We start from the raw sequence: 72089 nt of genomic DNA, 5'->3' as shown, positions 1-72089 counted from the left end.
AACAGACAACAACATCACACTTACTCCCTAAGTTTCTATGGTGCAAACAAGTTCCATTGATCATTCTCAAGAGGTAAGTCTCTTGCAAATGATAATAATTGAGTGATAACAAGCAAGTCAGAGCTACTCACGATTTCCTCCACCATAAAAGGCATCTGCGAAGTCCAAGTCAGCCCCTACAAAAAGGGAACGGGCTGTTAACACCAAAGTTCTCAGAAATGAGGAAGGAATGAGCTCATAAACAGAGAAATCACCAGAGCCCCATGTGACTAAATACTTTTCTGAATATGACTCTCACCAGGATCTCATTAGAAAAAGCAAATTCCTGACCATTTTCACATCACTCTTCTCTCACATGAACAGATTAGAGATCAGAAGGTCGGGGTGTGGGGCTGGGGGGGAAGAGAGAAAGAGAAAGAGAAAAAAGAGATAGACACAAAGAGAGAAAGAAATTCATAAATCAATTCTGCTCCCGGACTGAGTAGGAACTTTGCCTGCACACTGTTTGCTCCTGTTTATTCCCATCCCATCATCATCTCGTTCGACACCCCCAACGCCTTCTGTGAGGGAGACCCGAAGAGGTGAGGAAGAATGACTGTGATCAGATTTGGGCTAGAGAGCGTCTAAAAAGTGGGTCTACCCACCAGGTATGTTCTTGATCATTTCAGAGGCTGCCTTCCAGTTCTAAGCTTTTCAAATTCTAATTAAGGTAGAGGAACTGTTTTTGTTTTGTTTTGAGACAGGGTCTTCCTCCGTCACCCAGGTTGGAGTGCAGTGGTCTGACCACAGCTCACTGCAGGATCCGCCTCCTGGCTTCAAGCAATCCTCCTGCCTCAGCCTCCCAAGCAGGTGGGACAGGAGGTATGTGCCACCACGCCTGCTAATTTTTTATTTCATTTTAGAGAGGGGGTCTTGCTATGTTGCCCAGGCCGGTCTTGAACTCCTGGGCTTGAAAGATCCTCCCATCTTAGCCTCTCAGAGTGCTGGGATTATATGTGTGAACCTCTATTCCTGGCCATCAGGAGCTTTTTACATGGGGAAGGGGAAAAAAGGAGGCTTAAATAAAGGAAACATGAGGGGCTACTTTGAATCCAACACTTTTCAACACCATGTAACAACAGTACATTAGTAATCACTAAAAAACTGATGATTTTTCCAATATATTGTGTATAAAGAAAGAAGAAGTCTCACGGGATGAGAACCTATATATTATATGTTTAGAAAATAAAGTATACTAGAATAGAGAGATCTTCTTGAAATGAATATCTGGTTTTGCAAAGACAATTTATTTTATTTAAAGGTGAACCTCTTTAGGTTTTTGCCTTGAAATCAGGAATAAAAAAATGTCTCCTCTCTTCACTCATACTTAAAGCCATCATGTGTTCTCCAGCAAAGCCAATTCAATAAAAATACGAATGCACGCTGAAGACAACGAAAAAACACAGAAAAGCAGACAATTTTTAAAAATCACTTACAAATCATATGTCGGTCTTCTTAGAAATACAAGAAATGGAGAGAGAACAATTGGAGTTCATAAGGTTCATCATTCAGTGGAGAGTAAGAGAGAATGCACAAAAATGCTGCTATAGTTCAGAAATAGAGAGAAAAACAGCACACATAAAAATGTACTCAGCAAAACAAATCAATACTGACGGGAAAACACCTTAGAAATCCATTTAAAGAAATCACCAGGAGAAAAAGGCACACAGAAGAATTTGAGTCCCAATGAAAATGCTCGCTTTTACAAATATTTTAGCATTCTATAAATCAATTCATAGTTGTAAGTAATTCAAAAGAAAAGAAAAAGATGGTTTTCTTTTTCCCAAGAGGGAAGAGAGACAGTGATAAAATGGTTCTGAAGTTAAAAGGAAAAACATGGTACACAAAGGTGGAAACTCACACCAATCTAAGACAACATAAAAAAGAAAAATTCAAGTCTTGCTTGTAAATGGTTCTGTTCAAAATGTTTTCAGAGGCAACAATAAAGTGGAAACACATTTTCATAATATACTGGGCAATGTTAATTGGCTATAAGTAATTCAAAAATGACTAGAAATCAGGGAGGACATACTAGAACAGAAGAATAAAAGCCACACTATGCCATACACAGAAGAAGTGTCCACGGCCCACTGGCACATTGTTTTTGTTTCCAGTTTCAGAATTAAAGACATGAAACTGAGACAAGGTTAGCATGACATTTCGCACTATTGGACAAAGATGTTTTGGTGAACACCACTATCGCAGATGGTGTGAGGAAAGGGTCATCTGCGCACCCCGCTGCCATCAAAATAAATTGGTGCAATTCTGAGGCAATTTCAAAACCATGTCAGAAGCTACCAATGTACTCACAAACATTGATCTAAACAACTTGCACTCTAGAAACATATCTTCAAACATAAAGGAAAGTGCATGAAGGGCAGTTACATTTGCTTTGTAATTTATAATTCCAAAACATCAGAAGAAACATAACTTCAGAATTAGGGATTAAAGAAACCAAAGTATGTAATTAAGTATGTAGTATAATTGTAGTATAATAATGTAAAGTCATATGATACAAATGATTAAATGACACAAGAAAATGTTCAAGGAATATTCTTATGCCAATAATAACATTACCAGCAAAAAACCATAAAAATGTCAACAGGATTTAGACCATCTTGATAATGTTCTGTGTTAAAAATTAAACAAACATGTAAAGAAAAACACTCAGTAAAAATCTAATTATTTAAAACAAGTTGGCTTCCCCATAGGAAACACAGAGATGGTTTTCCCCATAGCAAGTCTACATCTAAAAGCTCTTATTCAGTTATCTGGAAGTTCCGTTTATCTTTGAAGTGACATCAAGAAAAGAAAAATAAAATCCAAACCGAAAACTATTTTTGAAATCTAGGTTTTCCACTACTTGAGCACTGCAATCACCTTGTAATTCAACAGCAGGAACAGGCTCACCTGAAATCTCCTCTTCTCAGATGACATGAACATCACTGCCGGGTAAACGACATAGAGACCACCCGGAGGGTTAGAGGCTCTTATCAGTGAAACCAGGTCGGTTGGGGCTTGGATCTGGCTTTGGTTTGGGGGATCAGGCGGTGCTGGGTCACCTGTTTGTAAAACATGAGAGTTGCGATCATCAGTGCCTTGCAGTCAAAAAAAAAATGAAAAATCAATTTCCATAGCGACCAGAAAAATGAAAAATCAATTTCGATAGCGACCAGAAAAGAAAATGAAAAATCAATTTCGATAGTGACCAGAAAAGAAAATGAAAAATCAATTTCAATAGCAACCACAAAAGAAAATGAAAAATCAATTTCCATAGTGGCCAGAAAAGCAAATGAAAAATCAATTTGCATAGAGACTGTTCACTAAACAGGTAAAAAGTGGCCCTTGTTTTTGTCATGGTGGGGATGTCCATACACACAGCCTCTTGCCAATTCCCTTCCATCATCTTCCAGCTACAGGATTTAAGTATTTTCAAGTATTTTCAAAGAAAACTAAGCCAGGTGTCCAGACCACCTCCAGAATTTGAGAGGTCCTGTGCAAAATGAAAACGCAAGACTCACTGTTCCCACTTTATGAAGAATTTCGAGATGGCAGCTACAGAGTAATACACCAATATAGTGCCCTTGTATGCACAGGTCCCTGTATGCACAGGTCCCTGTATGCACAGGTCCCTGTGTGCACAGGTCACATGCCCATGAAGTCTGACCCGGCCAGGGAAGTGACATTTGCCTTATATCATTCCAGAAACTGTAACAATTTTAAAATAAAAGCCAGCATACTGGTGGAAAAAAGAATCCAACAGCAACAAGAATAAATCACAACAAGGCAAATATTTCCAATATTTCCACTGTATAAACCCAATCCATGGTCATGCAAAAGAGATAAGTCTTTTGGAAATGACAGTAATTTGGTGACAGTAAGCAAGTCGGTAACCAGACTTAAAAAGAGTTACTCACGGTTTCCTCCACCACCAAAGGCATCTGCTAAGTCAAAGTCAGCCCCTAAAGGAGGGAAACGGTCTGTTACTTCTCAAGTTCTGAGGAAGGAATGACTTCAGAAACAGATGGAGAAATCACCAGAGACCCACATGACTAAAGACTTTCTGAATATCACACTGACCAGGATGTCATTTGAAAAAGTAAATTCCTGACCATTTTCACATCATTCTTCCTTCAGATGACAAGAGTAAGAGATGAGAGCAAGAGAGAGAGGGAGAGAGAAATAATGTCCTTTGTAAATCAACTGTGCTGCCTGGACCCAACTGGGACTCAGAATCTACCTGCACACAACTCTCTCTGATTGATTCCCCATTATCTCCTCCCAGGTCCGCAACACCTGACCTGGTAAGCAGACCGTAAGAGGTAGGGCAGGTGACTGTGATCTCATCTGATCCGTGACTGACAGATTCTGATCTGTGTCTGAAAAGTGGCTCTACCCACCCAGTTGGGCTCCATAAACTAATGTGACATTCATGCTAGTTTCAAAGCCAGCCTTCTAGATTTCTTTGTTTTGTTTTTGTATTTTTTTTTTTTTTTTTTGAGATGGAGTTTTGCTCTTTTGCCCAGGCTAGAGTGCAGTGGTGCAATCTCAGCTCACTGCAACCTCCGCCTCCCGGGTTCAAGCCATTCTCCTGCCTCAGCCTCCCAAGTAGCTGGGATGACAGGCGCACGCCACCAAACCTGGATAATTTTTGTATTTTTAGCAGAGGCGGGGTTTCTCCATGTTGGTCAGGCTGATCTTGAACTCCTGACCTCAAGTGATCCAGCCGCCTCAGCCTCCTAAGGTGCTGGGATTACAGGCGTGAGCCACCTTACCCGGCCCAGCCTTCTAGTTCTAAGCTTTTCAAATCCCAATTAAGGTCGAGGCACATTTTATATTGGGAGTGATCAAGGAGGCTCAAATGAAAGAAACATGAGGGGCTACATCAAAATGAATCTTTTTTTTCAAAACCATATGAAAATACACAAGTAATGAATAAAAAGCACATGATTTTTCACATATATTGTATAGAAAGGAATAAGAAATCTCATAGCATAAGAACGTATGTGTTCAGGAAAAAAAGCATACTAGAAGAGAAAGACACTTCTTGAAATGATTTATTTTATTTAAAGGTGAATCTCTTTGGGGTTTTGCCCTAATGTCTGGAAAAAAGCTGTCTACCGTATTTACAACTCCATGTATTAAAAGTTGTCCTGAGTTTTCTAGCAAAGGCAATAGAACTGAATTACAAATAAACTGTAAAGAGAACATATAAATCCAGGAACGGGGAAAATTTTTAAAACCCATTACCAAATAATATGACAGACTTCTTAGAAAAGGTCAGAAATGACGAGAAAAAAATTGGATTTTAACAAAGGGTCATCATTTCATAGATAGTAAAAAAATACATACACAATCGTTTCTACGTGACAGAAATAAACAGAAAAATAGTGGACACGAAAATGGATTCAGAGTAACAAAAACAAGGAAAAAACACTTTAGAAACCCATTGACGGAAACAAGAGAAAGAGACAAATCTAATCTCAAAGAAAAAGCTCAGGCCAGGCACAGTGGCTCACACCTGTAATCCCAGCACTTTGAGAGGCTGAGGTGGGCAGATCACCTGAGGTCAGGGGTTCAAGACCAGCCTGGCTAACATGGCGAAATCTCGTCTCTACTCAAAATACAAGAATTTGCCTAGCATTGTGGTGCATGTCTGTAATCCTAGCTACTTGGGAGGCTGAGGCACAAGAATCGCTTGAACCCAGGAAGTGGAGGCTGCAGTGAGCCAAGATCACGCCACTTGAGGGTCTGTCTCAAAAAACAAAACAAAACAAAAAAAAGAAAAAGCTCAACATTGAAAACGCATTACCATTCCTTGAATCAACCTATGATTATAAACAATTCAAACGAAATTAAAAAGAAGGTTTTACTTCTCCCAAGAGAAGAGACAACAGCAAAATGATTCCCAATTTAAATGGAAAAGAAAAAGTTACATGAAGCAGGATACCCACACAAACGTAAGACACCATTAAAAAAAATAAACATACTGCTTGTAAAACATTCCTGTTAAAAATATTCAAAGGCAAAAATAAAGTGCAAAACCATTTTCATAATAAGTGGCTGGTAATCTTTTATATCGATAAATCACTGAAGAAGGCTTATACATCAGTAGGTAGCGAGGCCGAGACAGGCGGAACAAATGAGGTCAGGAGTTGGAGACCAGCCTGGCCAACATGGTGAAACCCCGTTTCTACTAACAATACAAAACTGAGCCGGGCCTGGTGGCGGGCACCATGAATTGAAGGATAAAGGCCAAAGCATCCAATACACAGAAGAAGCAGTCTCCATGGCCCATTGGGATGCATTATGCTTTGTACATTTCAGAACGAGAGATGTGAAACTAAGACTAGTGTGATATAATAATGACACTATTCGACAAAGGTTTTGTAGGTGATCATTGCTACTGGAAAAGGTTTGAAGACACAGACATTTGCAGATACCCTGGTATCAAATCAAACTGGTGCGATTCTGGGGCAAGCAAACAACCAGGTTAAAAGCTATAAAAGTAGTCATATGCATTGATCTAGACAATCTGAATACCAGAAATCTCTTCAAAGGAATGAAAAAGAATAGATAAAGTTGACTCAAATTGGCTTTGTAATTCATAATTCTAAAATGTCAGAGGACACGATGTTTTCAACGTTAGGGATTAAAGAAATTAATGTATTTTATTATATACTTAGATAGAATAGTATTTGTCAGTAAATGTCATATGATAGAAATGAGAAAACGACATGAGAAAACATGAATAAATATTCTTATTAATAAGTATAAAATAATGTTACAATAAACAACATAGAGACCACCCGTAGGGTTAGAGGCTCTTACCAGTGAAACCAGGTCAGTTGGGGTTTGGATCTTTGGTTTGGGGGGATCAAGGGGTGCTGGGTCACCTGTTTATAAGACATGAGAGTTGCGATCATCAGTGCCTGTAGTCAAGAAAATGAAAAATCAATTGCCACAGCGACCAGAAAATGAAAAATCAATTTCAATAGCGACCAGAAAAGAAAATGAAAAATCAATTTTGATAGCAACCAGAAAATGAAAAACCAATTTCGATAGCGACCAGAAAAGCAAATGAAATATCAATTTGCATAGAGACTGTTCACTAAACAGGTAAAAATTGACCCCTGTTTTTGTCATGGTGGGGATGCCCATACTCGTAGCCTCCTGCCAATTCCCTTCTGTCATCTTCCAGCTACAGGATTTAACTTCAAGTATTTTCAAAGAAAACTAAATCAGGCGTCCAGACCACCTCCAGAATTTGGGAGGTCCTGTGCAAAATGAAAATGTGCGACCCATTGTTCCAGCTTTATGAAGAACTTGAAGATGGCAGCAATACAGCAATAAACCGTGGCACCCTTGTGAGCACAGGTCCCTGTGTGACTGCACAGGTCATATGCCCATGAGGCCTGACCTGGTCAGGGGAGTCACATTTGCCTTACATTGTTCCAAAGACTGTAACCATTTTAAAATAAAAGCCAGCATACTGGCTGGGCGTGATGGCTCGCATCTATAATCCCAGCACTTTGGGAGGCCAAGGTGAGTGCACAGCTTGAGTTTAGGAGTTTGAGACCAGCCTGGTCCACCTGGCAAAACCCAGCCCTTACCAAAAGACAAAAATTAGCCGGGCATGGTAGTGGGCGCCTGTAATCCCAGCTGCTGGGGAGGCTGAGGCCTGAGAATCGCTTAAGCCCAGGAGGCGGAGGTTGCAGTGAGCTGAGATCGCACCACTGCACTCCAGCCTGGGCCACAGAGTTAGACTCTGAAACTACACTTAAAAAAAAAAAAAAGCCAGCATACCGGTAAAAAAATAATAATAATAATCAAAAATGCAACAACAAAAATAAACAACACATGTACTTCCTCTGTTTCCACTGTCCAAACTCAATTCATTTATCATGCAAAAGAGATGTCTCGAAAATGATAATAATTCGATGATAATCAGCAAAGCCAGCAACAGAGGAGACTTTAAAAACTTCCTCACTGTTTCCTCCATCACGAAAGGCATCTGCTAACTCAAATCAGCCCCTAAAGGAGGGAAATAAGCTGTTAATACCAACGTTCTAAGGAATGAGGAAGGAATGACCCCAAAACAGGCGGAGAACACACCACGGCCCCACATTTCTAACCACTTCAGAAAAAGTGAATTCCTATTTTCACATCACTCTTCCCTCAGGTGAAAACAGTAAAAGATGAGCATGAGACAGAAAAAGAGGGAGTAAGAGAGAGAGAGACAGACATAGAGAGACGGAGAGAGAGAGGGGGGATGAGAGAGAGGCGGGAGAGAGAGAAGAGAGAGGAGAGAGAGAGAAGAGAGAGGAGAGAGAGAGAAGAGAGAGGAGAGAGAGAGAAGAGAGAGGAGAGAGAGAGAAGAGAGAGGAGAGAGAGAGAAGAGAGAGGAGAGAGAGAAGAGAGGGGAGAAAGACACAGGAGAGAGAGAGAGCGGAGAGAGGAGACGAGAGAGAGGAGAGGGAGGAAAGAGGAGAGAGGAGAGAAGAAAGAGAGGAGAGAGATGAGAGAGAAAGGAGAGAGAGAAGAGGGGAGAGAGAGAGAGAGGGAGAGAGGGAGAGAGGAGAGAGATAGGTGAGAGAAAGGAGGAGAGAGATGAGAAGGAAAGAGGAGAGAGAAAAGAGAGAGAAAGGAGAGAGAGGAGAAAGGAAAGAGGAGAGGAGAGAGAGGAGAGTGAGGAGAGAGAGAAGAGAGAGAGAGGAGAAAGAGGAGAGAAGAGAGAGGAGAGTGAGGAGAGAGAGATGAGAGAGAAAGAAGAGAGAGAAGGAAGTAGAGAGAGGGGAGAGAGAGAGAGGAGGGGGGAGACAGAGAGGAGAGAGAGGAGAGAGAGGGAAGGGGGAAAGAGAGGAGAGAGAGAAGAGAGGGGGAGAGAGAGAGGAGAGAGGGAGAGAGAGAGGAGAGGGGGAGAGAGAGAGGAGAGGGGGAGAGAGAGAGGAGAGGGGGAGAGAGAGAGGAGGGGGGAGAGAGGGGGGGGAGAGAGAGTGGGAGACAGAGGAGAGGGGGAGACAGAGAGAGGAGAGGGGGAGAGAGAGTAGAGAGGGAGGAGAGGAGAGAGAGGGGGAGACAGAGAGAGGAGAGAGGGAAGAGAGAGGAGAAAGAGAAGAGAGACGGGGAGAGGAGAGAGAGAGAGGAAAGAGAAGAGAGGAGAGAGAAGAGAGAGCGAGAAAGGAGAGAGAGCACGAGAGAGGAGAGAGAGAAAAAATGTATTAAATCAATTGTGCCACCAGTACCAGGTTGGAATTCCAACTCTCCCTGCACACAAGTCCCTCCTGCTGATTCCTCATCCCACCATCCTCTCCTCCCACGTCCCCAACAGCTTTTTTGAGGGAGACCCTAAGAGGTGGAGACAGATGACTGTCATCACATTTAGGCTAGAGGGTGTCCAAGAAGTGGCTTTCCCAACCCAGCTATGCCCCACAAACCGATGTGACCATTTACCATGATGTCAGAGGGGCCATCTAGTTTCAAGCTTTTCAAATCCCAACTACAGTTGAGGCACTTTTCAATTGGGAAGGGCGAATAAGGAGGCTTCCATGAAGGAAACTCGAGGGGCTACACGGAAACCAACACTCCTGCAAATCATCGTTATTGATGCAAGTATGGTGGTCCCTGTCGCCCTATCGCCTGTCTGCCTGTTACATGCCTTTCTTCTCCAGGAAACAGAATTCTTAGGCCACCAGAACTCCCTTGGATATATTTTCCTGACCCCAAGCACACCGTAGGTGCAAAGGAAGGAAGGAACGCATGAAGGATGAAGAAATGAATTTGCAGAGAGACAAGAAAAAACCCTTTCTGCAGGTGGCTTGGGAACAAATGCAGCCGATAAAACCCGACAGAGCCATCCTGTCTACGGTGGTAGCCTGCCAGGAAGAAGGAAGGACAGTTAAGAAGAAAAGAGAAAATACCCAGTAGCGGGATTGCTGGGTCAAATGGTAGTTGTACTCTCAGTTCTTTAAGGAACTTCCATACTGTTTTCCATAGTGGAAAAGAAGTCATCCTATGAAAAAAATACCTGCACACGCATTTTAAAAGCAGCACAATTTGCAATTGCAAAAATGTGGAACCCACCGAAATGCTCATCAATCAACAAGTGGGTAAAGAAACTGTGGTATGTATATACAAAGGAATACTACTCAGCCATGAAAAGGAATGTCATTCGCAGCGACCTGGATGGGATTGGAGTCTATTATGCTAAGTGAAGTCAGTCAGGAATGAAAAACCAAACATCGTGTGTTCTCACTCACATGTGGGAGCTAAGCTGTGAGGATGCAAAGGCATAAGAATGACACAATGGACTTTGGGGAATCACGGGGAAAGGGTGGGAAGGAGGCGAGGAATAAAAGACTACCAATAGTGTGCCGTGTATACCGCTCGGGTGATGCGTGCACCAAAATCTCACAAATCATCACCAAAGACCTTCCTCATGTAACCACACACCATGTGTTCCCCAATAACCTATGGAAATAAAAAAATTAATTTAAAAAAATCTGGGAGGCCAAGGCAGGTGGATCAGTTGAGGTCAGCAGTTCAAGACCAGCCTGGCCAACATGGTGAAACCCTGTCTCTACTAAAAATACAAAAATTAGCCGGGCGTGGTGGTGGGCACCTTTAATCCCAGCTACTTGGGAGGCTGAGGCAGGAGAATCCCTGGAACCCAGGAGGTGTAGAGTGCAGTGAGCCCAGATTGCGCCACTGCACTCCAGTCTGGGCAACGGAGCAAGACTCTGTCTCAAAATAAATAAATTAAATAAATAAAAAATAAAGAAAACGGAAAAACATGAAGCCCTGTTCGGAACCTCCCCTGCAGGCTGCCAGCTCCTCTAAGGTTCCCCCTATGGAGCAGGCCTCACTGTCTCTAATCTCTACCAATTGAAAGCACAATTTCTAGGATGCCCAGGGCACATTTTTTGAAATGTGGAAAGCCATTAGCAATTCCTCCTTAAACATAGAGGGCCGGACTCCTAAGAGATGCTCTAGGCTGAGTTACATACTATTAAGAAGAAATTTTGCTGAGCAAACCCGGCCTCTTCTGTCTTCCCCAGAGCCGGGCATGCAGGCTTTTAATCCTAAATATATTCAGCCCTGGTAAGTGTGGGTGGAGGATTACCCAGATGCCGAGGCAAGAAACTGAAGGCACAAACTGTTTCAGTGTAATAAAGAAAACGGTTAGATTAAGAATAGTTGTAATATAAATTAGATATAGAGATGATCATGGACATTATCAATCACTAGTATAAATATTACTAATCATTAGCTTTTAATATTACTCTTTGTTGTATTACTCATATAACCAAGGAATAACCGGCGGGTATAGGGTCAGGTGCTGAAGGGACATTGTGACAAGTGACCTAGAAGGCAAGAGGTGAGCCCTCTATCACACCCGCATAAGGGTCGCTTGAGGGTTCCTTGGTCAAGCGGTAATGCCAGTGCCTAGGAAGGCACCCGTTACTTAGCAGACCACGAAAAGGAGTCTCCTTTCCTTTAGGAGCCAGGGAACACTGCTCCACCAGCTTCTTGTGGAAGGCTGGATATGATCCAGGCCTGCCCGCAGTCATCGGCCTAAGCCCCCTCCTGTGGTGCTGTGCTTCAACGCTCCTTGTCCACTTTCACGTTCCTCCCATACTCCAGGTTCCTCTTTAAAGTTCTTAGAAGATAGTGGTAGAAGAAATAGTGAAAGTCTTAAAGTCTTTGATCTTTATGATAAGTGTATAGAAGAAAACGTTGACGTATGCTGCCTTCCCTCTCTGCTACTTGACCTCATCAATCACTTGGATGACTCACCCTCCTCACCCTGCCCCCTTGTCTTGTATACAACAAATTATCAGCACCCAACCATTCAGGGCCGCTACCACTACCGGTCTCGGTGTCTTGGTGGTAGTGGTTCCCTGGGCCCAGCTGTTTTCTCTTTATCTATGTGTCTTTTGTCTTTATTTCTTATGATCTCTCGTCTCCACACACGGGGGAACACCCGCCAAGCCCTGTAGGGCTGGACCCTACAGGTAAGGCCAGTCCAGACACGACACTGCCTGCAAGCCGGTCTACTTAAAAGCCTGACTAGGCTGGCGTGGTGGCTCACCCCTGTAATCCCAACACTTTGGGAGGCCGAGGCAGGAGGATCACCGGAGGTCAGGAGTTCAAGACCAGCCTGGCCAACATGGTGAAACCCCATCTCTACTAAAAACACAAAAATTAGCCAGATATGGTGGTGGGTGCTTGTAATCCCAGCTACTCAGGAGGCTGAGGCAGGAGTATTGCTTGAACCTGGGAGAAGGAGGTTGCAGTGAGCTGAGATTGCACCACTGCACTCCAGCCTAGGCGACAGAGCTAGACTCTGTCTCAAAAAAAAAACCTGACTATATTAAGGACCAAAAATGCACCAGGGAGTGGAAAAAGGAATTTATAACACAGGACAGCCAGCAGGTTCCCCTGTTTTATTTTAAAAGGTTGGGGATAGAAAAATGTTGTTAAAGAGTATAATTGAATTGCTCGCTACGCAAAGGATAAACGCGTGAGGGGATGAATACTGCATTCTCCATGATGTGATTATTGCTTATTGCAAGCCTGTATCAAAATATCTCATAGACTCATAAATATATACACCAACTATGTACCTACAAAAATAAAAAATAAAGAAAAACACTGTTAAGGTAACAGTGTCGGGGATGGCAGGGGAGCCTTCCTTCCTGGTATTTTTTCTGTTTTCCGAATTCTCCTCTGGTACACACGGACAATCTGGTAGGGGCACATTTCTACCCCCACGTGTCGCTTTTCACAGGGACCTGTCGCACAGCGCACGGGCTTAAATTCCTGGAGCCTGTATCCGCTAATTTTTTTTTTGTTTGTTTTCAGACAGAGTGTCACTCTGTCGACCAGGCTGTAGTGCAGTGGTCCCATCTCGGCTCACTGCAGCCCCCGCCTCCTGGGTTCAAACGATTCTCGTGCCTTAGCCTCCCAAGTAGCTGGGATTACAGATGTGCACCATCACACCCAGCTAATTTTTGTATTTTTAGTAGAGATGGGGTTTCACCATGTTGGCCAGGCTGGTCTCGAATTCCTGACCTCAAGTGATCCTCCCGCCTCGGCTTCCCAAAGTTCTGGAATTACAAGCGTGAGCCACCGCGCCCGGCCCGCAAAGTATTTTTGAACGTTTTCAGGAGTGAACATTTTTTCTAACTTTCCTTCCCCTCCCCCACCCCGGGTCTCAGGCTCCCAGCAATTCCAAATTTAGGCCCGGGATGCAGGGCGTGGCTCCGGGAGGCTGCTCCAGGGAGACCTTCCCAATTGCCCTAACCAAGACCCAGGTCCCAGAATCCTGGGGGGCGGTGGGGAGATAACAGGGGACGTGAGGGGCTCATGCAAAGGGGCAGAGATCCCTAAGAACGTCACCAGGGTTGGGGTGAATCGGATGCCACCTCTTCCCCAGGTCCCTCTAAATTTAAGAGCTTGCGATTCTGAAAAGTGTAGAAGGAAAATTAAAACTTGGAACCCCAGTTCACTCTGCCAAAATAATAATGATAATAATAATAATAATAATAAATAAAGCTGGAAGCTGAATTAGGCAAAAAGCTGTCTTTCCTTCTGTTCCCAAGCAGATAGATGCAGAGAAAGAATGCAACAACTCTGTTGACCTTATCTTAGTAAAATGCCAATTTAGTGAGCGTAAGACAAACACATAATTGACTATTCTACCTGCTCCTTTTCTTTTGCAACAGGTAAATTGGGTAAAATGAGCCTTCCTCCTCCTTTCCCCTCCAGCGTGCTTCCCCCCTTTTAAATACCTAAGCCCTCAGTATCACCTTTGGAGAAAGGGCTCCTTCCTGACCTTCGCCAAATTAACTCAAATGTATTGAGACTTGTCCCAGGTACTTTTTGGTTTACAAAAGAAACGCCGACCTTTCCCTCTGAAACGGCTGCCACTTGGCCCCAGGAAGAGCGTTGTGGAGAAAGTAGGCGCCTCCTCCGGACCTGGGCCCCCGTGGGCACAGCGAGTCCCGCCGGGCAGGGAACAGGGACCGGGTGTCCCAGCGGGGTGCACCACCCCGCAACCCACATCCCCAAGCGGATCTCCAGGCCCGACCCGCGCCCCACCGCGTCCCCCGACCCGGATCCCGCCGCTCGCTCACCAGGGGCGGCCACCAGAGGGCGGAGCAGGCCGAGGAGCAGCAGCCCAGCGCGCCATGGTGCGCCCAACGCGAGCAGGAACCGTCCCCGAGAGCAGCGCGCCCGCGAAGGCTGCGGGACAGAACCTCCCCCACTAGCCGGGTGGGGCGGAGCCCGCGGAGGACTCGAAGAGGTTGGGTGAGTGGAGCAGCCCTGCAAGCTCAGCCCGGGCTGCGCCTGGCCCGCCCCACCCCGGCCTCCACGTGCACACGGAAGGGGCGGCAACGTCGGGCCCCGGGGAGGGGGCGGAGGAGGGGCCCCGGGGAGGGGGAGGGGGCGGAGGAGGGGGCGGAGGAGGGGCCCCGGGGAGGGGGAGGGGGCGGAGGAGGGGCCCCGGGGAGGGGGAGGGGGCGGAGGAGGGGGCGGAGGAGGGGCCCCGGGGAGGGGGAGGGGGAGGGGGAGGGGGAGGGGGCGGAGGAGGGGCCCCGGGGAGGGGACGTGCGGAGGTGACCCAGGCGGCGCCGAGGGGAGCACGGGACGCCCCCCCTTCCCTTCTCAGGAAACTGTGAGTGCCCCTGGCCCACAGGCCCGTCGCCAGGACGCCCAGGACGGCGCCAACTAGAGCAAAGTGCAACCCCCGGGAAAGTGCGGGTCCCTCCCTCTTTACAGCCCCTTAAATGCACGCCCCAGGGTGGTCCCTACCTGGAGCCAAGAGAAACCACCGCCCTTCTTGGAGAGGTGTGGGCCTCTCCGCACTCGCCCTTGCTGTCCCCTCTCTGTTCCTAACAGGCACCCTCCCAGGCAGCCCCAACGGGGAGAAAATGAAACTTTTCCTGCTTCTCTGCTCTGAAAACTATGGGGCCCTCTTCCCGCTGCTCGCGGGGCGCTCAGGGCGCTCCCCAAGGGGTGCAAAGTGCAATCCCTTCCCTGCTCAGAAAGGCGTAGGCCTCGACAGGCAGCCACGGCCCCTGGTCCTTTCTGGAGCGTCCGAGCTGGGGGCGCTCAGTTGGGAGGGATGGCGGGGGTGAGGGGCTTTGGGACACACTGCGGATACCCACTCTGCGCGGGACCAAGGACGTTCGGCCACAAGCTCAGAGACAGGGTTGGGAGTGAGGACTTGTGGCCGTGGTTTGGGGTTGGGGGTAAGACCCCTATCTGGGTGGCCTGGCTGAGTCCTGGTCCTTGGCGACTCGCCCCCGCAGGCTGAGTCAGGGGCCCTTCGGTAACACTGGTCTTGTGTTGTGCCAGGCCTGCGGCGACACCGCCTTTCCCCAGACCATCTGTGCCCCTGGATCAGACACAGGCAAGGCCAGAGGGCCTGGCTCCGCACCCCAGGGCTCACCTCAGGGGTTTGAGGATTGCAGCAGTGAAACTATGCACTCCACTCCTGGAGGCGGAATCACTTTTCTTTTTTTTTTTTTTTTCCTTTCTTTCTTTCTTTTTTTTTTTTTTTTCTTTTGTCTTTGCTTCGTCCTGAACCTGCCTGGGATAATGACGTGATGACTGAAGTCCCAGCAGCCAGTTTGGAGCAGGAAGTCTCCTACAGGATAGAAGTTGTGTATGTGTTGTTTGTTTGTTTTGAGATGGATTCTTGCTCTGTGGCCCAAGCTGGAGTGCAGTGGCACCCTCTTGGCTCACTGCAACCTCCACCTCCTGGGTTCAAGTGATTCTCCTGTCTCAGCCTCCTGAGTAGCTGGGATTATAGGCGTGCACCACCATGCCTGGCTAATTTTTGTATTTTTAGTAGAGACAAGGTTTCACCCTGTTGGCCAGGCTGGTCTCGAACTCCTGACCTCATGATCCACACACCTCGGCCTCACAAAGTGCTGGGATTACAGGTATGAGCCACTGCGCCCAGCCAGAAGTTGTATTCTAAGCATGGCAGAACACGTTGAGCAAAGGTGTCAGGGTGGCTGGTGACATAGCACGATGGCCATGCCAGCCCCAGACTCACTCTCCCAACTTATTTTACAGGACAGAGGCGTACATTTTTATCTCACTGTTTGCTAAAGTCAGGTCTCCATCAGCTTTCTTTAAATCACTTTTATTTCTGTTTTTCATTACCAGGGTCTGAACCCAACTTAGAGACCTCCTGTGAGGTTCTTGTGGACAACCAAGACCCTTAAGAGATGTCTGAGCGTTACACACCATGTCTGCTGCACAGACGATCAAATGAAGTTTTTGAGGTCAGTGGATGATGGGTGGATATAGATGGGTCTGAGGGTAGGAAGTGGTGGATGGATGAATGAATGGACAGACAGCCATCTGCATGCACGAATGGGTGGATCACTTGCTGTAAGGATGGATAAAGAGATAGATGGCTGGATGAATGAATAAATGGGCAGACAAATGGGTGGATGGATGAGAGGATGAGTGGATAGATGTATGGAAAGATGAGTGGGCGATTGGGTGGATAGATAGTTGGATGGATGGATGAATGGATGGATACATGTGAATAAATGGATGAATGGATGGGTGGGTGGATGAATAGATGAATGAATAGATGAATAAATGATGAATGGATGGGTGGGTGAAGGAATGGATGGATAAATGGACAGATGAATAAATGGATGGATGAAAGCGGGGATAAATGGATTGATCTATGGATAGATGGATAGATAGGTGAGTGGATGGGTGGGTGGATGGATGGTTGGAAGGATAGATGGATGGACAGATTACTGGGTGGATGGAGGAGTAGAGAGATAGATGGGTAGGTGGGTGGATGGATGGATAAATGGGTGAACAAATGGATGGATAGATGGGTGGACAGATTACTGGCTGGCTGGATGGGTAGAGAGATAGATGAGTAGGTGGGTGGGTGGATGGATGGATGGATGGATGGATGGATGGATGGATGGATGGATGGACGGACGGACGGATGGATAGATGGATGGACAGACAGACAGGTGGATAGATAGCTGGATAGATGGGTGGGTAGAAGAATAGATGGATGAATGGATGGATGAGTAGGTGAATAGATGGATTGATGGACAAACAAGTAAATTTTTACCTGACATTTTTGTATTGTCGTATAACTTTCTATGTGTTGATTCACTGGGAAATAATTGTGATACATGGATATTGGACTTATTAGCTCATGTCTGCTGATAAGAAAACAACACAGGGCCATAGAGTTCATTAGCAGTGGGCTGGGATCAAAACGAAGGGCTCTTTGATTCTGAGTTCAGGCCATTTGGACCACTTTGCCTTGTGACTGCCCCCAGATCACTGGAATTTTCCTCGCGGTTCACAGCGCCCAAAGGTAAGCAGTATTTGGTAGCCTAGAGTTCATACATTGGAAATTTCATGATCTGTGTCCCCTCAGTGGTACAAAGCATTTTTACAGCAATAATTAATTTGGCAATAACTTGATGTGTGAGCCTGTGTATGCGTCTTTTCAGCTGGCTAGTACAGTATCAGTGATGCCATGTTCGCATGCTAAATACCAGCCAAAGACATGCAAGAAAAGAAGGGCAGGCCGGGCGCGGTGGCTCGTGCCTGTAATCCCAGTACTTTGGGAGGTTGAGGTGGGTGGATCACCTGAGGTCAGGAGTTCGAGACCAGCCTGGCCAAAATAGTGAAACTCCATCTCTACTAAAAATACACAAATTAGCTGGGCATGGTGGTGAGTGCCTGTAATCCCAGCTACTCAGGAGGCTGAGGCAGGAGAATCACTTGAACCTGGGAGGCAGATGTTGAAGTGAGCTCAGATCACACTACTGTACTCCAGCCTGGGCAACAGAGCAATATTCCATCTCAAAAGAAAAAAAAAAAAAAAAAAAGGGGGCACAGCCTACCAGAGCTGCTCAGACACATGTTCTTTATCTGAATTTTTGGGGGTCAACTCAAAATCCAATCAACCGATGACAATGACATCCTAGAAACTGTTCCCAGATCAGACAGTAAAATTTCACAGATTCTGCCTTTGAGTCATGGGGATTTGAGTCTCTGTAGGTTCAGGAGAAATATCTCATGCATACAATTCCAGAGAGTCAGGGGCCAGCCTTTTCTGTAAAAAGAGAAACAAAATGGAATTGCACATTGGCATGGACCGGATGCAAGGAAACATCACTAATTTAAGCTCCTTTACAAACCCTATCCTAGGAAGCACTTTCCTTCTTCCCTTTCGGCAGTCAAGCCTCTCCAGTGTCATTGCGTCTAAGCCTGTTGACATGATGGGGCTGTGCTTCACCTGGAACATGGTCTCTATTCCTGACCATTCTGAAGGCAAAGAACTTGAAATAAGTTCAAATTCAAGTTGCAGCACATCCACGGAGCAGCTGGAAGTGCTGCCTGTGGCCTGTCGTAATGGCAGGGTAGCAGGGAGAGAGAAATGTTTCTCTTCACCCATCATCGGCTTTATGACTAAGGCCCCTAGAACAAAAACAGAATAGCAAGAGAAAAGCAGGTCCATGTATTTAGGTTTTATGTGACATGGAAGCCATCATAAGAAATAAATAGGGAAATCTGAGTATTTTTGTGCTTCGGTTTTGGTTTTTTGTTTGTTCGTTTGTTTGTTTTTTGAGATGGAGTCTCACTCTGTCGCCCAGGCTGGAGTTCTATGGCGTGATCTCGGCTCATTGCAACCTCCACCTCGTGGGTTCAAGCGATCCTCCTGCCCCAGCCTCCCGAGTAGCCGGGACTATAGGCAAGCACCACCACATCCGGCTAATTTTTATATTTTTAGTAGAGACGGAGTTTCACCATGTTGGCCAGGCTGGTTTCAAACTCCTGACCTCAGTTGATCCACCTGCCTCGGTCTCCCAAAGTGCTGGGATTACAGATGTGATATGCTTAGTTTTAATGAAGAGTGAACAGTGATGGAGAAGTGTGATTATTGGACAAGTGTGACAGGAATGGGGTCCCGAACCAGACCCCAAGAGAGGGTTCTTGGATCTCAAGCAAGAAAGAATTCAGGGTGAGTCCACAGAGTAAAGTGAAAGCAAGTTTATTAGGAAACAAAAGGAATAAAGAATGGCTACTCCATAGACAGAGCAGCCCCGAGGGCTCCTGGTTGCCCATTTTTATGGTTATTTCTGTGGATATGCTAAACAAGGGGTGCATTATTCATGCTTCCCGTTTTTAGACCATGTAGGGTAACTTCCTGATGTTGCCATGGCATTTGTAACTGTCATGGCGCTGGTGGGAGTGTAGCAGTGAGGATGACCAGAGGTCACTCTTGTGGCTATCTTGGTTTTGGTGGGATTTGACCGGCTTTTTTTTTTTTTTTTTTTTTTACTGCAACCTGTTTCATCAGCAAGGCTTTTCTGACCTGTATCTTGTATCAACCTCCTATCTCATCCTGTGACTTAGAATGCCTTAACCATCTGGGAATGCAGCCCAGTAGGTTTTAGCCTCATTTTACCCAGCCCCTATTCAAGATGGAGTGGCTCTGGTTTACACACCTCTGGCAAAAGGATCTGATCTAATGAGAATAAACTGCGGGAACTTAGCAGGGCCTGTTTGTTCAGATTCTTCTGCGTCCCTGCGTGTTCAGAGTTAAGGATATTCTCTTCCTCCTGGTATGGGGAGGGGACCTCCGGAGTGGGGGTCCCGTGACCTGCTTCAGGGTAAGATCAGAGAGTCCTTCTGAGCTTTTATGACCTACGTTAAGGAAGACCCGTGAGGGTAAGGTGAAAGTGACCTTCTTACTTACATTGTTTTCTCAAATGCCACAGTTCCGGGTGGAATGTTTCCTGACCCCATCAGGAAAAGCAAAGCAAGGAGAAAACAATTTCGGGGGACAAGACAAGTAGATATAGCAGATGGGGGAGGTTTGTGGTCAACTGTATCACTCTGAGAGGCATTCAAGGAATATTTCAGAATTTCTGATAGCACACACCAGGAACAGCCTAATCTCCCTAAAAGGAGTCTAGTTCATTACTGAGTTTATGGCTTCCCTACATTTAATTGTTTCTGACCACAATCAGATAGATAGATAGATAGATAGATAGATAGATAGATAGATAGATAGATAGATAGATAGAATTTTTTTTTTTTTAATACAAGGTCTTCCTCTGTCCCCCAGGCTAGAGTGCAGTGATGCAATCTTGGCTCACTGCAACCTCTGCCTTTCGGGTTCAAGTGATTCTCTTGCCTCAACCTCCTGAGTAGCTGGGAGTACAGGCATGCACCACCATGCCCAGCTAATTTTTGTATTTTTAGTAGAGACTGGGTTTCACCATGTTGGCCAGGCTGGTCTCAAACTCCTGGCCTCAAGTGATCCATCTGCCTTGGCCTCCCAAAGTGCTGGGATTACAGGCATGAGCCACTGCATCTGGCCTGACCACTGCCATATTTAATGAAGAGGAGACCCCTCCCTCCCTGAGGGTGACGGAGGGCATCACATCCAGCCTTTGTGACAAGGAGAAAGTGTTGGTCAGCACTAGTAGTAGAAAGGGTGTGTTTTAGTCTGTTTTCTGTTGCTATCACAGAATACCACAGACTGAGTAGCTTATTAAAAATAGAGGGTGTTTTTAACTTGCAGTTGTGGTGGCTGGGAAGTCCAAGGTGGAGCAGCTGAATCTGATGAGGGCTTCATTCTGGTTCATAGCTTGGAGAGAAAGTGGACGAGGAGAGAAGGTATGTGCTCAAGAAAAACAAGGGGGCCACAGTCCCACAATAGCTAGCCCCTTCCTTCCAGAGACATTAATTCCACTTAATAACCTAATTACCTCTTCAATGTGCCACCTGCAAATGCCGTTGCTCGACAAGTAGAAAAGCTTTTCAGACCTTCTCTCCTCTTCCAGGGCCAGGCACAGTGGCTCATGCCTGTAATGTCTTTGGGAGGTCAAGGCAGGAGGATTGCTTTGAGGCTAAGAGTTCAAGACCAGCCTAGGCAACTAAGTGTGGTCTCATCTCTACACAAAAAAAATTTTTTTTTGAGATAGAGTCTAGCTCTGTCGTCCATGCTGGAGTACAGTGGTGTGATCTCAGCTCACTGCAACCTCCGTCTCCTGAGTTCAAGCGATTCTCCTGCCTCAGCCTCCCAAGTAGCTGGGTTTACAGGTGTGTGCCACCGCACCCGGCTAATTTTTGTATTTTTAGTAGAAACAGGGTTTCACTATGTTGGCCAGGCTGGTCTCAAACTCCTAACCTCAGGTGATTCCTGTGCCTCAGCCTCCCAAAGTGCTGCGATTACAGGCATGAGCCACAGTGCCCACCTCCCCCGCCTCCCCATTTTTTTTTTTTTTTTTTAATTAGCCAGGCATGCTGATTGCTTGAGCCTGGGAGGTGGAGACTGCAGAGATGTAATTGCACCACTGCACTCCAGCCTGGGCGACTGAGACCCTATCTCAAAATACAACAAAATAAAAAACAAGAATGCAGACTCGGAGCACAGCCGAAACCAAGTTTTAGCTGCAAGACAGGTTATGGGAGGGAGATAGGAAAAGGCTTTGCTAGCAAAAGTGGGCTCGTTATGTAGATGCAACTTCACAGGTAGCAGCCCCCAGAGAGAAGAGATGGTGAATATTTCTTTTCAGGTCTTTAAAAGCTCCATACTCTCAGTTAATCTCTCCTAGATCCGGACAAGAGAAGAGTTGGTCACTTTACAGCTGACTGTCTAATCCAGACAAGAGAAGGGCTGGCCGCCTTACAGTAGACCCTCTACAGATCAACAGACGCAGGGTTCCCCCACAAAAGACAGTGTTTCTTCTTTTTTGTTTTCCTTCACCTTTAATTTAAAATTCAAGGGTGCATGTGCAGAATGTGCAGGTTTGTTACCTAAGTAAACATGTGCCATGGTGGTTTGCTGCACAGATCAACCCATCACTCAGGTATTAAGCCAGCATCTGTTAGCTATTCTTCCTGAGGCTCTCCCTCCCCTTACCCCTGAGCTTTTCACAGTCCCCAGTGTGTGTTCTCCTCCCTGTGCTCTCATTCTTCAGCTCCCACTTATGAGTGAGAACATGCAGTATTTTATTTTGTGTTCCTGCATTAGTTTGCTGAGGGTAACGGCTTCCACCTCCATCCATGTTCCTGCAAGGGACATAAACTCATGCTTTTGTATGGCTGCATAGTATTCCATGGTATATATGTACCACATTTTCTTTTTTCTTTTTTTCTTTTTGAAATGGAATCTTGCTCTGTCACCCAGGCTGGAGTGCTGTGGTGCAATCTCAGCTCATTGCAACCTCTGCTTCCCAGATTCAAGCGATTCTCCTGCCTCAGCCTCCCGAGTAGCTGGGATTACAGGCACCCGCCATCACACCAAGCAAATTTTTGTATTTTTGGTAGAGACGGGGTTTCACCATGTTGGCCAAGCTAGTCTTGAACTCCTGACCTCAAGTGATCTGCCCGCCTTGGCCTCCCAAAGTGCTGGGATTACAGGCGTGAGCCACTGTGCCTGGCCACCACATTTTCTTTACCCAGCCTATCATTGATGGGCATTCAGGTTGATTCTGTGTCTTTGCTATTGTGAACAGTGCTGCAGTGAACATACACATGCATGGATCTTTATGATAGAATGATTTTTCCTTTGGGTACATACCCAGTAATGGGATTGCTGGGTCAAAGGGTAATTCTGCCTTGAGGTCTCTGAGGAATCGCCACACTGTCTTCCACAGTGGTTGAACTAATTTACACTCCCACCAACAGTGTAACAGTGTTCCTGTTTCTCCACAACCTCACCAGCACCTGTTGTTTTTTGACTTTTTAATAATCGCCATTCTGACTAGTGTGAGATGGTGTCTTGTCATTAGCTTTGATTTGCATGTCTCTGATGATCAGCGGTGTTCAGGTTTTTCCATATGTTTTTTTTTTTTTTGGCCACATGAATGTCTTCTTTCGAGAAGTGGAAAGATAGCATTTCAGGAGTACTCCCCAATATATTAAAGAAATATATTTTGAGATAAAATATTTTTATTTCCTTTAGTATGTTTTATTTATTTATTTTTATTTTTTATTTTTCTTTGAGACAGGGTCTTGCTCTGTCACCCAGGCTGGAATGCAATGGTGTGATCTCGGCTCTCGACAACCTCCACCTCCCGGGTTCAAGCAATTCTCCCACCTCAGCCTTCCAAGTAGCTGGGATTACAGCTGCCTGCCACCACAACTGGCTCATTTTTTTGTATTTTTAATAGAGATGGGATTTTGCCATGTTGGTCAGGCTGGTCTAAAACTCCTGAGCTCAGGTGATCAACCCACCTCCCAGAGTGCTGGGTGTACAGGTGTGAGCCACTGCGGCCAGCCTGTTTCTTTTCTTATACAAACAAACCTATGATGATAAAGTTTAATTTATGAATTAGGCACAGTGAAAAATGAACAACAGACTCATAATGAAATAGGACAATTATAACAATATACTGTAGTAAAAGTTATGTGAATGTGGTGTGCTCTTTCTCTCTTTCATGTGTGTGTCTCAGTCTCTCTCTTGAAATATCTTAGTATTTTCAGCCTATAGTTGACCAGTGATAACGGAAACCACATGTTGTAGGCTGTTCTTGCATTGCTGCAAAGAAATACCAGAGACTGGGTAATTTATATGAAAAAAAAGAAGTGGGCTGGGCACGGAGACTCACGCCTGTCATCCCAGCACTTTGGGAGGCTGAGGCGGGAGGATCACTTGAGGTCAGGAGTTTAAGATCAGCCTGGCCAACATGGTGAAACCCTGTCTCTACCAAAAATACAAAAAATTAGTCGGGGTCATGGTGGGCACTTGTAATCCCAGCTACTCAGGAGGCTGAGGCAGGAGAATCTCTTGAATCTGGGAGGTGGAGGTTGTAGTGAGCTAAGATCGTACCACTGCACTCCAGCCTGGGCGACAGCAAGACTCCCGCCACACACACACACACACAAAAGGTGTCATTGGCTCACGGTTCTGCAGGCTGTGGAGAAAGCACGGCACCAGCATCTGCTCAGCTTCTGGGGGGCCTCAGGAAGCTTCCAGTTATGGTGAAAGATGAAGTGGGGGTGAGGATATCACACGAGAAAAACAGAAGCAACTCGGGGGTGGTGAGAGGTGCCACAACACTGAACCAGCCAGATCTGGCAAGAACTAACCCACTATTGTGAGGACAGACATAAGCCATGAGGAATCTGCCCCCATGACCCAAACACCTGCCACCAGGCCCACCTCCAGCATTGGGCATGACAATTTGACGTGAGATTTGACAGGGACAAATATCCAAACTCTTTCACCACAGAAAGCAAAACCACAGATAAGGGAGGCTACTGTGCATTGTGCAGGAAGGCAGTGCCTCGGAGCCGGCTGGGGGAAGGAGCAGGTCTCTCAGCTGCCAAACAGTTTTGGGAGATTACCTACCATCACTTCTCTCTGTCCCAGAATCACACAAAATGGTCAGCTGTGCCAGGTACCTTGCCCACTTGCCCAATTCTCTCCACCTTTCCTTCTGTCTCCTTCCACATGTGACCACCCCCTTCACACTCCCATCGTCGCGTCTAAAGCTTGCTCCACGCATTGCATAACAGCCAGTAAGTCTAGAGACAAGGTGTGAAGGTAAGGACAGCAGCTTTATTTTGAAGAACCAGCAAGTCGAGAAGACAGAAGAGTGCCGTCCTAAAAAGCCATCTTTAAAAAAAATTATTATTATACTTTAAGTTCTGGGATACATGTGCAGAATGTACAGGTTTGTTACATAGGTATACATGTGCCATGGTGGTTTGCTGCACCCATCAACCTGTCATCTAGGTTTTAAGCCCCACAGGCATTAGGTATTTATCCTAATGCTCTCCCTCCCTTTGCCCCCCACCCCGCAACAGGCCCCGGTGTGTGATGTTCCCCTCCTTGTGTCCATGGGTTCTCACTGTTCACCTCCCACTTATGAGTGAGAACATGCGGTGTTTGGTTTTCTGTTCCTGTGTTAGTTTGCTGAGAAGGATGGTTTCCAGCTTCATCCATGTCCCTGCAAAGGACATGAACTCATTCTTTTTTATGGCTGCATAGTATTCCATGGTGTATATGTGCCACATTTTCTTTATCCAGTCTATCACTGATGGGCATTTGGGTTGAAAGAACCATCTTAATAGAATTTTAGGCTCCTTTTATGCTAGGGGAAGAGGGAGGGTGATAGAGGGCAGGAGGTGAGCAATGATCGTAGACATCTGGGTGGCTGTTATGGTCCAGGGGGCCTTGTGGAACTTCCTCGTCCTTGGTCAGGTCACAGTGCTCTTACAAATCTTTGACATAGCATTTTTCCTTCTGTGTACATCCTCCTGATCCCCTTGGAGGTTATTTTTGGGAAGGGACTATGATCATTCTTGGTTTAAAGTTAAACCATAATCTGAATTCATGATTAGCTTGGCCTATTTGTAGGAATGAGCAAACGCAGTTAGCTTGTGAGGTAAGAAGCAAGACGGAGTGAATGGTGCTAGATTTTTCTCACTATTAGACTCACACATAGGTTCTTGGCCAAGGAAGTACATGACGAACACATTCTCTCTCCCTTTTTTTTTTTTTTTTTTGAGACAGAGCTTCGCTCTTGTCCCCCAGGCTGGAGTGCAACGGTGCGATCTTGGCTCACTGCAAGCTCCGCCTCTCCGGTCAAGAGATTCTCCTGCCTCAGCCTCCTGAGTAGCTGGGATTACGGGTGCCCGCCGCCATGCCTAGCTAATTTTTTGTATTTTTAGTAGAGACAGGGTTTCACTATGTTGACCAGGCTGGTCTCGAACCCCTGACCTCAAATGATCCGCCTCGGCCTCCCAAAGTGCTGGGATTACAGGTGTGAGCCACCACGCCCACCCCAACATGTTCTCTTGTTAGAGGCATTTGAACCAGAGCCACTCCATCTTGAATAGGAGCTGGATAAAATGAGGCTGAGAACTGCTGGGCTGCATTCCCAGGAGGTTAGGCATTCTTAGTCACAGGATGAGATAGGAGGTCAGCACAAGATACGGGTCATAAAGACCTTGCTGATAAAACAGGTTGCGGTAAAGAAGCTGGCCAGAACCCACCAAAACCAAGATGGTGACGAGAGTGACCTCTGATCGTCCTCACTACTCATTATATCCTAATTCTAATAAATTTGCTTCTCAAAGATACTCCCACAAGTGCCATGACAGTTTACAAATGCCATGGCAACATCCAGAAGTTACCATATATTGTCTAAAAGGGGAGGAACCCTCAGTTATAGAAACTCCCGTTTCCCAGAAAACTCTTATATTTAGCATATAATATGGTATTTAGATTATATGCTAAATGCCCTTTGTTTAGCATATGATCAAGAAATAACCGTAAGTATACTCAGTCAAGCAGCCCATGCTTCTGTTCTGTCTGTGGAGTGGCCATTGTTTTATTCCTTCCTTTCTTTTTTTTTTTTTTTTCCCTGAGACAAGATGTCACTCTGTCACCCAGAGTGGAGTCCATTGGCACAATCAGAGTTCACTGCAGCCTCAACCTGTTGAACTTAAGCAGTCCTCCCACCTCGGTCTCCCAAGTAGCTGGGACCACAGGTGCACGCCACCACACCCAGCTAATTTTTGTATTTTTGGTAGAGACAGAGTTTTGTCTTGTTGGCAAGGCTGGTTTCAAACTCTTGGGCTCAAGCATTCCGCCCGTCTCAGCCTCCCAAAGTGTTGGCATTACAGGCATGAGCCACCCTGCCCAGCCCTTTTACTTTCTTAATAAACTTGCTTTCACTCTGTGGACTCATCCTGAATTTTTTTCTTGCATGAGATCCAAGAACTCTCTTGGGGTTTGAATTGGGACCCCTTTCTAGTAACACTTTGACTCCTCTGTTCAGATGTCATCACTCCCTCCAGCAAACCTGGAGTGTTCAAACTCTTTTCCATCCATCCTTTCCTCTCAAGGCAAAGAGGCAACTTGGCTATTCTCATAGACAAACAGATAGGAGATGTAGGAATTCATAGGCAGATGTTAGAGCTATTGATAAACAAGATGGCAGCTTGTCTTGCTGCTTAGATATGAAAGATGCCATTGCTTGCTTGTGAAAAAAAAATGAAGCATGTTCCTGGAGTTCACCAATATGGCGTGGACTTTATCTCCTTATCAGTGTCAGTCAGTGCAAGACGGTCCAACCTCTGGGTGCCAAGACACGCGCTCATTTTCCCAATGGCATTCTCTTATCCCTTGAGCCTGCTTTCCCACCTGCTATGGTTTGGATCTGTGTTCCCACCCAAATCTCATGTCAAATTGTAATCCCCGATGTTAAAGCTGGGGCCCGGTGGGAGATGGCTGGGTCATGGGGATGGTTTTTCATGAATGGTCTAGCATCCTCTTCTTGGTGCTGTTCTCATGCTAGTGAGTGAGTTCTCACAAAATCAAGTTGTTTAATAGTGTGTGGCACCTCCCTTCTCACTCTCTCTCTTGCTCCTGTTCTAACCACGTAAGATGCACCTGCTTCCCCTTTGCCTTTCACCATAATTGTAAGTTTCCTGAGGCTTCCCTAGTCAGGCTTCCTGTCCAGCCTGCAGAACTGTGAATCGATTAAACCTCTTTTCCTTATCAATTACCCAGTCTCAGGCATTTCTTTATAGCAGTGAAAGAAGGGCCGAATACACCACCCATTGAGCAGATTGGAAGTGCAAGAAAACTAGCACATGCCCCCGTCCTAGAAGCAGCCTCAGCCAACACATTTTGGGAAATGACCGAAAAAGACCCCAGTCTTCCTCACTCCTCAGGTGGGATGACCCTGAGTCTCCAAGCTCTCATTGCAGTCACTGGCTTGATAGTATCTTCTACTCTCTGTCTTCCTTCCCTCTCCCCTCCCACCCTCCCCAAACACAAAGGCTTTGTAGTAAAATCGTGGTCTCAAGGTCTGCTTTCACCTCCTTGAAATCTAGACTTTCTGTGCTTCCAGAAAACATGTTGAAATGTTACCTGTCAATTAAATTCTGGGAAGCCTGGGTGTATCACAGTTTGAATCATACAGAGAGACACCATGAAGAGCCTGGAGTTTGGTGAACTTTGTTGAAACCCCTCCTTCACTTTCCTTGTTGAATCCAATCCAGTCCTCATGTCCTCATGAGTTCGTTTTCATTTCCTAAATGACATCCATGGAAAAATAATGGGGAGAAAGGAAAGCACAATTTTACATTTGTATCTGACAGGCTCTGAAAGGGAGCCAGAGAATGTAGTTAGCATCCACAAATTATGGAATAAGGTATTTCCCATCTTCTTAACACACACAGCACTTCTAAGGGGCCTGCAAAAACCCCAGCGGCCTTTCAGTGTCCCACACATCTTAGCACACATAGATATTTATATCTCTCCTATCAAGAAACAAATATGCATGCATATCATTATTTTGGAGATATAGCATGAGCACTTTGTTTGCAAGAAACAAATATGCACGCATATCATTTTGGAGATATAGCGTGAGCACTTACATTTTTTGCAAGAAACAAATATGCATGCATGTCATTATTTTTGGAGATACAGTGAATGCACTTTTCAGTTACATGCTCAAAATGTTTGGTAAACTGAAAGTGGTTGTCATTACCCTTAATTTCTGCAAGGAATAAGCAAGTATGTCCTGGTGGCACATTGCTACAAATAAAGCAGACTATGTCAGTGCTACGGGAGTTCTATGGAAAGCATGAACCACAACATGGTTTTTCCTGTCTTGTTCGTGATGCTTATTTATAACGGGAGAGAACAGAATATTGGCTTCATTCATGTCCTTGATTTATGATGGAATCCATAGGAATCTGCCATCTTGGGTGAATGAGCAATACCTAAAGGAATGTCCTATATGATACCGAGCTATACCACCACCCAAAATATGACTTAGGAGACCAAGATTGCGATTTTTATAAAAAGCTCGTAAGCAATCATTGGTGTTAGTGGGTTTTTTTGTTTGTTTTTGTTTTTGACAGAGTCTCACTCTGTCACCCAGGCTGGAGTGCAGTGACATGATTTTGGCTCACTGCACACTGCAACCTCCATCTCCCAGGCTAAACCAATTCTCATGCCCCAGCCTCCCAAGTAGCTGGGAGTACAGGTGTGTGCCACTGCACCTGGCTCATTTTTGCATTTTCCTTTTAGTAGAGATGGAGTTTCACCATGTTGGCCAAGCTGGTCTCTAACTCCAGGCCTCAAGTGATCCACCTGCCTTGGCCTCCCAATGTGTCGGGATTACGGGCATGAGCCACTGCACCTGGCCAGTGTATGTTGTAAGGTTCACCCACATTGTAGCATGTGTCAGTACTTGAAACCTTTTTCTGCCCGAATCACATTCCACTGTATGGATATGCCATATTTTGTTAAATCCGTTCATCGGCTGAGGGATGTTTGGGTCACCTCCACTTTTTGGCTATTGTGAGTATTGCAGCTATCAACATTACGTGTACAAATGTACGAGCTCTTGGGTGGACACATGTTCTCATTTTTCTCTTGAGTATATGCCCAGAAGCAGAATTGCTGGCTCATAGGGTGATGTGGTTTGGCTGTGTTCCCACCCAAATCTCATCTTGAATTCCCAGGTGTTGTGGGAGGTAATTGAATCATGGGGGCAGGTTTTTCCTATGCTGTACTCATGGTAGTGAATAAGTCTCATGAGATCTGATGGTTTTATAAAGGGGCGTTTTCCTGCACAAGCTCTCTCTTTGCCTGCCACCATCCATGTAAGACGTGAGTTCCTCCTTGCCTTCTGCTGTGATTATAAGGCCTCCCCAGTCACGTGGAACTCTAAGTTCATTAAACCTCTCTTTCTTCTGTTAATTGCCCAATTTTGGTACGTCTTTATCAGCAGTATGAAAACAGACTAATACTTATGGTATGTCTTCGGTTAACCTTTTGAGGAAACATCAGACTCTTCCATCTCTGTATCTTTCCAATTTCAATCTAAATGGACTCAGATCTGACTCTTAGACTCCACTCCCATGGGAAATGTGATCTCGGCTATTATTGCAGTTCCTGTCCTCCCTAGAGTCTCCTAAGAATTTGGGTCACGCTCCATTTTGAGCCGATTTGAAAACTGGTCCATCATGGTCTCTGCTCTGAAAAGCTTCATTCTCATCCCACCTCCTGCCCCAGCTTCCAGCAGCCTCCCTTAAAATTCTGGGGATGCAGATATCTGTGCTGAGGCTGAGAAGCCAGGAGCCTGGAGACCAGTGTCCCTGGGCAGGTGCAGTAGAACCAGCTGGCCATGCACCAAAATTCCTGTGACCCTGGTACTGTGCTGTCTGCGCTGAAAGCTGGCCGCCTGCTTAGGCGTCCCTGGATCTTACACTGGATAACTGGATAAGTAAGAAATAATTATTTAATTGTTAAGCCACAGAAATTCCAGGGCTCATGTGTTACAGCCAGTCATTTCTCATGAACTAATACAGTAGATGGCTTGGATCAACCCCCTCTGATGGGATGCTGCTTCTCTTCTCGGTTGGTGGAAAACAATTTCCATCAGTCTCTGTGTGTGTGTGTGTGTGTGTGTGTGTGTGTGTGTGTGTGTGTGTGATTCTCTCTCTCTCTCTCTCTCTGTATTCCTTTCCCTTTCTGTCTCCATCTACCCCTCCCTGACTCTTCTAGTCCCTCCCTACCATTGTAAGATAAAAGATCAGGTTGCACGCGGTAACGCACATGTGTAATCCTAGCACTCTGGGAGACTAAGGCAGGAGGATTTCTTGAGTTCAAGAGTCCAAGACCACCCTGGACAACATAGTGATACCTCATCTCTACAAAACAAACAAACATATTAGCTGGGCATGGTGGCACATGACTGTGATTTTAGCTGGTCTGGAGGCTGAGGTGGGAGGATTACTTGCCCCCAGGAAGTCAAGGCTGCAGTGAGCTGTGATGGCACCACTTCTTTCTAGCCCGGGTGACAGAACAAGACCCCCATTTCAAAAAAAAAAAAAAGACACAACATCATCAAAAATAATACTTAAATATAAAGGTTTGAATGCTTAAAAATCTCCCACGGCAAGCAGGCTTTAAAACTCCAAAATCTATCTGAACACAGTAAGCATGTTTTTTTTAATTTCACTCTTCTCAGATCTGAAAACGATGACAGGTGGCCATGGTGCTTTACATCCCCTTGCAGGGATGCAGGGGTACACACACCTTTTTTTTTTTTTTTTTTTGAGACGGAATCTTACTCTGTCACCCAGGTTGGAGTGTAGTGGTGAGATCTTGGCTCACTGCAAACTCTGCATCCCGGGTTCACGCCATTTCTCCTGCCTCAGCCTCCTGAGTAGCTGGGACTACAGGCGCCAGGCCATCACGCCAGGCTACTCTTTTGTATTTTTAGTAGAGACAGAGTTTCACCATGTTGGTCAGGCTGGACTCGAACTCCTGACCTCATGATCTGCCTGGGCTTCCCAAAGTGCTGGAATGACAGGAGTGAGCCACTGCGCCCGGCCTCCGTGAAAACCTCAGAGGCAGACAGCTTATTCCCTGCAGAACCGGTAGGTGGCGCAGCCAGATAAGCATTAACTAAATCACAGTTCACTCTCCCCATCAGAATCTAGAGGGTAACCCCAAACCTGAGAATTTGGTCAGGTCCCCACACACACAGGCATCATCATTCTTTAGCACCATTATGAAGGGCTCTTCTCCCACCGTTAAAGGAAACTAACACATAGTCTTCTGAAACAGCCAGTCAAAAACTCTGTGATGCAGGAAAGAAAAAAAAAAGGATGATTACAGAATAAATATTTACATTTCTGCCTATAACACAGACTCTGAAGCATTGGAATAATGAGGACTTGCACACTGCAAATGGGCATCAAAATCTGGCTTTAGCCTTGAAAAATGAAGATTTGTGTCAAAGAAAAGGAACATTTCAAACACCACATTTATGTTTGACCCATATATATATGTATATACGTGATTTTAGCTGGTCTGATATAATATTTAATGTTATAATATATAATATAATAGATTGTAATATATATTATATATAATATAATAGATTATATTATATATTTGTTTGTCTTGAGACAGAGTCTCACTCTGTCGCCCAGGCTGGAGTGTTATGGAGCAATCTCGGCTCACTGCAGTCTCCGCCTCCGGGGTTCAAGTGATTCTCCTGCCTCAGCCTCCCAAGTAGTTAGGACTACAGGCGCCCGCTTCCATTCCCTGCTAATTTTTGTATTTTTAGTAGAGATGGGGTTTTACCATGTTGGCCAGGCTGGTCTCGAACTCCTGACTTCAGGTGATCCACCTGCCTCTGCCTCCCAAAGTGCTGGGATTACAGGCGTGAGCCACCGCGCCTAGCCAGTACCTTTATACCCTTCTGGAAACAGAACATGTTCTTTCCCCTAATGACACTGAATTATGTCAACAGTTCTCCCCCAAGTAATGCACGGGTTTAAATCACACGGGTGATTTCACCTGGCTGCCCCCACTATTTCATTTGAAAAAGGGACACAGTCATGCCTACGTGAGAGGCAGTGGCTCTATGTAAAAAGTTTTAACACACAGGAAACACCATTAAATGGTTAGTGACTAACCTGTATTTCCTGTTTTTGTTTCTTGTTTTTCCCAAATATCCCCACTGGCCTGAATGAGACCTCAGGGTGTCTCATTCTTACTTTATCTTACAATCGCTCTGATGGTCAAGAAGGTTGACCACATGGGAATTCTTAAATCAAGGCACATGATTGTTACAAAGAATAGACACCGAGGTGGGCGGATCACCTGAGATCAGGAGTTTGAGACCAGCCTGGCCAATATAGTGAAACCCCTTCTCTACTGAAAATATAAAAATTAGCCAGATGTGGTGGCAAGTGCCTGTAATCCCAGCTACTGAGGAGGCCGAGGTAGGAGAATCGCTTGAACCTGGGAAGCGGAGGTTGCAGTGAGCTGAGATTGCGCCACTGCACTCCAGCCTGGGCAACAGAGTGAGACTCCATCTCAAAAAAAACAAAAAAGTTGTTGTCAAATGTCCAGTGGATAAAGCCATGAGATCTTCTTGGTATGCCTGTCTTTTTGGAAAGGCATGGGGTTGAGACAGAGGGACAGCTTGTCTTAAAGGAATTAAAGGAGAAGAGTTAAGCTTGTTCGAGCTTTTCTTCTCCAACTCAGCGTTTTCATACAAGCTGTCCCGGAGCAAGTATGTGACAATAATCTGCATCTGCTTCCACTCCCACCCAGGATATTTTCTACTTTTCAGTAGGTTGGAAAGCCATCCTGAATAATGATTATAGAAAGTAATGTAAACTGGCTGGGTGCTGTGGCTCATGCCTATAATCCCAGCACTTTTGGAGGCCAAGGCAGGTGGATCACACAAAGTCAGTAGTTCGAGACAAGCCTGGTCAACATGGCAAAACCTCATCTCCACTAAAAATACAAAAATTAGCCAGGCATGATGGCAGGTGCCAGTAATCACAGCTACTTGGGAGGCTGAGGCAGGAGAATCGCTTGAACCTAGGGAGCAGAGGTTGCAGTGAGCCGAAATCGTACCACGGCACTATGGCCTGGGTGAAAGAGCGAAACCCCATCTCAACAAACAAACAAAAAACAAGAAAGCAATATAAACTCTCCTAGACTTGGAGATTTTGCCCCCTTCTCACAATTCAGACACAGACCATCCGTTTTTGTCAGGCAGCTACTCTCCTATCTACATAAAGGGCAAAGCTATAAAATATGGATTGAAGTTGGGTCTCAACACCTCATAATTAAAGATTGTTTCAAATGTTAATTGAGAAGCCACAGATTTGTATGCAAATCATAACAAATCCCATATTCTGTACATAGTAGCCTGAGAAATAAAATGATTGCATACAACTTATAAAAAAATTTTAAATGGAGACGATAAATTCAATCAGTACACAGTGTTTTATAGCTTCCAAACACTGTATAAAGAAATTTATCACCAGGTATGGTGGCTCATGCTACTAATCCCAATATTTGGGGAGGTCAAGGCAGGAGGGTCACTTGAACCCAGAAGTTGGAGATCAGCCCTGGAAACATAGCAAGGCCCCATCTCTACAAAAAATTACAAATGAGCTGGGCATAGTGGTGCGCACCTATAGCACCGGCTACTTGGGAGGCTGAGGTGAAAGGTTAGCTTGATCCTGTGAGGTCAAGTCTGCAAGGAACCATGACTGCATCACTACACTCCGGCCTAGGTGACAGAGCAAGACCTTATCTCAAAACACAAACAAACAAAAGAGAAAGCAAAAAATGTGTGATAATAATTCAACTTTTTCCAAGTGAAAAGGCCTTTCCTTTCCAAGACATGGAGGCAGGAAGAAATATTAACTTATGTGAGATGCCAGTTGAAACAGCCTACAATATCAAAAAGCAATGTACAGCCCTTAACAAAACTCCCCTCAAACCAATGCTGAAACTACTAGTCGACAAAGAAATTCAGTTTGATTCGACTTAATTTCAACATTTTTTTATGTCGCCAGGCACGGTGTGGCTCATGCCTGTAATCTCAGCACTTTGAGATGCCGAGGCAGATCGATCACCCGAGGTCAGAAGTTTGAGACCAGCATGGCCAGCATGGTGAAACTCTGTCTCCACTAAAAATGCAAAACTTAGCCAGGCGTGGTCATGCCTGTAATCCCAGCTACTCAGGAGGCTGAGGCAGGAGAATCGCCTGAACCTGGAAGGCACAGGTTGCAGTGAGCCGAGATCATGCTACTGCACTCCAGCCTGGGTGACAGAGTAAGACTCCATCTCAAAACAAAAACAAACCAAAAAAACAAGTTAATTAGAATGCATGGCCAATGTTGTGTTCCCCAACTCTGTTGGTTTTCATATTTTTTCCCACAAACTAAATAAAAATGAGAGCAAAGCTTAAAGCTAAAAAGCATACCCATTTAGACAATCTGGAAATATATACTCATTGTTGAAACAACACTATGAGAGTTTGTGCATATTTCTTTGGTCGTTTTTGTCATCTGAATCTATGACTGACTGGTTCCCGCTCTGCTATTTTAGAAATAAAATGTCCTTTCTTCTGTCATTCATATGGTTTTGTCACCAACCCATACTTGCTGGAATAAGGTAGTAAAAAACATACACTAAAGTTTCAACTCCCCATCAGCTCTGCTAACTTATTACTAGTTTTCACACATACTGAGTTTAATGAATCTGTGTTTTGGAACAAAGCAATTACCTTAGGAACCTAAGAGATGTTTCTGGCCGGGCGCGGTGGCTCACGCCTGTAATCCCAGCACTTTGGGAGGCCGAGGCGGGTGGATCACAAGGTCGGGAGATCGAGACCATCTTGGCCAACATGGTGAAACCTCGTCTCTACTAAAAATACAAAAATTAGCTGAGTGTGGTGGCACGTGCTTATAATCCCAGCTACTTGGGAGGCTGAGACAGGAGAATCGCTTGAACCCAGGAGGCAGAGGTTGCAGTGAGCTAAGATTGTGCCACTGCATTCCAGCCTGGTGACAGAGTGAGACTCTGGCTCAGAAAAAAACAAAAACAAAAAACAAAAACAAAACAAAACAAAAACTAGAGAGATGTTTCCTTGTAAAACTACCCCATTCTAAAAAGCAGGTGGGTGATACCTGCTTCCCTGTAAAGATAACTCTTTGCAGTGTGAGCTCCTCTGTTCATAGAGGAAAAATGCTGCACACCTAAAATGTTAGTTTAAATTTATTAATAGCATCTACATAAAATCTTAGCTATTTTACACAACACTGCCCTGTATCATCTTTGAAATAATTTGAGCAAATAGTAAAAAGACATATCCCAAAGGCAACAATACTGGCGGACTACAGAAAAGCAGCAACCATGAACTAAGAAAGTAAAATGCTTTTGAACCTCTAAGCAACTCCTGCTACTACAGAAACATCCGTTTTCGTCCATTGGGTTTTATCGGTTTTTATCACTGGCTTTGTGTTTTGCCTAAATTAGCAAATATAGCAAGTCTGTTTATGCCTCAGTTAAGCTGTAGACTTAACCTCACTAAAAATAACACATTAGGAAAAAGTATCAGAAAAAACAATAACTGTTATTTTGACACATGTCCACATCTCCACCCCAACACAAAGGCACACATAAAGAGGGACTGGACACAAATCCATACCACAAACTTGATTTGGTTTACAGACTTGATTTTGTAACCCAAATCTTTTTTGTTTTTGAGATAGAGTCTCACTCTGTCGCCCAGGCTGGAGTGCCCTGTGCAATCTCAGCTTGCTGCAACCTCCGTCTTCCGGGTTCAAGCAATTCTCCTCCCTCAGCATCCCGAGTGACTGGGACTACAGGTGCATTCCACCACAGCCAGCTAACTTTCGTAGCTGGGACAACAGGTGCCTGCCACCACACCCAGCTAATTTTTGTGTTTTAGTAGAGACAGGGTTTCACCATGTTGGCCAGGTTGGTCTTGAACTGCTGACCTCCAGCAATCCATCCACCTCAGCCTCCCAAAGTGCTGGGATTATAGGCGTGAGACACCACACCCAGCCAAATGAGTTTCATATAGCAAATTGTGAAAGCTGGTCACTGGATCACCTGAGTTTGAATTATTTTCAATATCGATGACCTAACATGCAGATCCAGGAGACAGAGCCAGGACCCAAGATTTTCAGTCCTCCAAAGGAGCCCAGGATTGTAAAGAATTTGGGCAAGTTTCCTCTGGTTAAAAAACAAAATGCATGTTTCAGCATTCAAAGTGAAACAGAGGAAAAGCACTTATTATTCAATTACTTTAGGCGATTGAGTCAAGCCAGAGATAGACACGGTCCAAAAACTCTTGGGAAAGATGTTCCATCTTCTATATGGAATGCTGGACCTATCCCAAAGTTCTCCAGGGATACCCTGAACAGTTGTAGCACATTCAAGAAAGTGCACACATTTCTTCAATAAACAGACCCAGAGAGAGCTGTCCACCTGGAGCAGATTCTGGTCAGCCCATGAGCAGCTCTTACTCACACAGATACTGAGCCAATCAGAAATGATAAAATCCTTCCAATACTTTCAATCACCCAGTAATGAATTGGTCAATGGGGGACTTTCCCTGCCCTCATCTGCCTGCCCCAGGGCTCATGGTTCATCTTGTCCATGAGTTTCTACATGCAACTATAAGCTAAAATAAAAACACACCGGCCCAGGCACGGTGGCTCATGCCTGTGAGCACTTTGGGAGGCCAGGCAGATCACTTGAGGTCAGGAGTTCGAGACTAGCCTGGCCAGCATGGAGAAACCTCATCTCTACTAAAAATACAAAAATTAGTTGGGTGTGGTAGTGGGTGCCTGTAGTCCTACCTACTCGGGAGGCTGAGGCAGGAGAATCACTTGAACCCAGGAGGTGGAGGTTGCAGTGAGCTGAGATTGCACCACCGCCCTCCAGCCTGGGTGACAGAGTGAGACTATGTCTCAAAAACAAAAACAAAAACAAAGAAAACCCAGATACACAGATTAAAAAGGAGAAGTCCTAATCACTCATAGTAAATCAATAGATTACTGTCCCTGTTAGAAGCTCTGCATCTCAGGAGCAAACAACCGCAAGCCATATATAGAAAGAGCATTTAGTAGTTCACACGTCGTGATTTAGGAAGCAACCACTTCTCTGATTCTAAAATAATTCCCTCTAGGGAGAGTGGCTGCACTGAAACATTGCCTTCCCACCGGATTTAGTTCGAGAAGTCACTCAGGGATGAGGAAAATGAAGGATATGTACCTGATTGCAGGATTAAGCAGCAGAAACAGCATCTTATTTTTATTTTTATTTTTATTTTTATTTTTGAGACAGAGTCTCACTCTGTTGCCCAGGCTGGAGTGCAGTGGCGCGTTCTTGGCTCACTACAACCTCGGCCTCCTGGGTTCAGCATGTTGGCCAGGCTGATCTCCAACTCCTGACCTCAAATGATTCACCCGCCTCAGCCTCCCAAAGTGCTGGGATTACAGGTGTGAGCCACCGCACCCAGCCACTAGCTTCTAATAACAATAATTCTACTCTCTACTTCTATGAGCTCAACTGTTTTTTAGCTCCCACTTATGAGTGAAAACATGGGGTATTTATCTTTCCATGCCTGACTTTTTTCACTGAAAATAATGTCTTCCAGTTTCATCTGCGCTGTTGAAATGGGAGAATTTCATTTTTTATGGCCAAATAGTATTCCATGGTGTATAGATACCACATTTTCTTTATCCGGTCATGTGTTAATGAACATCTTAGCTATTATGAAGAGTGTTGCAATAAACTTGGGGGTGCAGATACCTCTTGGATAGACGGACTTTCTTTTAAGAAATGTATAAAGTAGTGAGATTACCGAATCATATGGCAGTTCTACTTTGAGTTTCCTGAGAAAGTGCCGTGTGGTTTTCCATCCTAGCTGTATTCATTTACATTCCCACCAACAGGGTATGAGTTTCCGTTTGGCCCAGTCCTCACCAGCATTTTTTACTTTTTGTCTCTTTGATAATAGCGAATCTAACTAGGACGAGTTGGCCATGAGTCTCTCTTCGTTGGGTGAAATTTGTATTCAGATCCTTTGTTTTTTGTTTTTTGTTTTTTTTTTTTTAAGACAGAGTCTCACTCTGTACCCCAGGCTTGGCACCATCTCGACTCACTGCAACCTCCGCCTCCCAGGTTCAAGTGATTCTCCTGCCTCAGCCTCCCAAGTAGCTGGGATTACAGGTGCCCCACCACCACACTCAGCTAATGTTTTGTATTTTTAGTACAGACAGGGTTTTGCCATGTTGGCCAGGCTGGTCTGGAACTCCTGACCTTAGGGGATCCATCTGCCTCAGCTTCCCAGAGTTCTGGGATTACAGGCGTGAGCCACCACGCCTAGCCCCTTTGGTAATTTTTAAATTGGATTACTGTTTTTACTCTTGAGTTGTTTGAGATCCTTGTAATTTTAGAGATTCATCCCCTGTCAGATGAGTAATTATTGTCTCCCAAATATTTGTAAATATTTTCTCCTATTCTGCAGCTTGTCTCTCCACTCAGTTGATTGTTGCCTTTGCTGTGCAGAAGCTTTTCTGGTTTAATATAACCCATTTATCTATGTTGGGCTGTGGTACCTATGCTTTCGAGTTGTGGCCACAAAAGTGTGGCCTGGACCAAGGTCCTGAAGCATTTCTTCCTCTTTTAGCTTTAGTCATCTCATCGTTTGGGGTCTTATATTTCAGTCTTTAATTCATGTGGAGTGTGTTTTTGTGTATGGTGAGGGATGGGGGCTAGTTTTATTCTTCTGAGTACAGTATCCAGTTTTTCTAGCACCATTTATTGAATAGAGGGTTCTTTTCCCTGTGTACATTCCTGCTGCTTTTGTCAAAAGTCAGTTGGGTGTAAATCCATGTTTCTTTTCCTGGGATGTCTATTCTGTTCTGTGTCTTCCTACATTAAAAATCACATTCTAGGCCAGGCACAGTGGCTCATGCCTGTAATCCCAGTACCTTGGGAAGCCAAGGTGGGTGGATCACCTGAGGCCAGGAGTTGGAGACCAGCCTGACCAACATGGTGAAAACCTGTCTCTATTAAAAATACAAAAAATTAGCTGGACGTGGTGGCGGGCTAATCCCAGCTACTCAGGAGGCTGAGGCAGGAGAATCACCTGAACCCGGGAGGCAGAGGTTGCAGTGAGCCAAGATCGTGCCACCACACCTCAGCCTGGGTGACAGAGCAAGACTCTGTCTCAAAAAAAAAAAAAAAATCAAATTCTATTTGTGGCAAAGGAATCGTGGTGTATTAGCTCTGACACCTGCCTTATACCTTTCCACCTGGATGTTCTTTCTGCTCTTGGCTTCACTGTGGGTGTCCGATAAATCGTACAGACAAAATTAAGTTTAACCAACTGTCTGAAACTTTGGTGTTTCTTCCCCTGAGGAATTCCCCTGAGGAATACCAACTCTTCATGTGCAGAGAAGTGGAAGTATAGAAATTCAATTATCCCTCTTCTCTCAGCCGATGAACAGCTAGAGGCTGGAAATGCAAGTTCAATTGAAAGTTAGAAGCTGCCGCCCTGGAAATGTGCGCGCTATCGCTGCTGAGCGGGGACCTTTTCATGCAGCACACTGACAGTTCACCGTGTGGGCACGTGCACACACACACACACACACACACACACGCGCGCGTGCGCACGCACAGACACGCACACGCACACACACACACAGGCGCGTGCGCACGCACAGACACACACACAGGCGCGTGCGCACGCACAGACACACACACACACAGGCGCGTGCGCACGCACAGACACACACAGGCGCGTGCGCACGCACAGACACACACACAGGCGCGTACGCACGCACAGACACACACACACACACAGGCGCGTGCGCACGCACAGACACACACACACACACACACGCTTGATTTCCTCTCTAAAGTGGCAAGAAGAAGCTGCCTGGCTGCAAGCCCTGCTGGCATGGGTCATACCATCCACAAAACTCTTCCCTTGCTCCCCACTTTTGCTTGAAAACCTTTCACAGACTGCAGATTCAAGGGAAAGCCATGCCAGCCACGCCGCTGTCTGCTGGGAGACCCTGAGGTGGGCTCTCCTCTTTGCCCTCAGCAGGAAGAGGGTCTCCTCCCTCCCACCTGTGTCATCTGGGGGAAGAGCTGTCTCTGGAATGGAAACACTGGGAAGGAGGGTGCAGAGGACAGACTGCATCACCACTTTAGTGCTTGACGAATTCCTTTCCCCCAGACCCGCACAGCCCTCTGATATTGTGGTACATTTTCCTGGCATCCTTACTCAGCTGCAAATCCATCCTAGACCATAGCAGGGGAGGCTATTTTTACCTGGGTCAGGTCGTATCTTCTCCTTTGTTCCTGTTTCTGAAGGTCAGGAATGCCTTACCCTCGGGAGCCAGGATCTCAGACAAAGGCTCTCCAACCCTGAAGCTCTTTCTGTCTCCCAGAACCGCAGGGCATCGGTGCTGGGGTCACTGCATGCAGGTATATAATTTTCCCTCAGCAGTGCGTCACTGCAGGCAAGCCAAGACTTCTACCAGGCATCGGGGACCAGCTCCTGCTCACCGGTGTTAGGGGCCACAGGTAGCGGAGACAAAAATCAGGGCATGAAAGGCCCGAATTGTGTATTTGCTGGGAAACTGGGTGGTCCCCGTTCTTCCGTGTCATGGATTCCTGGTGCAAGCCCTACACCCCTGTCCAACACCGCCAGCTCCCTCCCTCCCTTAAAGAGAGTATTCAGGATGCCCAGCTGGGGAGGAACTACCTCCTTTCCCGATAATTTGGGCTCCTTCGGCCTTCTGTGCTGTGCCCTGACCTGTTCGTGTCTCCACCAGACATCAGCCCTAAACGCAGCTCACGCTTCAGGAAAAATGTGTGTGCACCCACGTGCCGCAACGCCTGTCTCTCCATTCCCCAGGGCTAAGCCCCAAAGAGTAAGAGACAAACGTGGTGTGGAGGGCTTTCTGTGATGCAAGGGCAGAAACCTGGATTCTTAAACTAAGGCGTCTGTGTGCATCGCCCTTTATCACGGGACTGTGAGTCTCACACCAAGACGTCTTCCTCACCCCTTCATCACAGAACCCAGTCGCCCCCTTCCCCTTATGTAAGCTGTGACTCTGGGCAAGGGTGTATGCTTTTTTCCTGCCTGGACCCATCCTGCTTGGTGTCAGCAATGAGTTAGGTGCAACTTGAAACCCCCTTCCCTGTACAAGAGACAGAGAGAGAGAAGGGGCAGCCTGTCTCCATTAGCACCTTCATTCTTTGATGAGAATATCGCAGCTCACCCATACCGGGGTGCAGGGTGAGAGTGAGGGAAAGAGGAAAGAAAGGGGACTCCCAAAGAAGGGGTGACATGCAAGACCAGGACGAGAGAGACATCCACCGCTGCGCTGGAGGGAGGGGACCGGGGAAAGCAGAGAGGTGGGAGGGGTGATGGAGAGGCGCGCAGTAGGGGACGCCTGCTCTCCCCGCACCCTCCCCATCTGCAAAGGGAGGCCCCCCGCCCAGCGCCGCAGCCCCTCCCCGCGCGCTCGCCCCCGCGCCTCCCTCCCGCGCCCCCGCGCCCCCCGCCGCAGGTGGACGGCAGCGCGCTGCTGCCCGCGGGGCTGGCGTTTCCACCTGTCACCGCGCCGCCGCCGCCCCAAGTTTTCGGGGGACTTGCCCGGCGCGCCGCCTTCCTCCTGCTCTCCCCCATGGCCGCCGCCGCCTCTTCCCGGCCGCCCCCCGGGGCCCCCGTGCCCCCCGCCCAGCCCCACGGCCGCCGGGCCCGGTGAGCGCCAGCAGCTGGGGGCACCCGGACGGTGGGAGCCCCGCGCGCAGCCGCCTGCACCCGAGCGCGCCGGCCTCCGAGCAGCCACCACTGCCACCACCGCCGCCGCCGAGCAGCCACCCAGGCAGCGTCTGTCCCGGGCACGGAGCATTGCGGATGCCGCGCGGGGCCGGCGCGGGGCTCCGGGCGCGCTCGGGGGTCGTGAGCGCCGCGCCCCGCGCCCCCGCGCGCCCCCCGCCCTCCCGCGCGCCCCGCTGGGGCCATGCAGTCTCTCATCTCGCCGGTGACCAAGGCGATCCTGGTGGCCCTCTTCATCTTCGCCATCCTCCTCATCCTCTATGTGATCCTATGGTACATCTGCCGCGATGTGGACTGCGACCATGGCATCTGAGCGCCGCGGACCCCCGGGGTCGCCACGCAGGGGGCGCCCCCAGCGCCGGGGCCATGGGGACTGAGCCGTCCCGCAGTGCCCCCCAGCTCAGCGCCCGCGCCCCCTACTCCGGGCCCCGCCGCCCGCCCTGCACCTCCACCGCCTCCTGGCCTTGACCTTCAGGGACGCACCGGAGAGAGCGGGTGAGTGCGCTCGTGCGGGCGCTTTGGGGGGCCACGGTTGGGGAACCCCAACTTCGGGGAAGGAGCTGAATCCGGACGCGGGACTGAACCCGAGGATTCACTGAGCCCGGGGCTCCCCCATGGGACACGGGAAGCGGCAGGTGCGCGTGCAGAGGGGTGGGCGCAGGTCCTCCCGTGCCCCCTCCAGGTCCGTCCCACCCACCCCCTGGGCGCCTTGGGTTCGAGAAGCATAGGCGCTCCCGCCTGTGGCCGCCACTGGTGCAGCAGAACGCGGGTTCTCAGGTGGGTCCGCTGCGCTATGGCACACCAGGCGCTATCAAGTCCTCAGCCCTCTGCTTCGGCGATGGGGACCCTGCACTCAGGTCCCCTATAACCTCCACGGACAAACACGGTGAGCGCGGGGCTAGGAACCGAGCGAGGGTTATCCACGGCCAAGGGACACCTCTAGGGAGCAATGGAAAACAAAATTTAAACCAGGTCGGAAGACTGTTTGCCTTTCTCACACTTCCGAGCGCCCCCAGGGAAGCCGAAGCCTTGGGGGTGGGGGGAGGAGGTGTCCTCCAAAGTCCTCTGGCCCCTGCTCCAGAGGGGAGAGGGACAGATGTGACAAGGATGAGGCTTTGCCCTACACCAAGCGTGCCGGGCAAGTTTGGGACGGTGAAGCAATCTGTGACTTAAATAAATATCTTCTTAGCCAGAAAAATGCCTCCCTTTGAATATTTCTCTGGGAAACAAATAAATAAATAAAACGGTGAGGAAAAACACCCAGTTTACACAGACTGCCAATTGATGCGTGGGTATGGCTTCCTTTGGTAATCAGGGCAGACAGAAGCTGTTTGGGGGCTCACTTCGGATTTGAGAGAGCTCGGCTTGGTGTTATTTATGTTCATGGATTCCTCTCAGATTAACAGTTTCCAGCCACTTATGGGTTAAGGAAACTAAAAATCCTGGGAATTTTTTTTGGGGGGTCCAGGATAACCTATGGATTGCTTGTCCCAGGAATCTTTGGAAATGCAATGGGACTGCAAATGTCTGATTTGGGATGGTTAGGGTGTGAGTGTGAGTGTGACTGTGTGTGTGTGTCTGTTTTCTGTAGTTAAAATTGGAGTTGACACCGTGAGTGATTCTGCAGCACCTAACTCATGTCCACAGACAACAGTGTCTGCAAAGGTGGCGGGGGGCCAGGGGGTGTTAGGCGGAAGACACACCACTTTCAGAATAACAGATATGCCCTGAGAAGATGAAAACATTTGCAAAGTCCCCCACATTCTCCATTAAAATACCTTCTCATGGGACTCTGTGGCTGGGTATGTGTATTACATCTCCCAAGATGCCAAGTTTGTTTCTGGAATTTGTTGCCTCTCCTCAACCTGGCCCCCAACTCCCAGGTCACGTACCCAAATGTACCATTTTTACAGCTCAGTCCGAAAAGACTCTCTGACACCAGAACGGACCAATATTTTTGAAGTACTGCCTGTGCTCCAGGTATTAAATTAACTGAAAAGAAATATTATGAAAATCCAAAATGGGACGCTTTGCAGATTATTCCCGGCATAGAAGAAAAGGCTACTGGAGATTCACACAAGCACATCCCACCCAGGGGATCCAAAATTATGCCAAGCACATACCCAGTGGGCTAGTCGAATAGAAAAAGGAAGATTTAATCCAAGAAGCCTGTTTCTCAGGTTAGGATTTGGGAAGAAACAGGGTTATAGAGTCAGCCACTAGCGGGGCTTGTCTGGGAATGATATGAAAATACAGTTGCAGCTGAAACTGGATGTGAGCCGCTAACCAAGCTCACCCTAAACATGATAGCTGAAGTCCTATTCACATCTGATAATTCCTTAGGGCTTGTACATTCTCAGCCTCTCTTGGATTATTTTTTTACATAAAATTTCCATTCCAATTGAGCACTGTTTATTCAATTTCCCAGAGAATGCCTTCTCATAAATTAGAAACTAGCCATCTACATATTGATTCTATGAATGATTACATTAAATTTCCTGCTTAATAGTCACTGCCATGTCTGCTGAAAGCTCATCACCAAATGAGAACAAAACGCAGGGATTCAGAATTCAAATGGCAGGGCGCTCACCAAGTCACCAAGTGAACAGCTAATTAACGCTCTTGGAAAAGAACACTCACCCCCATCACATAGCCTTGTCTCCTTCCCCCAGATAGACAAGGCTAGAACCAGAAAGAAACCTTTAGACAAAAGGAAATCACAGTAACTCATGTCTGTGTAGCCTCCTGTGTAATCTACAAAAGCCCTTCCCATGCAGTGTTCCTCCAAATCTACGCCACTGTCCTGGGAAGACGCCAGGTTGGTGCTCACATCCCTGTTTCAGGTACACAAACCAAGGCAGGTAGAAGTGCTTCTTGCCCAAGGTCACACAGCAAGTCAGTGCAGAGCTGTCACAGTGACAGCAGACTACCACTTGGAGCTTTTGGCTACAGATTGGGGGGCATTTCTTTCCACGCGTGTGACTCTTCTCTGTGGTCCTGTTTTATGTCCATCAGTGCACACTGACATCCAACAGTTCTCCAAGGGAGTCCTTAGATCATGGTGACCATTTGGGTATTTCTTTTCTTTTCTTTTTTTTTTTTTTTTGAGATGGAGTCTTGCTCTGTCACCCAGGCTGGAGTGCAGTGGTGCAGTCTCGGCTCACTGCAACCTCTGCCTCCCAGGTTCAAGCGATTCTCCTGCCTCAGCCTCCTGAGTAGCTGGGATTACAGGCACGTGCCACTACGCCCGGCTAATTTTTATATTTTTAGTAGAGATGGGGTTTCACCCATGTTGGCCAGGCTGGTCTCAAACTCCTAACCTCATGATCTGCCCACCTCAGCCTCCCAAAGTGCTTAGGATTACAGGTATGAGCTACTGCTTCTGGCCCGTTTGGGTATTTCACACCTAAAGAAGATATGAGTATCAAAACAGCAGCATGGTCACTCAGGATGCTTTCCTGGAACCTAGAAAGATAAGCCCTGACTGGAAAAAAGGACAATCTCAATTAAGCTGGGAAGAGCATGATGACACAGAAACCTGTGTGCTATTATCTTAATTTTCTATGGACAACCCACACATGCCAGGGTGGTTATGATTACTGTCAAAAGACCTACAGTTTCCTATGAATAACAATTACACCTAATAGTTGCTGAGTCTTTTACTGAACACCAGACCTGGAGCGAAAATAATATTATATACATTGTATTTTACCCTCCTGACAGCAACATGAATATAATTAGTATCCCAATTACACAGAAGGGAAAAATAAGGCTGGGAAAAAAAAAAAAAAAAAGGTTATGTAACTTCCCCAAGAATAAAAGAAAAATCTCAATCATCAGTAACCAAGCTTTTACCAACGGACCTGTGGCACACATGTGTGTTTATGGGGTGTGTGTGTGTGTGCATGTAAAATCTCACATATATTGCAGTGGTATTACACAAAAGTTTTAAATTATATTTCTACTTGCAGCTCTCCTTTAGGGTTTAAAATTAATCATTCTCTTTAAAGTTTTTTAAAAATTGATTATGGAATAACTGCTAATTATCTGTTTCTAGATGCTGCTCACACAGGTTTCCATTTTTAAAACTTTTTATGTATTTTTTTTTTTAAGACAGGGTCTGGCTCTGTCACCCAGGCTGGAGTGCAATGGTGTGATCTTGGCTCTCTGCAACCTCCACCTTCCAGGCTTAAGCAATTCTCATGCCTCAGCCTCCTGAGTAGCTTGGACCACAGGCCTGAGCCACCATGCCCAGCTAATTTTTGGACTTTTTAGTAGAGACCTCATTTCATCATGTTGGCCAGGCTGGTTTCGAACTCCTGACCTCAAGTGATCCACCCACCTCGATCTCCCAAAGTGCTGGCATTACAGGCTTTTGATGTATTTTTTGATATTGACAATCAGTCATAAAAAATTTAAAAAGTCAATTCAAGAGTTTTTCCATCTTTTAGAAGTTGTCAGTTATATCCCTAGAATAAGGAAAACTCTCTTATTTTGTAAGAGGATCTTTATATATATATAATGTGTGTGTGCGCGTTTTTGTTTTTTTTTTTTTTTTTTTTTTTTTTTGAGAAGGAGTTTCTCTCTCTGTTGCCCAGGCTGGAGTGTAGTGGTGCAATCTTGGCTCACTGCAACCTCTGCCTCTTGGACTCTAGCAATTCTTCTGCCTCAGCCTCCCGAGCAGCTGGGATTACAGGCTTGTGTCACCACATCTGGCTAATTTTTGTATTTTTAGTAGATATGGGGTTTCGCCATGTTGACCAGGCTGGTCTCCAATTTCTGACCGCAAGTGATCTGCCTGCCTCAGCCTCCCAAGGTGCTGGGATTACAAGGGTGAGCCACCACACCCAGCCAATATATTTTATGTGTTCCAAACTGTAAAGATTTTTATGAGTCTAAAAAAAATGAACCTTAAAGCGAAGATGCTGAAAAACTGGCCCTAAATGCATTTTTTCTTGGGATCCCATGTAGTGTGAATCCCGCTCCTAAAATCTCCCTTTTATGGTTTTGGCAGCTTCCGAATTTAAGGGGTAGGTCCCCCAAGGGGCAGAGAGGGCCTCCTGGAAACCTCAGCTTCTGTACAAGAAGAGTTGAGGGAAGAGGGTAAGTTAGATGTGTAATGAAGCCTGAGATGTAGCAAGACAAAACATCTAGACACCATAATGAGGGACAGTTGGTGGCAGTGATGAGAGAGATGTGGTCAACTAGATGAGAGAGAACTTTCTCAAGCTGATCGTTAAAGACAGGGTGGGCACGGCGGCTCACGACTGTAATCCCAGCACTTTGGGAGGCCGAGGTGGAAGGATCGATTGAGCCCAGGAGTTCGATACCAGCCCGGGCAACATAGTGAGACTCTATCTCTATAAGAAAAAAAAAGTAGGGGCCAGGCACGGTGGCTCACACCTATAATCCCATCACTTTGGGAGGCTGAGGTGGGCAGATCACTTGAGGTCAGGAGTTCCAGACCATCCTGGCCAACATGGTGAAACCCCGTTTCTACTAAAAATGCAAAAATCAGCCAAGCATGGTGGCACACATCTGTAATCCCAGCTACTTAGGAGGCTGAGGCAGAAAAATCGCTTGAACCTGGGAGGTGGGGGTTGCAGTGAGCCGAGACTGCGCCACTGCACTCCAGCCTGGGCAACAGAGTGAGACTCCATCTCAGAAAAAAAAAAAGAAAAGAAAAGAAAAGAAAACAGGCTGCCTCAGAAGTGATCAGAGGTGTTTGCCTTGTTGTGTACACTTCCCCAAGGGAAGTGTAGCGGGGAGGAGAGACGAAGAAGCAAGTGTTTGGGTCATAGGACTTCACACTCAAAAAGAATATTTACATACCTTTCAAATTTATATCACTGGAAAAAAAAAAAAACAAGGTTCTTTTGCAGAAGAAAACATTTTGGAATTCAAGATAAGTGACGCGGGGGACAAAGAATTGGGTTGAAAATCTCACTGTTGCTTTCAAAGCTGTTCTCAGTTAATGAAGATGGAGTCTGAGAATGTGGCTCAGGTTATTGAGATGCTCCTTAACGATTCTTCTCCTCCTTTACCCTAAAATTAAGATCCTTTTATATCTCCTCTTCTCAGGCCCTGTTCCACAGATGTTCATATTGGAACTTGCCTGCATTGCAGATGTCTGTAAAAAAAAAAAAAAAAAAGAAAGAAAGCAGGGGGAGAGGGGAGGCAGAGGCTGAAAGATAATAGAGAATTGCAAGGTGCCAACAGAGAAGGAAAGACCAGTCTGGCTCTTACATATTAGCTCCGTGATACTCTGAGCTCCACAGTGTCAAGCTAAATCCCATTTAGAAGGTGAAGTAGGAAGTAGATGTGGATTTGGAGTAGGAGGGACAGTACTGAGGCCTGACTCAGAGAGCTGGGTCCTTTCAGGATGTGGGAGACACGAAACGGAGGGCTCCTAAGGGGAAGAGGAAGCTGCGTTCACTTTCACGCACTTCCCAAGGCAGCGTGTCAGGCCGGGAAGCTGTACAGTGGGAAGAAGAATCTGTAACAGCGCCTCAAAGCAGGAAAACAACACCGTACCATAAGCCAAACCCCTGCTGTGCTTTCTGAGTAATGCCATTTCTAAAAAGATCATGTTTCCATGGGTTATTTTTTCCCCTCCGCCGATTTGGTCTAGCAACATGTAAAGTGTAAATTCAAGGGAAACATGAGTGAAATAGAAAGGGTGACTTTGGAGGTACCTACAGTCAGTGCAGTGCTGGGGTAGGGCGTGCTGACCTAGAGGGGGATATACCCCCATCTGAGAAGGGTCCCAGCGCCCTGCTGCTGTCTCACAAACCTGAGCGCTTCCTTACCGAAACTGTCCCCAGAGGCAGGATCTTTCAAGAAATGTTGTCCTTGGTCCTTGTCTTGCATCCTTAGCTAGGGAGCCTTCCAGGCAGAGGCAAGGATTTTTGGAAATACCTAAGCCTCCTTCAGCGCCAAGTCTGGGGGATAACTTTAGAAGCCAATTTAATCAATATGGCTTTTAGCTCAAAATAGCGCCAGCGTAAGGTAAGGTCTAGACAGGCGCTTGGAGGCAATTCGGAAGCAGTTCCAAAAATAGTTTGAAGCCAACTGGGCCCTTTGAATGAGTAGCCTGCCTACTGGAGGGAAGGGATCAAACTCACTCGTGTGCAAAACCTCAGGTGCAATTTCTGTTGTAAACTCTCCTCGCTCACCTCCTAACTAGGACTTTTCGGGTGTGGGAGCAAGATGTATACATTTATTGAATACCTACTGTGGATTTACGACAATTTTATGCTTTTATTACGAAACCTTTGGATAGGCTGTTATGTTTTCTTCTGGGGAAGGTGAAAACTGTCTGTAATTATGTGCTCTAAAAGCTGTCCATGGCCGGGTGCGGTGTCTCACGCCTGCAATCCCAGCACTTCAGGAGGGCCAGGCTGGCAGATCACTTGAGGTCAGGAGTTCGAGACCAGCCTGGCCAACATGGTGAAACCCCGTCTCTAGCAAGAATACAAAAATTAGCCAGGTGTGGTAGTGCACACCTGTAATCCAAGCTACTTGGGAGGCTGAGGTGGGAGAATCACTTGAACCCGGGAGGCAGAGGTTGCAATGAGCTGAGATCGTGCCACTGCACTCCAGCCTGGGCGACAGAGCGGGACCCTGTCTCAAAATGAATAAATAGTAAATAATAACTTTCCACTAGCGATCTCAAGGCCAGATTGCCCGCGGTCAGCGGTGGCTATTTTTCATGTCATTGTACTATCTCTTACCATCTGACCAGGCACCCTTCCATTCCGTCCGCCTACCCCTGTCTCTGAGTCATCGGATGACTAAGCATACCTATGCTTTGGTTCTGTTGGCGTGAATGCAGTGATTCAGGTCAGAAGTGAGCCCACCATACAGAAGGCTCACGAAAAGATCCTCGGGGAAAATGGACGGACATCATTCGTGAAAGAGAAAAGCAAAGTATCCCCAAAACCGACCCATTAATGGTGGTCTGACACAAGGCATTGCTGCATTACTCTTCATTGCTCCCTCATTCCCATGTGTGTGAAGTGTGACTATAATTACGATGAAAGCTAAATGAATTAAATATGATTCTCTTTTTTCTTTTTTTTTGGAGACAGGGTCTCGCTCTGTTGCCCAGGCTGGACATGGCGTGATCTCAGCTTACTGTAACCTCCTCCTCCCGGGTTCAAGTGATGCTCCTGCCTCAGCCTCCTGAGTAGCTGGGACCCACCACCACACCCAGCTAATTTTTGTATTTTTAGTAGAGATGGGGTTTCACTGTGTTAGCCAGGCTAGTCTCGAATCCTGACCTCAAATGATCCGCCTGCCTTGGCCTCCCAAAGTGCTGGGATTACAGGCATGAGCCACCATTCCAGGCCAATTTTCTTTAATATCTCATCTTTTAGTATGACACCGATGGACAAGTCTAATGGGAATTACAATAACATGGAAATTGGATCTTTCCTACCGTCAGCAAAAATGTCAAGACCACAAAAGACAAAACAAAAAAAAACTAAGTGAATAAAATAGTAGAGACAAACAGAAATATGAGAACAAAGGCATCTTAAAAAGATGCTTAAGAAAAAAACTTTGGGGAGACCAAGGCAGGCGGATCACTTGAGGTTCAGGAGTTCGAGACCAGCCTGGCCAACATGGCTGTAGAGACAGGCCAACCCTGTCTCTACTAAAAAAAACAAAAACAAAAAATCAGCTGGGTGTGGTGGCAGGCAATCACCTGTAATTCCAGTTACTCAGGAGACTGAGGCAGGAGAATCCCTTGAACCCAGCAGGTGGACGTTGCAGTGAGCCGAGATCCGGTTCAAGTGATTCTCCTGCCTCAGCCTCCGGAGTAGCTGGGACTACAGGTGATTCTCTCACCTCATCCTCCTGAGTAGCTGGGACTACAGGCATGTAACACCACACCAGGCTAATTTTTGTATTTTTTGTAGACATGGGGTTTCACCATGTTACCCAGGCTGTTCTGAAACTCCTGGGCTCAACTGATCCTCCTGCTTCAGCCTCCCAAAGTGCTGAGGGTAGAGGTGTGAGCCACCCTAACCATGGCAAACATCATTTCTTTTTCTTCTTCTTTTTTTATTTTTAACTGTTTTTTTGTTTTTGTTTTTGTTTTGAGACAGGGTCTCACTCTGTCGCCCAGGCTGGAGTGCTGCAATGGCACGATCTCAGCTCACCGCAACCTCTGCCTCCTGAGTTCAAGTGATTCTCCTGCCTCAGCCTTCCGGGCAGCTAGAATTACAGGCATGTGCTACTGCGCCTGGCTTAATTTTGTATTTTTAGTTTTGCCATGTTGGCCAGGCTGGTCTCGAACTCCTGACCTCAGGTGATCCACCCACCTTGGGCTCCCAAAGTGCTGGGATTACAGGCCTGAGCCATCCTGCCCAGTGCAAACATCACTTCAATATCCCCTTGCATCCTGCAAGGGCTCTCCGTCTGGGGACAGATGGTGGGGCAGTAACCTTCAGAAGTGCAGAGACACAAGGGTGCTTTCCTCAGGGGTAGGGGAGGTGAATTCAACCAAGAACACGACTTGTGAGGAGGAAGACAACTGCAGTGTTGGAACCACCAACCATAAGTGGCTATTGAGTATGGATTCATTCAAGGCTTGAATATTTATTTTTATTGAGCTGTAATTGATTTAAACATAAACAGCCACGTGTGGCTGGTGGCTGTTCTATTGGATAGCACAGCTAGAATTGTAATCTATGTGCTGTTTGATTCATTCATTGTATTAGTTTGCTAAGGCTGCCATAACAAAGGACCACCAACTTGGGGGCTTCAACAAGGGATGTTGATTCTCCTGGAGTCCTGGAGGCTGGAAGTCGGAGATCCAGGTGTGGACAGAGCTGGTTCCTCCTGAGGCCTCTCTCCTAGGCTTGGAGACACTGTCTTCTCCCTGGGTCCTCAGAGGATCGTATCCCTGTGTGTGTCTGTGTCCTCATCTCCTTGTCTTATGAAGTGTCTTAGTGCATCTCAGGCTGCTATCACAGAATACCATAGACTGGGTGGCTTATAAGCAACAGGCATTGATTCTCCCACAGTCCTGGAGGCTGGACGTCTGAGATCAAGGTGTGGGCAGGGCTGGTTCCTCCTGAAGCCTCTCTCCTGGGCTTGGAGATGCCGTCTTCTCCCTGTGTCCTCACAGGGTCAACCCTCTGTGTGTGTCTGTGTCCTCGTCTCCTCTTCTTTTAAGGGCACCAGTCCTGTTGGATCAGGCCCTATCCTTATGACACAATTTTCGCATAATTACCTGTTTGAAGGCCTTATCTCCAAACACCGTCACAATGAGGGCTAAGGTTTCAACATAGGCGTTTCGAAGAGACACAGTTTAGCCTGAAACACTCATTTCACAAACCTCTCCTAGTTCTTCTGTACCAGCAGTTATAACACTGGACAAACCTGGTTCCTGCTCTCTGAGTGTAAATTCTCAGCGGGGGAGATGGCAAGGTCATTGGATCATCATGGTACATTTGGATCCAGGGTGTAACAGAAGTCTGGGCCACATGCCATAAAACAGCTGGCAGACAGATCTCAGAGTCTCTGTGCTACAGGAACACGGAGGAGGAACCCAGGTGGGCCTGGGAGGAGATGTTTAAGGCATTGTGATGCTTGGTGTAACCCTGAAGGTCAAGATACAGTTATCCAGATAACGCGAAGATTCATTTCAGGTAGAGGAAGCCACAGCAAGTGAGATCGTGCATGCATACATATGCGCGCGCGCGCACACACACACACACGCGCGCACACACACACACACACACACACACTCTTTCATGCCCAAAGGCAGCAAATTCTGCAGCCCAGTTTGTATTCCAGAGCCTGCTGCTGACCACATTGAGCTATGTCCTGAGACCAAATCATGCCTCAGTGCCTTTTTTTTTTTTTTTTTTTTTTGAGACAGAGTGTTGCTCTGTCGCCAGGCTGGAGTGCAGTGGCACGATCTCAGCTCCCCACAACCTCCGCCTCCCGGGTTCAGGCGATTCTCCTGCCTCAGCCTCCCAAGTAGCTGGGACTACAGGTGCACGCTGCCACGCCTGGCTAATTTTTGTATTTTTAATAGAGACGAGGCTTCACTATGTTGGCCAGGATGGTCTTGATCTTTTGACCTCGTGATCCGCCCGCCTCAGCCTCCCAAAGTGTTGGGAGTACAGGCGTGAGCCACCACCCCTGGCCGGTTTAGTGCCTTTTTAAACGGGCTTCCCTCCCTCCCTCTGCAAATGCTCTATGCCTTTGAATCCCAACCTCAGTCTCTGTGTCTGCAGAACCCACCTTATGACAACGCCTTATGCACACATGAGCTTTGGCGGGTAAGTAACATGATCCTCACTCGCAGACGTGCTGCCTGAGACCCGAGTCACCTGGCCGAGGTCCACCACTCACATGGAGCACCATGGTTCTCCATGTTGGAGCTCTACCTCAAGAATTCATGAAGAAACAGAGAAAGTAAGGGGCTGATAAAGGTTTTTGTGTACTAAAATTGCACCTCTGGAAACTGACTCTGAAAGCGGTGGCGTACCTGGAACATAATTAGTGCAGTTCAAAAGCAAAGCCATCATCCTGCGTATTGTTCCCTCTGGCCCTTCTTCCTGCTCCCCGGAGCCGTGTTGGCGTTAAACAAGACAGCATGAGTGGGTATGTTTACACCTCTTGCAGTATTGTCGGATTTTCCTGAGACCTCCCAGAATCTCTGTGTCTGAAAGCAAGCCAGGGATGCTTTGTGAAGGTGGCAACCCCAACTCTAAGGCCAGCCAGAAACAGCACTCTCTGTGCCTCTCGAATTACTCCAGCTTCTTGGCCGTCTGACTCAACCCTGTTGGGCGTCAGTCTCATGGAAACACACAGGAATGGGTGGAGACCTACCCATTCTTTTTGTTTGTTTGTTTGTTCTTTGTTTTGAGATGGAATCTAGCTCTGTCGTCCAGGCTGGAGTGCAGTGGCATGATCTCAGCTCACTGCAACCTCCGCCTCCCGGGTTCAAGCGATTCTCCTGCCTCAGCCTCCCGAGTAGCTGGGACTACAGGCGCCCGCCACCACGCTCAGCTAATCTTTGTATTTTTAGTAGAGACAGGGTTTCACCATGTTGGCCAGGCTGGTCTCGAACTCCTGACCTCAGGTGATCCATCCGCCTCAGCCTCCCAAAGTGCTGGGATTATAGACTTGAGCCACCACGGCCAGCACCCACCCATTCTTAAAGATAAGATTTAGAGAGTTACAGGTGAGGAAAAGACAGACAGGAATTAGACTCCTTGCAAAAGCTGAATTGGATGCGGCTGGTTCCTGGGGCTAGCAAGTGTGATCATCGTGATACTTTGTGGGGATCAACCCATTCTCTTACCAACAGCTGCGATTCAGGAGGTGGTAGAAGTCATTCCCAGCTGAACATTTGAGATACTCAAGTGAAGGAAAGCCCTTTTCAGTAGGCTTTGAATTCTTTGAGAAAGTATCAAGGAATTCCCTGTACCCCCAAGCTTCGTCCCAAGTGCTCAGAATAACTATCTAGTCACTTCCAAGTTGCTCCAGCTGATTTGCCTGGAGCAAAGACGGCTCCCTGGGGCACTGAGTCTTCCTTGATCCAGCTGTTCAGGTCATCCTAATTGGGAAGAGTCTTCAAGCCGCTGTGAAAGGTGGAGGGGCTGGGGTTCACAGGGGTGAGAGATGGAGCGGCAGCCTGCCCGGCCCAGTGTCCATAGAGATCATGGGGGTTTGGGGGGCCTCTGGGGAACACAGCTACGTGACTACAGCCCCACCTAGTACTCCACTGAGGTACCCGGAGCCCTGTTTCTGTATTTTCCCTGGATGCCCCAGGTTTTCAGGGTCTGGAACAACTCTGCCCGTTAGAAATACAATATGGGCTGGGTGTGGTATCTCACGCCTATAATCCCAGCACTTTGGGAGACCAAGGTGGGTGGATCACTTGAGGTCAGGAGTTTGAGACCAGCCTGGCCAACATGGTGAAACCCCCTACTCTACTTAAAATACAAAAATTAACCGGGTGTGGTGGCAGGTGCTTGTAATCCCAGCTACTCAGGAGGCTGAGGCAGGAGAACTGCTTGAACCCAGGAGTCAGAGGTTGCAGTGAGCCAAGATGGCGCCATTGCAGTCCAGCCTGGGCGACAGAGTGAGACTCAGTCTGAAAAAAAAAAGAAAAGAAATACAATATGATCCACATGAGCAATTGAAAACTCTTTGCTAAACACATTAACAAAGGAGTAAAATGAAAATGGTGAAATCAATTTTAATAATATGTTTAATCACTATATCTAAAGTCTCCTTTAACAGGTATATATATTTATATTTACATAAATATATAAATTTATTTTTATGTATGTTTTTAAATTTATTAAATTTGTATAAATTTTATTAAAATATATATGCAAATATGGTATTTAATAATAAATATGGTATTTAATGGCACTATTTAGTGTCATTTTAACATGTATGTATATTTCTATGTTTACATAAATATATAAATTTACAGTTTATATTTTAAAATTAATTAAATATGTACAAATTTTATTAAAATATATTTTCATATATATTCAATCACTATATCAAATAGTCTCATTTCAACATGTATATATTTATATTTACATAAACAAATTTAAAGCTTATGTGTATTTTTCAGTTTATTAAATTTGTACAAATTTTATTACAATATATTTATATGTAAGATACTTTATCACTATATGAAATAGTGTCATTTCAAAATGTATATTTATATAAATATATAAATTTATATATATATTTTTAATGTTAAATATGTACACATTTTATTAAGATATATTTCTGGCCGGGCGTGGTGACTTATGCCTGTAATCCCAGCACTTTGGGAGGCCAAGGCAGGCGGATCATCTGAGGTTGGGAGTTCGAGGCCAGCCTGACCAACATGGAGAAACCCCATCTCTACTAAAAATACAAACAATTAGCCGAGCATGGTAGCGCATGCTTGTAATCCCAGCTATTTAGGAGGCTGAGGCAGGAGAATCGCTTGAAACCGGGAGGCAGAGGTTGCAGTGAGCTGAGATCGTGCCACTGCACTCCAGCCTGGGCAACAAGAGTGAAACTCAGTCTCAAAAATATATATTTTTTTCCTATATAAACATATGTTTATAAATATCATAAATGAATATATGTATTTTATAAGTATATGAAATAATTGTATACATATACACATAATTTATTTCAAATTTATATATTTTTAAATATGTGTAAATATATTTAGAATTGTATATATGGGTATAATTATTTAGAATTGTATAGTTATTTAGAATGTATTTAGAATTTTCTATATATAGTTATTTAGAATAGATTTAGAATTGTATAGTTATTTAGAATAGATTTAGAATTGTATATGTAGTTATTTAGAATAGATTTAGAATTGTATATGTAGTTATTTAGAATAGTATATAAAGTTATTTAGAATAGATTAGAATTGTATGTATAGTCATAAGTGAGATAGTGCACATTCTTTTTTCGCACCAAGTCTTCAAATCCAGTGTCTATTGTACACTTAGAGCACATCTCAGTTCAGATGAACTGACATCCTCTGGGGGTTTGTCCCTTCCAAATCTCCTGTTAAAATAGAATCCCCAGTGTTGGGGGTGGGGCCTGGTGGGAGGTGTTTTGGTCACGGGAACAGATCCCTCGTGAATGACTTGGTGCTGTCCTCACGGAAATGTGTGAGTTCTCACAATATTCGTTCATGTAAGAGCTGATTGTTAAAAAGAGCCTGGCTGCTCCTCGTCTCTCTCTTGCTCCGTCTCTCATCCTGTGACACTCTGGTTCCCCTTGCCTTCCTCCACGCGTAAAAGCTTTCTGAGGCCTCACCAGAAGCTGAGCAGATGCCAACGCCATGCCTGCTTCTGATACCGTTTGCAGAACAGTAAGCCTAATACAGCCCTTTTCTTTAGTAAGTCACCCAGCCTCAGGTATTCCTTTATAGCAACACAAAATGGACTAAGACGCAAACCACATCCAAATGCCATTTGTGACTGGTGCCCCCAGTGCTGGGTAGCACAAGTCTCATTTTGTCTTCCAGCTAACACTATGCTGTTCTTATGGAATTTCTCTGCCCTGGCCCTGAAGACAGCACCCCTTCCTTCCCTGGCTCTTCTCTCGTCATCACTCTCAACCGTCTGGTAGTTTTCTACGTGTGCTCTTTAGCCAGAACTATCCCCGACAGAGGGGCCTCCCCGCACACAGCCCAAGCAAATTCACACAGGACTACAGTCTGCTTCTTTATTGGATCATTGCCTTTCTGGGTAAACTGAGAGTCAGTGGGGGTTCAGAATTTCTGTCAACCTCCTAGATAGGTCTTCTCAGGCTCCAGACACCCTAGATGCTTGTGTCTTGACTTTCATTTGGTTCTACCATATACCGAATACAAATAATCTATAAATGGAAAAATGCGGCTAGGCGCCGTGGCTCACACCTGTAATCCCAGCACTTTGGGAGGCCGAGGCGGGCGGATCACGAGGTCAGGAGATGGAGACCATCCTGGCTAACACGGTGAAACCCCATCTCTACTAAAAATACAAAAAATGAGCCGGGTGTGGTGGCGGGTACCTGTAGTCCCAGCTACTTGGGAGGCTGAGGCAGGAGAATTGCTTGAACCCGGGAGGCGGAGCTTGCAGTGAGCTGAGATCGCGCTACTGCACTCCAGCCTGGGTGACAAAGTGAGACTCCTTCTCAAAAAAAAAAAAAGAAAGGAAAAATGCTAGTTATATGCTAGTTATGCAGGTACTGGTTAGGGTGTCCTGGCCGCCCCCCACCCCACACCCTTTGTAATCTCAACTCTTCTGTTGACTGGACTTCACTGCTTTCCTCCTGATATCCTCTTTCTGTCCCAGGATCTCATCCAGAACCCACATTACATTGAGTCATGTCTCCTCTTGGCTGTGACAGTTTCTCAGACTTGTCTTGTTTTTCATGACCTTGAAGCAAGGTCTTGTACATGACTCTTGTATGGGTTTTTTGATTTAAAAAGATATTTATTTGGCTCACGGTTCTGCAGACTGTTCAAGAGTCAAATACAAGACCTTACTTCAAGGTCATCCAAAGCAAGGCCTGCAGACCATACAAGGACCCCTAGCCACAAATGGCACTTGGATGTGGCTTGTGTATTAGTCCATTTTGTATTGCTATAAAGGAGTATCTGAGCTGCATGATTTATAAAGAAAAGAGGTTTATTTGGCTCACGTTCCTGCAGACTGTACGAGAAGCATTGTCTTGAGGACAACGGGTCAGGTATTTTGTCAAGCTGTCCCTCTGTTGGGATTTGTCTGCAATTTTTCTCATGGTGAGACTAGGGTGCTTGGCTTTGGGGAGGATGACGGCAGAGATGAAGAGTCATTCTCATTACATCATATCAAGGTACATACTGTCAGCATGACCTACCACCGTTGACATTGGCTTGATCACGTCTGAGGTGGTGTTTGTCAGATTTCTCCACTGAAAAGTTATTGATCTCCCTGACCATGCTCTTTGAAAGGAAGTCTCTACATGCAACCCACACTTAATGGAGTGGGGAGTTGTATTTCATCTTCTTGAGAATAAAATATCTACATCAATTATTTGGAACTCTTCTGCATGGGAGATTTGTATCTCCTCCTTCCTTTATGTATTTATTCAATTATTGACTGCCTTGGGTTACCATCTAATATTATTTCATTTTATTGCCCAAGTCATTTCAGCTTTGAGCACCAGGAGCTCTTTCAGGTTGGCTTTTGCTTATCTTTCACACACCCTCAGTTTTTTGTGTGTTTGAGCATTTTCTTATTTGCTTGTACTACAAGATGGTCCAGGCATATCTGTATCACCCAAGCTCCATTCTTAGAATTAACCATTATTCCAGAGAGCCCTGATACTTTTTATCTGAACATGATACTAGGAACCAAAGTGCTGGGTGAAATGACTTGTCAGTAGCATTAGAGACGTACTGGCTGGGCACAGTGGCTCTTGCTTGTCAGCACAGCACTTTGGGAGGCTGAGGTGGGAGGATTACTTGAGTCCAAGAGTTCAAGACCAGCCTGGGAAGCTTAACGAGACAAAAAAAAAAAAAAAATTTAAAATTAGCTACTTGGTGCACACACCTGTAGCATTAACTACTCAAGAGGCTGAGGCAGAAGAATTGTTTAAGCCCGGGCATTTAAGATGACAGCTATGGTTGCGCCAATGTGCCCAGCCTAAGCAACAGAGCCAGGCCCCATCTCGAAAAAAATTTAAAAGTGCAAGAGTTTGAGATTACAGTCAGCTGTGATTGTGGCACTGCACTCCAGCCTAAGCAACAGAGCCAGGCACCATCTCTAAAAAAATTTAAAAGTGCAAGAGTTTGATCGCTATGATTGTGCCACTGCACTCCTGCCAGGGTAACAGAGCCAGGCCCCGTCTCTAACAAAATTTAACAAGTGCAAGAGTTTGAGATTACGGTCAGCTCTGATTGTGCCACTGTACTCCAGCCTGGGTAGCACAGCCAGCTCCTGTCTCTAAAAAAATAAAAAAGTGCAAGAGTTTGATTGCTATGATTCTGCACTCCAGCCTGGGGAACAGAGCCAGACCTTGTCTCTAAAGAGAATGAGGGGGTGGCAGGGAGTTGGGGGAGGTAATCTTTCATCAGATCACCATTGATTTTTTTTCTTACTCTTTTTTCCTTTCCTTTGCATCTACTTAGGGCCCCTACAATGATGGAGAGCGCTGGTGGCTGTGGAGTCTTCAGTTTGCCTGCATGCCAGGTGCAAGCCAGGGAGTGGTAAGATCATGCCCCTCGTAAGCCACCAGCAGGCCAGGACTCCAGTGTGGAGGGATGGATCTCTGAAGGTCACTGCTCGGCCCTTCTCTGAAGACTGTCCACCAGCATGTCAACCCAGCTGCACTGCGGGGGTGAAGGGTGGGATGACTGTCAATAAGGATTAAGGCCATCTCCCCCACCCGTCACTCATTCTGCCAAGCCATCACCGGGCAACCAGGACTCATGGGCAGTGCCACCTCCGGGGCCGTGCTGGCATCTGTAACCTCCATCCATCCTTGTGGTCCCATCCAGCCATCTCTGACCCCCTGCCTGGCCCACTCTGTTGTGAAGTTTTCATCCGCCTTCCTCTTGTGCAGAGTCAGAATTCACAGAGGTTCCAATGCCCAAGGGAAGCCCAGTGGAACTGTTCATTCTTAGTACTGGCTGGAGACGTCCAGAGGACAAATCGGCTTCAGATTTTACCATCGTTAAAGTGGGTGCAACTCGGAGGCTTGCCCTACTTAACTCTCCGATGCAATCCCTGCTGCCAGCTTCATACAGACTCCATCCAGTGCAAATGGCTTCCTTCTGTGTGCAGAGCAAATGCTCCAGGGAAGAGACACACAGGATTCCCCGTCATCATTGTTGCCAAGTGACCCCAAATATTCCTATCCTGTCTGTTGCAAAGAGGAAAAGTCACGTCTTGGAAGAATGGCATCACCCTACAAATTCAGACTAGACACTTTGCACATGAAACAAGAGTCCCAGAAATTTCTTGAAGCAAATCTTTCATTCGTGACCGTCGGACTCTATGGGATGTGTAAGGCACATTCCCAGTCTCATCACCTGTGACAGTTGCATTGCCGAGTCCAGCAGCCGCGGAGGACTCTCTGCTGTTCTTCCTCTGCTTCACTTAACATATGAGAGTGAAGAGATGAAGATTGAGGCGGGCCCTGCACCAGGGGACATGTGTATCTCTCTGAATGTCCTTGACAGACAGCAGCAGCCCAGCGACACCCAGCCCCCATCCTGTCCGTATGCACCCTGGTGAGCATTTTCTACAGTCTCCTAAACACTCCCATTATTCTGTTTTGCTGGTGTGATGTGTGACACCTCAGTGTCGTCATAGCTTCTGCCTCCTCCGTGTGGAGAGAGGGCATAAAGACAGAGCTGAGATATTATGGCTATTCCAGAAAATAAAATATTTTTTGAAACCACACGGCTCAGGTGCAGCTCTTTGTGTCATTGTGAAAACAGAGCCCTAGCCTGTATACCATTAGCTTGGTGGCACTTGGATAACAGAGTATTCACTGGCCCTGCAGAGGAGCATGGGTGGAAATGTATTTATCAGCTGATGTTGGCGCAGTGTGCTGTTTGTGCACTATTATTATTATTACTTTATTATTATTATTATTATTTAGACGGAGCCTCACTCTGTCGTCCAGGCTGGAGTACAGTGGCACGATCTCGGCTCACCACAACCTCCGCCTCCCGGGTTCAAGCAATTCTCCTGCCTCAGCCTCCCAAGTAGCCGGGATTGCAGGTGCCCACCACTAGGTATGGCTAATTGTTTTGTATTTTCAGTAGAGACGGGGTTTCGCCATGTTGGCCAGGCTGGTCTCGAACTTCTGACCTCAGGTGATCTGCCCGCCTCGGCCTCCCAAAGTGCTGGGATGACAGGAGTGAAGCACCGCGCCCGGCCTGTCGGTGCATTCTATAGAATGAGATGCCTCTCACAGGGTCTCCAGAGCTGTGGGAAGGGATGCTTTCCATTAAAACAACAACAACAAAAAGTGGCTGGCAAAGTTCACACAATGATGTTAACAATCGAGTTATTCAACAGTCATTTTCCTCAAGGAGGTCTGGTTTCTGTGTGTCTCAGAAAAACTCAGGAAGGCTCCTAACCCTTTGCACAGGGGAACACGGCACTCCACCCTTGCTGGTCTCAGCTTTGACTGGGCAGGCGCTCAACGTGCCAGTCAGACAACTAGGCAGAAAAACTCACACAAGTACCTCGACCTACCCCAGAACAGGGTCAAAAGCTAAGAGACAAAGTTGGAAAAGGCATATTTCATAAGCACAATTTTAATTGTATTTATGATTAAAGAATAACATGTTTTTCTTTTTCTTTTTTTTTGAGTCAGAGTCTCACTCTGTCCCCCAGGCTGGAGTGCAGTGGTGCCGTCTCAGGTCACTGCAACCTCCATCTCCTCAGCTTCAGGCGATTCTCCTGCCTCAGCCTCCCGAGTAGCTGGGATTACAGGCATGTGCCACCATACCTGTATACTTTTTTTTTTTTTTCAGTAGAGACGGGGTTTCGGCATGTTAGCCAGGCTGGTCTTGAACTCCTAACCTCAGGTAATCTGCCCACCCCGGCCTCCCAAAGTGCTGGGATGACAGGCGTGAGCCACCGCATCCCATCGACTCAAGTTTTAATACATTTAGTTTATTATTAGCCCCAAGAAGGAAAACTTGGCAGACATATGGCTAAGGGTTAGTTTTCATATCTACACAGCTAACAAGATGTCTGGGTGTTTGAGGGGGCTGTGAGGAGGATACATTCCTCTGGGAAGGGGCCTTTATTATCTTGGGGTGACAGATGGCATAAGATAGTTTTCGTTCATCTAAGAAAATGTGGGAAGATCATCAAGAAGTGGCTGAGACTCGGTGCAGTGGCTCATGCCTATAATACCAACACTTTGGGAGGCCATGGAGGGAGGATCCCTTGAGCCCAGGAATTCAAGACCAGCCTGGGCAACACAGTGAAACCCCATCTCTACTAAACATTTTAAAAATTGTCAGGTGCAGTGGCTCATGCCTGTCATCCCAGCAGTTTGGTAGGCCAAGGCGGGCAGATTACCTGAGGTCAGGAGTTCAAGACCAGCCTGACTAACATGCCGAAACCCCGTCTCTACCAAAAAAAAAAAATACAAAAGTATACAGGTATGGTGGCACATGCCTGTAATCCCAGCTACTCGGGAGGCTGAGGCAGGAGAATCGGTTGAACCTGGGAGGCGGAGGTTGCAGTGAGCTGAGATTACGCCACTGCACTCCAGCCTGGGTGACAAAGCAAGACTGCATCTCAAAAAAAAAAAAATTAAAAAAATTACCAGGCATGGTGGTGTGCACCTGTGGTCCCAGTAACACAGGAGGCCAAGATGGGAGGATTACTTTCGCCTGGGAGGTCAAGGCTGCAGTGAGCTATGATCGCACCACTGTGGTGAGCCGAGATCGTGCCACTGTACTCTGTTACCCTTGTCCTGGGTAACAGAACAAGACCCTGTCTCAAAATAAAAAAAAAAAAAAGGAAATAAAAGTGGCAGGCTTGGTGGTAGTATGGGGGCCCAAGCATTGGTGGGGAGAGCTCTAGAGGAAGGCAGAGCTTCCCGACGGGTTGACGGAGCATTGTCGTAAGACACATGCAGACTCATGGGTGCATACCCAACATTCAACATTGCCGTACAGACTTGATCTCTCTACCGCTTGTCCTTAGGTATAAAATAAGGTGAGAAGCCTCTCTTAACGGAAGGGGTCAGGGTCCGTCCAGTACAAAGGTCTGGACAGAGAGCATAGTCTAGATCTAGAATCGGGTTGCTTTGGCTTAAAGCCCAGTTTGGGCATACAGTTGTAACATAACCAGAGCCAATTCCTTAACCTTTGCCTAACTAAGGTACCCCAGTTTGAAAAACAATGATAACGATAATATAATGCCTACCACAACACAATATTTCTACATGCATATCACACAGAAATATGTTAATACGCACTGGGCACAGTGGCTCACACTTGTAATCCCAGCACTTTGGGAGGCTGAGGCAGGCAGATCACTTGAGGTCAGAGGTTCTAGACCAGCGTGGCCAACATGGTGAAACCTCTTCTCTACTAAAAATACAACAACAACAAAATTAGCCGGGCATGGTGGCACACGCTTGTAATCCCAGCTACTTGGGAGGCTGAGGCAGGAGAATTGCTTGAACCCGGGAGGTGGAGGTTGCAGTAAGCCGAGATCGCACCACTGCACTACAGCCTGGGCAACAAACAGATTGATACTCTGTCTTCAAAATAATAGTAACAATAATAATAATAAAGAAATATATTAATACTTGCAGAATATGCTTAAAAATTTCTAGCACAGTATAAGCCCAGGATACTCACAGCCATTACCGTTACCATTATTCTGAATATTTTATTTTATTTATTTATTTTTTTATTTTTATTTATTTATTTTTTTTGAGACGGAGTCTCGCTATGTTGCCCAGGGTGGAGTGCAGTGGCCGGATCTCAGCTCACTGCAAGCTCCGCCTCCCGGGTTTTTACGCCATTCTCCTGCCTCAGCCTCCCGAGTAGCCGGGACTACAGGCGCCCACCACCTCGCCCGGCTAGTTTTTTGTATTTTTTAGTAGAGACGGGGTTTCACTGTGTTAGCCAGGATGGTCTCGAACTCCTGACCTCGTGATCCGCCCGTCTCGTATTCTGAATATTTTAAATTCACCAAAGAACAAAATGAGAAAAAATAGATGTGTGTGACCCTAAGTGTGAATCTTGTTGAATTAAGCAGGCAGGATTCTGTAATTAAGTCACAGCTGCAACTTTATCCTTGAATGCTAGCTAACAAGATAAGAATTTACACTCCTCTTTAAAAATTTACGTTTTTTTGAAAAGGGCCTTGAACCTTGTCTAAAACTCTGAATGGCGAAGATACTTCTTTTACATTAAAAAGACTCTGTTGAAGATTGCAGTCGTGTTTTTGGCAGCAGCTGTGAAAAGATGGTGTGATGGTTAATACTGAGTGTCAACCTGATTTGATTGGATGATGCAAAGTGCTGCTCCTGGGTGTGTCTGTGAGGGTGCTGCCAAAGGAGTTTCACATTTGAGTCCGTGGGCTGGGAAAGGCAGACCCTCCCTTCACCTGGATGGGCACCATCTCATCGGCAGCCAACTCAGCTAGAAAATAAGCAGGCAGAAAAATGTGCAAAGAGAGACTGGCCTAGCCTCCGAGCTTGCATCTTTCTCCTGTGCTGGACGCTTCCTGCCCTTGAACATTGGACTCCAAGTTCTTCAGTTTTTGGACTGGCTTCCTTGCTCCTCAGCCTGCAGACAGCTTATTGTGCGACCTTGTAATCGTGTGAGTTAATACGTAATAAACTCCCCTTTGTGTGTATATATATATATACACACACACACACGCGCGCGCACATATATATGTGCGTGTATATATATATGCACATATATATATATGTAGAGAGAGAGAGAGAAAGAGGATTCCATCAGTTCTGTCCCTCTAGAGAACCCTGTACAGATGGGAAGACAGGTATATTTGAGATTGACCTGAAAACTCTGAATATGAATGAAAACCGGGCACAGTCATACCTGTGCAAAGTCATGCATGGGTTATCGGGGGTTTGCTGAAACCTCTGTATGTCTATGAGCAGCTCTGATGAGACACACTGATTTGGGCGTCTCAGATATACTGCGTATACTGGCTACAGTGGACTCAGTGTCCTTCCTATAATTTGCAGATACGACCATAGCAAAAAGAAATTGTTAAGGTAATTAACTGTTAATAGCTGTTTCATGCCCTATTGGGAGTTTGGAGAAAGTGTTTAAAATCAAGTACTTTCAGATAATACTTTTATGTATTTATTTATTTATTATTTTGAGACAGGATCTCACTCTGTCACCCACGCTGGAATGACATCATAGCTCACTTCAGTGTTGACCTCCTGGGCTCAAGCAATCTTCCCATGTCAGCCTCCTGAGTAGCTGGGACTACAGGCACACACTACCATGACTGGCTAATTTTTTGAAGATATTTTGAGAGATGGGGTCTTGCTATGTTGCCCAAGCTGGTTTCAAATTTCAGGGCTCCAGTGATCCTCCCACCTCAGCCTCCCAAAGTGCTGGGATTGCAGGTGTAAGCCACTGCACCTAGCTGAGAAAACTTAGAGTGTTGTGAAAAAATAGAAGGGAACCATGCTAACATGCCCCCTGCTTACTCTGGAAATGAAGAATAGAGAGCTCCATTTCCTAGAGTCAATTCTGAGAGAGTAAAATAAGGCATCGTTTTGGCATAAGCACTTTCACATAGCACAGTGTCTGTTGTAACATCATGTTGTAGCATGATGTTAAATAAAAATATGTCATTGGAGGTCGGGCGCAGTGGCTCATGCCTGTAATCCTAGCACTTGGGAGGCTGAGGCGGGCAGATCACGTGAGGTCAGGGGCTCGAGACTAGCCTGGCCAACATGGTGAAACCCTGTCTCTACTAAAAATACAAAAATCAGCAGGGCATGGTGGCGGGCACCTGTAATCCCAGCTACTAGGGAGGCTGAGGCAAGAGAATCGCTTGAACCCAGGAGGCAGAGGCTGCAGTGAGCCGAGATCATGCCACTGCACTGCAGCCTGGGTGACAGAGTGAGAGTCTGTCTCAAAAAAGAATAATAATAATAATATACACACACACACACACACACACACACACAGTGATTGCCACAGTGTAAGAGTCAGTGCTCCCAGGATAAATAAAATTTCATTTAATCGTCAGCAAGCCTGTGAACCTGCTTGGTAATAACCCTTACCTCTGTTCTCACTTGCATTTGGATTTGTTTCATTCATTGGCTGAATGGAGACAGCTTCTTGTTCTTCCTGTGTTTTATACAGGGTTATTCATCTTCCACATTGTGGTTGACACCCCTGTGTTTTTATGACATGTCTTATTCCAGATAACTTTGGGCTCCCGTTTCTTTTATTGGAAGAGATGTAAATTCAAAAGTAAGGTCACTTACTTTGAAGCGATACACAAATGGACAGGGTTTGCGGTTGGGAAATGACTGACCTCATTTTTTGAGCCACGGAAGAGGACTGTCCTGAAGTGCATTTGAAGAGGCACATTTAATGATCACTCTCCGAATTGTAGTAGCATCCCTTCAGCTCTCCCTACTGAGGACCATTCTCCGCCACTGAGACCCAGATTTTCTCGCATGATTCTCGCAGCCATCCTGTCCTCTGCTTTAAAGATGTGACGGGAGCAGAGAGGTTGAGTTACATGAACAAGATAACACAGCCAGTCCCTGAAGCTGCTGAGAACAGCACACCTGCTTAGAACTACTGTATGGGACCACCCATTTTGCACCCTCTGGGACCGCCAATCGACATGAAAGGTGGAGACGAGCTGGCATTAAACTATGAAGTTGAGAATCTTCCATCTGTCCATCCAACCATCTATGCAATTATCTATCTATCCATACATATATTCATCTATTTTTCCATCTGTAATTCATCCAACCAAGTACCTATCCACTATCTACACATCCATTCACCCATGCAGTCTGTCCGTCTATCATCCATTTATCTCTCCATATAACCATCTATCCAGCTATCTATCTGCCCATTCGTCCAATCAACTATCCAACTATTTATCTACCCATCATCCGTCTACCCATTTATCAGTCCATCCATCACCCATATATCCATCCATTCATCTCTCCATATAACCATCTATTCAGCTATCTAACCATCCATTCATTCAATCAATTAACCAACTATGTATCTACCCATTCATCCATCTACCCATCCATCTGTGCATCCATCATCCAAATATGCATCCATCCATCTCTATGTATAACCATCTATCTATCCGTCCATTCATCCAATCAACTATCCAACTACCTAGCTACCCACTTATCCATCTACCCATCTATCTGTCCGTCCATTAATCCATTTAACAATTCATCCATCTATGCACCCAACTTTCTATCCAGCTATCCATTCATCCACTTACCCCGCCCATCCATCCATCTATCTGTCTATCTACCTATTACTTTCTGAGACCAAATGTTGGGACCCATATATATGCAGGCATACTCCAATATCTGGCACAGTCTAGGTCATTAATATTCATTAAATGAATGCATACAACCATGAATGAATGAATTGACTTTGTCTGGATCACCCTAGAGAATCTTTGCAGGGCTATTCAATTTTTGCCACGGAATAAATTCAAGGGAAGAGAACAACTTGGTTGGAAGAAGCCTGAGTTCCCCATTTCATTGGGGGAATCATATTCCCCTGGAGACAGAGCCAAACTCATGATGCAAAAAGATCACAAAACACATTCTGTGAAATGTGCATGAACCTCTTTACAGTTTTCTCTGCTTAACTATTTGTTCCAGCCAGAGGGGAAAAAAACAATTAGATTCCAAAGAGTTTTCATGACTTTATATATTTAACATTGGCCATGTGTAATTGCAAAATTGATGCAAAAGCTATGGTTCATAAATAACACTAAAAAGAAGCACTGTATTCTCCCGACGGCTCAGGAAATTGGAAACGACAGGTTGCAATACTGAGTATTACTCACTGTTTAATCTCAGTCTAGTTTCCAACAATTGCAACACATTCTACACCAGAAATTTGGAAAATAAAGGAATGATGTTTATAATCTAGTGTTGACAAATGTTTGGATGGGTCTGGAGTACTTTATATGCTAACTATTACTCATTACATGGTCCCTGAAAGATCTCATGTAATTTTTTAAAGAAATAAAATAGATCTTTATATTAATATCTTTGATTTTAGAATGTCCACTGTAATGCATTTTTTGCCAGTGCCAGTAAGTTTAAATAGCCAATTACCCTGGGTGAAATTAATCATTTCATACCACTGAGGCAGAAGGATGTTGAAAAGACGGTAAATGGTGACATTTCAGCATCTAGATGCTAGATAATTTCAGCATCATTTATTATCATCAGCAAGCACTGACCTTCAGACTTTTCCTTTTAAACCTGAGCCCCCAAGCCCTCTGGGCAAATGCACTTTTCTCAATGCAGAATGGAGCTACCCTCTCTTATCCTCCAGAGAAGTCCACGGGGAGCCCTCACACACCAACTTTGTCTCTACGAACAACAAGTTCTAAAGGCATCACCTTAGCAAGACTCCCTTTTTTGTTTCTTTCTTGGTTTTGGAAATGGTCTCTCTGTGTAGCCCAGGCTAGGGTGTAGTGGCACAATCACAGCTCACTGCAGCCTCAACCTGCTGGGCTCCAGTGACCCTTTCATCTCAGCCACCAAGCCTGGGGGGCTCTGCTCAGTTTGCTTCCCTCCTTCCTTCCTTCCTTCCTTCCTTCCTTCCTTCCTTCCTTCCTTCCTTCCTTCCTTCTCTCTCTCTTTCTTTCTCTCTTCTTTTCTTCCTTTCTTTCTTTTTTTGAGACAGGGTTTTGCCATGTTGTCCAGGCTGGTCTTTAACTCCTGGGCTCAAGCAATCCTCCTGTCCCAGCCTCCCATAGTGTTGGGATTACAGGCATGAGCCACCGTCCCCAGCCAAGACTTCCTTGTCCCTGGGTGACAAGAGCCATTTCTGCATCAGGGACCAACCTCACATCAGCACGGAGGAAGATGCTACCATAGAACATGAATCCAGCCAGGTAGCTATCATTTTAGTTGTTTCTACTAGTACTGATGCATTTGAGCTGATCCATCTGGGGCATTTACTTTGTCTTTCTTGTGATAAATTGTCGGGACATATGCAGTTCCTGCTAAGGGTCAAGAAAGTGCCAATCCCAAGTTCCATGCCTGCCTACTGAGTTAAGCCAACCCAGGGACCCCTACATTGCACTCTGCTACCATTTTCTGTAGTGTTTTCTGTAGTGAGTTTATACAGGGTATCACCTATATACATAAACCTATCTACACCTGTGTTGTAAAACCTCAAGACACAATATATGGTCCATGGATGAGCAGTATCAGCACTGCCCAGGACTTAGACACAGAATGTGAAGCCCCACCCAGACCCACTGAAACAGAATCTGCCTTGTAGGAGAACCCCAAGAAATTCACACACATGATAGACTAGGAAGCACCACGTATCTGAGAGCACAAAACAAAATTAGGTAAAAGCATGTTGTTTTCTTATGAAGAAATCCACGCAGAGTTTTTAAGGACAACCAAAGCCCATCATTATTTTCTCTGCCCAAGACCACTTCAAGAATCTTGCGGAAGAGAGAATAAAGGCAGAAATGAGGATACAGAAAGCATGTCGCTTGAAGGTCAAGAAGTCAAGCTTAAATGCCAATGGTAAAGTGGTAAGCCTACTGGTTTTGATCTTGGGCGTGGAATGAGTTTACCAGACTTCAACTCTGAAGACAGTTCTAGAAGGACCTAGACTTGCGACAGAAAGTGTATTCCAAGTAGAATGAGAAGTTTGGGTAATGTATGCCACAAGACATTGGTCATTTGCAGAGTGGAGGTCATCATTAAGTACTTGGCTCTCAACTACCCTTGATTATCCCAACTAGTCAGGAACTCAGCTACCAGAGATATGGAAGTTTCCAACCCTAACCCCAATGGCAGCCACACGTTTAAATCCAGCAGACAGGTGTTGTAAGCCCTTTCCCTCACCAACTATAACCTGAGTCTTCCATCCTAGACTGAATGCATTACCTAATCTGCAATACTTTGTATTTTCAATTATGTTTATGCCTGAAACAGGAGTAGGTAAGATCAAAGGCTTGATTTGGTGGCTGGAATGTAAAGTAAGTAGTCACTGAGCCTGTTGGAGGAAAAGACATCTAATTTGGAAGTAATGAGTGTGATGAACGAGCACAGCTGTAGAGAGTCGATTCTAGGTGAGGATGGGGTTGGCTTGGTTATTTTGCTATGGAGCCTTGGAAGTTCTGTTTTTTTGGCTTGCAGATTTATAGAAGTTCTAGTCTAAGATGCAACATGGGAGATACAATTTCATGCCATGACTGACATTGGCCTCCCATGAGTTAGAGAAGTGTGTGTTTAAGAGGATAATCTGATTTTGGAAAATAATATTCAAACGCCATCATGTTTTCATGTTGACCCCTCTCCACACTGGCTCAGCGCTCTGTTATTAAAAACAATTTCCTGCCGAACACGACGGCTCGCGACTGTCATCCCAGCACTTTGGGAGGCTGCAGTGAGCGGATCACCTGAGGTTGGGAGTTCGAAACCAGCCCGAACAACATAGAGAAACCCCATCACTACTAAAAATACAAAAATTAGTCGGGTATGGTGGGGCATGCCTGTAATCCCAGCTACTCAAGAGGCTGAGGCAGGAGAGTCACTTGAACCCGGGAGGCGGGGGTTGTGGTGAGCCAAGATCACGCCATTGCACTCCAGCCTGGGCGACAAGAGCAAAACTCTATCTTAAGAAAAAAATCAATTTCCTGCTGATATCAATGACGTTAAACCACTAAAATACATGTAAAGGCCGGGCGCGGTGGCTCAAGCCTGTAATCCCAGCACTTTGGGAGGCCGAGACGGGTGGATCACGAGGTCAGGAGATCGAGACCATCCTGGCGAACACCGTGAAACCCCGTCTCTACTAAAAAATACAAAAAACTAGCCGGGCGAGGTGGCGGGCGCCTGTAGTCCCAGCTACTCGGGAGGCTGAGGCAGGAGAATGGCGTAAACCCGGGAGGCGGAGCTTGCAGTGAGCTGAGATCCGGCCACTGCACTCCAGCCCGGGCTACAGAGCGAGACTCCATCTCAAAAAAAAAAAAAAAAAAAAAAAAACATGTAAAGGTGAAAGACTGGTAACTGTGATTTGAAAATGAAAAGACATTGACAGCTAGACAGATCAAAATAAAGGTTTTGCTCCAGAGAGCCAGAAGAGAAAGTTTTCTGACCCTTTTCTTAATTTTGTTAAATCAGATATGTCTGGCTCATGGTTCCGTAGCTTAAGGATGTTATGAAGCCATTTTGAGTGGCTGAGTATATTAGCCTGTTCCCATTACTACAATACCATAGATCTGAAGTAGGATGGATTGCCTCTACAATACAGATGTAGCACCCAAGGACCTAGAGGCAAGGTCCTTTGTCCAGTGTAATGAGCAACCAATGGCAGTTCTGGTACCACATGCTTATGTCCCCTGACCCTAAACCCAATACTCTTTCATCTTCTGGTAGAAAAAGTGATGGCCCCAATGATGTCCATGTACTAATCCCCATGTGATAGACAACATAATGGCTCCAAAGATGTCAACATCCTAATCCCCATGTGGTAGACAGAATAATAACCCCCAAAATGTCCATATCCTAATCTCCATGTAGTAGACAGGTGATGGCCCCAAAGATGTCCACGTCCTAATCCCCATG

The 72089-nt window shown here is 46.0% G+C and overlaps 1 protein-coding gene and 1 long non-coding RNA gene across 15 annotated transcripts; both read left to right on the top strand.

Moving 5' to 3' along the window:
- Positions 1-14656: 14656 nt before the first annotated feature.
- Positions 14657-38521, top strand: LOC141409498 (uncharacterized). 14 transcript variants are annotated; one of them, XR_012430446.1, is made up of 5 exons: positions 14657-14719; positions 16222-16340; positions 17379-17416; positions 20642-20736; positions 23076-23485. It is a non-coding gene; the product is annotated as an uncharacterized lncRNA (long non-coding RNA). The 14 variants fall into 14 exon arrangements; XR_012430445.1 differs by having other exon boundaries at positions 17343-17416; XR_012430449.1 differs by lacking the exons at positions 17379-17416; positions 23076-23485 and adding an exon at positions 34432-38521.
- A 1438-nt stretch (positions 38522-39959) lies between these two features.
- On the top strand, positions 39960-61189 carry LOC141409561 (uncharacterized). The gene is made up of 4 exons (XM_074030632.1): positions 39960-40020; positions 40778-40869; positions 41859-42749; positions 59914-61189. Exons 1-3 carry the CDS (start codon positions 39960-39962, stop codon positions 42720-42722), a joined length of 1017 nt encoding a protein of 338 aa, XP_073886733.1. The 3' UTR covers positions 42723-42749; positions 59914-61189.
- The last annotated feature ends 10900 nt before the right edge of the window (positions 61190-72089 follow it).

This window comes from Macaca fascicularis, chromosome Y (genome assembly GCF_037993035.2).
Source record: "Macaca fascicularis isolate 582-1 chromosome Y, T2T-MFA8v1.1".
Lineage (NCBI taxonomy): Eukaryota > Metazoa > Chordata > Mammalia > Primates > Cercopithecidae > Macaca > Macaca fascicularis.
Note: the sequence above shows the minus strand (reverse complement) of the source record. Positions and strands in the feature narration are given on the sequence as shown.

Coding starts and splice junctions, on each gene's coding strand:
- LOC141409561 (XM_074030632.1), top strand. CDS start 39,960: ATGTGCGCGCTATCGCTGCTGAGCGGGGACCTTTTCATGCAGCACACT. Junction 40,021..40,777: donor GCACACTGACAGTTCACCGT/GTGGGCACGTGC, acceptor CTGTTTCTGAAG/GTCAGGAATGCCTTACCCTC. Junction 40,870..41,858: donor CCCAGAACCGCAGGGCATCG/GTGCTGGGGTCA, acceptor GGCGCGCAGTAG/GGGACGCCTGCTCTCCCCGC.